We start from the raw sequence: 53,432 nt of genomic DNA on the forward strand, positions 1-53,432 counted from the left end.
CTAATTTTATATCATAGAAAAGCCCGATGCTATACATATTGATAAGCTCCTAAGTCCTAAGTCCTATAGCCATTATGGAACCCTCCCCACCACCAAATCTTTGACCCTTGTATAAATTATACATACCGAATTTGCTATATATGAAGTTGAATGGTTGGAATGTATAATTTACTTTCCATGAAAGTGAAGAACAAATCAACTTTAATTGCAAGAGAGAATTTTGGGATTAGTGAACAAATTAAGAGATTGATTGCCAGAGAAAATCATGGGATTGAGACAATTAATATTTAATATGTAATTCAAATTAAGATTATTTTTTACTTTTGTATGTAATTCTATTATAAATATGGATTCTATTGTAATTTACTATCATGAAAGGTGTATGAGAAAATATAGTCTTTTGAGCTCGTCTCATAGTTGTTGGCCATTTGGCCGAATCATGTAAACTCTAATGTTTTCTCTCTTCTTCCTTCTCTTTTCTTTATATCTCATTTACCAATTTCTACATGAACTATTCCAGGTATAAATTACCACAACATATATATAAATATATATATATATATATATATATATTCCATGTAAGAAACAAATGGAAAACTATTATTGTTTGAATTAAACATTAGTAGATGTAAGCATGCAATGTTTAGATATTTTGTCAACCCACTTACTCTTTAACAACTGAAGAAAGCAAGTTGTGATGAAGATCAGTAGCAGTGGCTTTTGACTGCGGTGCCTCTCCCATGTACATGATGTATGCCTATGTGGTAATTAAAAACAAATTTCTGATTATATGAAGGAAATTATAATATTAAATAATATACATTATTACTGTTTATACAAATTAAAAAAATATATTCACCTTTCTAACTGTGTCACTAGAACCATGAGTGAATGACCAATGAAGCTGCATAGCCAGAAGAAAGAGGGTGATCATACAAATTCGAACCATTTTTGATTCCTCCTTTGTATGTAGTACCGCTCTTCCTTTCTCTCTTGGTTTCTGTCTTGCTCCTATATTTATAGTCAGAGATTTGTCTTTTTGTTTTCCTATTCTAGTGGAGATTTTTGAGCTAAAATGGAATCGTTGACTTTTTCCAAAATTATGATTCTTGCATAGACTAATTAATTAAAGGTTAGGATGGGGAGATTTGATGCAGTTTGCTAAACAAATAATTCTCCATCTCACAAGGTTTAATTGTGCAATATTAGAAAAAGAGAAGCAATGTTTTCTTTTTTCTATCTTTTGCTTGATAGGAAAATTAGAATTGGAAGTAGAGGTGTTCAGGTGTAACTTCAATATAATTAGTTTACTACCATTTCTTTTTTAGCTTGTTGTCCTTTTTAATAGGAGACGCTAAAAAAATTTCTGCGTTGAAATTTTTTGTTTTTACAGATTTTTATTTTGAATTTTGAATTAATTAAACAATGTACAATTCCTCAAAATTAAACAATGTACAAATTAAGAGTTTGTTATTTATATAACTAAAACAAGTGTTAAAACTAACTTCTAAACTCACGTTGGAGGCTGAAATAGAATTTTAACAAATTTATTTACACCTTAACAATTTCATCATGCCACACCATTGTTGTAGCGTAAAAGAAATTTCAAAATTATTATTATTATTATTTTGTTTTTTGAAAAACAAACACATACACGTACACACAAGGGAGAGGGGAAAGAGGTTCTAACACAAAAACACACCACAACTCCATTCAAAAGTCATGGTAACTTTTAAGGGAGGGTGAGACAAGTTATACTTCACACAACACACTCTCTTAAGTAATGTGGAACAATTACCCATTCTTTTTGACGTTTCAACATTTTTTGGGAAAAATTAAACACTTTAGGCAAGATTATGTGACACTTAAGGGAAAATTTGGACGAATGTGCTGCTGATGCGAACAAAGAATAACTTTAGGGTGTAAAATTTAAATTATAAAACTTTAGGGTGAAAATTCCAAAGAACCCAAAATTTAGGTGCGTAGCTTGCACTTTTGCTTTTCTTTTTCTTTTTTTTTTTTTAATTTATGGTATCTTTGTTGGGTTATAGATTGACTCCAGTTAATTAATCTAATTTTCCAAGTTAATTAATTAGTCAAATTACATGCAAATCATATAAAGCACATCCAAAGCACCAAACTAAATTAAGTGTAGTGGAAATAAGTTTGACACAGGTGATTTGATCATGATAGGGAAATAGGCAAAACTTTATCAGGTGAATCTAGAGTCACCACTTCCAAAGAATCCACAAATAAGAAAAAAGCGGTTACAAGTACAATAAATCTTACCCTACAAGCCTATCCTAAAGTACCTACATACAGTAGAACCTATTTAGCTATACTTGTCTTAGCTTTAATCCCCAATTGGACTTGATCTTGTAGAAGATTTCTCCATTGCATGAATCTCCCTATCCATGACTAACTCCACAACAGCCTTTTTGATTGTTGTAGCATTGCAAAGTTCTTCAATCCACGCTTGGATGAACTAAAAGTAGCTTATTACACAACCATAGGCTCACAAACGTTGCAACAACTCCTGTAATGTGTGTGTCTCTTTGTTTCTTTGATGACGCCTGTAAAATATATCTTTTATATGCTCAGGAACCCTAGTGCATGAATTCCAACAAAGCCAAGACATCATGGGCTGAAAACAGAACTGAACATTCAATTTTCAACCCTTAACCCTTTCTCCAAATTACCTTTACGAAAAAGATAATGAGATCTACTTGTACTAATTTCCCCCAAATCACCACAAATATCTTGTATTTCAAATAAACTAAGTTTATCGAGGTCAACCTCCTTGATAAAAGAAATACTGCCTCCTAAATATACCAAATCTGGGTTCCACACAAACTGGTCACCGTGATGAATCTCAAAATTGAATGTCAAGTCAACCATTTGCATATATAATACAACACAACACAATAAAGTATGAGATGGGCTTGCATGCGGAAAAGTATAATCTATTATAGGTTATTGCTTTATTAGGCAGTCAAATTTGTCTTTCAATTTCCCTTACTATATACCAGCAGATGAGATGAGCTTGCATGTGGAAAAGTCCTAGAGGTGAATGTCATTAATTAATCATTTGAAGTAGAAACCAACTATTTCAAGTAACCAATTGGGTATGTATCATGTGGTCCTGTGTTCCACACAAACCACATCACGGAAACTGACAATATTATTAAAAGTTTTTGTTCTATTTTTGGGAGACAAGCTCATGGAAAGGGAGAGTAGAAAAGCAATAATCAATACTATTTTTACTCATGAAAAGCAATAATCGAAACAAAGTGACATTTGAAAGAAAAACAAGTTCCCTCACATTGATACAAGTACAAGTTTATAGACCTAGGGTCATGGAGCCTCACATGGATGAAAGAAGCCTAATCCTATGGTCCAGCAACCCCACATTGATGAATACAATATATATATATATATATATAAAAATAAATTAAAAAACAAAAACAAAAACATAGATTTACATGTAAATCGTCCTCGCAAAAACCCAATTTCGAAAAAAAAAATTTAAAACCCTAGGTTTCAAAACTTAAAGGGATTTGCCTAGAATCAGATGAACAGTGCATATGAAAGTAAAAGAAAACCAAAACTTGAAGCTCACAAAGTCAGGAACTCACCCAATCAAGAGAAAACAAACAGATCAGGTACCAAAAATCAAAAATACGATTTGTAACAGATGAACCCAGAATCTGTGTCTCGTTCTTCCTCGGTTTACTTGCACAATCAAAACCCAAATGGTTCTTGGTCCATTATCTCAAGCACATTGCATTGTAGCATCAAGAATCTTAGTTTGGTAAGCATGTTGGATGGGAGTGTGTTTTGGGAGTAAGGAGTGTTTGATGTGTTTTGGCTTTTGTTTTTGATAAATTATGTGTTAGAGTAACGTCTGAAAGAGAGGTGGGTTATGGAATAGTAATGGAGTGAAGCATAGGTGGGTAAAGTGTCAAAAATGAAATCACGGGTGGGTAAGTTAAATTTGAGGCAAACCACAAGTGGATAACCTGTAATTCCCCCACCCTTTTTTTTTTTGGTTAATTCTGAACTCTACACTATCTTCACTCTTCACTTTTAAAATCATATAAATATATAAACGTTGTAAGTCTATGTGATTTTGTTCTTCTATTCATAAAAAAAGAAAAAAAAAAAAAAGACTTAGTTCTTCTCTAACAATCTTCATCATTCAAGTCATAAAAGTCCTAACCTTATAAAAATTTCATTAATTGCGTTGAAATAGTGTTAAGAAATTGATAAATTTTACTAAAATTTGACTGACCAGCCCCCCTAATTTTTTGAGAAAAATATATATTCATTTCAAATTTCATTTTGACTCAAATAACAAAAAGATAAATACAAAGAACTCATAGAAGAGTTTGTATGTGGGATATTCCCAAATCAATGTAATTAGCAAAAAATTTAAATGCTCTTTTGGTCCTTACATTTTGTCTTTATCTATATTTTGGTCCCTACTTTTTTATTATACCGCTTTTAGTCCCTAAATGAAAAAAGCATTCCATTTTGGTTACTACTGTTATTCACTTAAAATAAATATTTTACGTGACAAACAGAATGCATTGTTGGCACATTAAATGTTGAAATGACCTATAAAATAATATTAAAAAATGCCACATCATCATTTTTTTTTTTTTAAGTATCAACTTTAACAAAATAAAAAAGAAAAAACATAATTAAAATCCAAAAACTACAAGAATTTAGAATTGGTTCATCTTCAACAAAAACACTAAAGAACACAAACACAAATTTTCTAGCCCAAATCTAACCGAACCCAAACCCAAATCTAAACACAACAACTCTACAAATGAACATGATAAACAAACCAAAAAATCAAAACCAGCAGATGAACACAATGAACAAGGCATCACTAGATTTAAAAACAAACCTAACCTACGACGCACCACTGGAACCAGCCGACCAAGTTGACCACCAAGCCACCACCTTTCTCTGTTCACAACCACCAACAACCCATAATTAAATTAATCTCCAGCTTACCCAGAAGATTCAAAATACCCATAGGAAAACAAACCAAAAACCCCTATCAATCATCAAATCTCATAGTCCAAAAATACCAAAACCAAACTAGAAATTCAACCTAGTAACAAACTAATTCTCTTACCTAGCAACAACCCAATTCTCTTACCTCCATTTACAAAAACTCATAGTTCAAAAAAATCAAAACCTGAATCGAAGATCTAGGTGACTAAGTCTCGTGGAAGCAAAAATAGCGTGGTAGATGTGGTGAGGGAATCGGCGAAGAGGAAATCGGAGAGCACGGAATTGAGATGGAGGTTGTGGAGAGTAGAGAAAACGTGGAGGGATAAGGCTAGTGAGGTGAACATGGTAGAGCCTCCTTGCTTCGCCACGAAGAAGGTTGGCCGCCACCACCACATGGGTGGTCACTCCTTTCGATGCTTCACTCTACCTGTAGAAATGATTATCTCTCTCTCTAATCTCTTAGTTGTGTGTGTGCGTGGGAACGGGTTCGTTTCAAAGGAATTTATGGGTATTTCAATGGGTTTTGAGTGCTTGATGTGGGTATGAGAATTTTCTGATACTCTTTTGGGTCTTGCTAATAAATTTTTGGGTGTTTTAGTGGGTTTTGGTAAATTTAATTTTTGTAATGTTGTGTTGGGGAATCATTTGTGATGTATTTTGTTTTCGTAAAATGGAAGTATTTGTGATTAGTCAAATCTCCCCCTGCCCCTTCCTTCGCTTCACTACCCACTACTACAAATACTATGAAAATTTATTGTCAGTTCCAGGTAACATTTTCTTCTCTCCCTTCTACTCTTTTCTTGTTACCTATTAAAACTCTTATTTTCTATGGCCTAGAGGAGAGGTTGAATATATACACGTGATTGAAGAGTATAGAAGATTACATACTAGTATGTTCCATTCTAATGTTTAGTTGAATGATTCATCTATGAAGTAGCGACGTGATGGAATACAATTCCTCAAGGCAGTATATATGAATGATGAATCTATATATAACATTTCAGCAATTCAACTTCTTCATCGCAATCACAAAATTGAAGGATTTATTGATTACTCTAGAAGCAGAAATGGTCCTCCACACTATCTAAGATTACTTATCATCACTATTTGATGCCAGAAGTATGCTTTCTTCTCTTTTGTTTTGTTTTTTTTTTTTTTCTTTTATATTTTATCTATTAGTTCTATATAATGTTGACAACTATTTGCTCTATGTACCTATGGATATGTAAGATTTTCAAATAAGATTTTTTTTTTACTTCTTTTACATCGTTGTGTTTTGGTGGTAATTTAAGTGAAGGGGATTTGACATGGGTTTTGGTTAGTTTATTGAGTTCTCAAAGTGTGTGTTGTGCTTTTTAGCCATATGGGTTTTGATTACTTTTTTGAACTATGTTGATGTAATTGTGCTCGTTGGGAAAATAAGCCAAATAATAATATACCTGCAAAATAATTTTATTTCCCATTGAATGGTGATTTATAAGTACTTGGAAATGTGCCTGTGATACCTTGTTTTATATGTTTGGTGGTAAATTGAGTGATGGGTGTTTGGCAATTTTACATGGGTTTTGGTCAATTTGAGGAATTCTCAATGTTTGTGGTGCTTTTTAGCCTTACCGGTTACTTTTTTAAAGTGTAATCATGTTGTATAAGTAGCTGCCTAGTTGGTGTTTCATATATTGGGTTTTCTTCCTCTTTACCTATTGTCCTTTACATTATTGTATTGCTCAATTAAGTTTATCCATGCAAGTATTGAGTTCCATGCCATAATTGTGATTAACTTAAAATTGATTAAGTCGTAATTAAAATTTGGATGTCTAATATATTGGCTAGTAATTTAGGTTATGCACTTTAATACATGAAATTAATGTAACAACACTTCTCAATCCTATGGCACATGACATGGAAAATTTTCTGATTTGTGGTGATTTGCGTAGATTAGATAAACATGTCTAAGTAATTTTCTTCATGATGCTTAGATGAACACCTCTAGACTAATGCTCTGCTTTCAATAATATTTAATTTTCTTAGATGATCACTTCTAGGCTAATGCTTAATTTTCCTTTAAATACTTTGATGAACATGTCTAGATTTTTTTTTTTTTTCCACATGCTTAGATGAACACTTCTAGGCTAATTTTTCATTTCCATAACAGGCTTACATTACACTTTTACACTAATTTTTTTTTTTTTTCCTTTCCATAACATACTTGGATGAACATGTCCAATTTTCTGTTTGTTTTCACATGCTTGAATGATCATATCTAGGTTAAGAATTCTTTGTCTTCTATAATATAGTCTTGGATGAACATGTCCTAAGTTTATGCTTTCTATACAACTCTTTTGATATCTAACATGTCTCAGTTTAAGATTCTCTTTACATATAATGCCCCAATATTTATTTATCCTTACTTTCAATTTATGCCTTTTAACATGTTTTTTATTAAATATTGGTTGAATTATTTAACATGACCCTTTTCTAAGAAACTGATTTTTACCGAAGGAGATAGGTGCCTAATTCCTTTCCATCTTGCAAATTAGTCTCTGAACCAAGATCAAGGGTTCTATGACTAACAATTTTTCCATATAATTTTACATCTTTTAGATTATAACTAGGACAAGAGCATTGTAATTTCTTATTACATTATTTGATGTGAATTTTCACATATATCAATACAACGAGGTACTTTTTCAATTTAAGTTTTCTTATTTTTCTCTTTATTTAAATAAGTGTCAACTCCATGTAAAATCTTCAATCTAGAGGAAAACACGAACAGTGCATTAACCATTTTGAACGACCAACACAATCCCACTCCTTTTCGCGAGTTATGCCCAATGAGAAAAATCAGGAGGCCATGGTTGCAGTCACTCACACAAAGTATTCTAAAATCTCATCCTCAATGTCTTGAACAACTATTCATGTTTGGGGTGAAGAGTTATGCATGAGAGTGTGCTAATTTGAATCGTGAAGGGTATTGCATAATACTGAGTCCCATCTGAGCATGCTCTAAGTAAATTGGGATATATATAAAAGTAGTTATGGGGGCATCAATTTTTCGTATTTCTTTTTGCCAAGAATATAGATGTGGTTAGCACTTTCCTAAAGTAATAGGTCAGGACTAACAAAATAACAGTGTGTGAATTGGAATACTACCTAAAAAAATTAGTGAAATTTTTGGGAATTTTTGATTGATTGGTATTTGACAAAGTGCCAATTTGGCATTTATTTGGTATTAATTAAACTTAAAATCTTTCAAATGAAATTTTGATTTTTTTAAAAAATTTCTTTGAATTTGATCAATCATCTGTAATTTTTACCACATTATTCAAAGGAATTTCCATCTTGATAAAGAATCATGTGATCAACTAATAATATTACCATTGCATGAATATTTGAAACTTTTTTTTGTAGATACAATAAAAATTGAACTAATGAGGGTTTGCTTTATGAGAATTGCATTGTATCATCATGCCAAGACACAAATTGGTTTTAGTGGGATTTGAACCATGTTTTATTTTTCGAAGATAAGAGATTTTACTAGTTGAGTTAACTAGAATAAAATAAAAAAAAATTTAAAATGTTTTATTTTTTTAATATTTTGATGAGCACAAATTTTAAACTTTTAAGTATAGCGAAAATGGGAGAAACTTCAATGATATTGGGTAAAAAAAAAAAACTGCAAATTTTAGACAATTTATTGGTCAAATTTACATTTACAACTGATCTAAAAATTTAGGTTAAGTAATACTTAGCCTATCCACAAACAGAAATTTTAGTTCAATGCAGAATATGAAGAAGAAGAGAGATCATTGTTTCTTGAACTAAAAATTCCAAAAAAAACTCTCTAAAGCCTTCCCAAAATCTTTCAACCGGATCTCTTAAGGAGGTGATCTCCTTCTGAAGTTGATCGATCTCCTCTTCTGATTTGAAATGGCATCAGATTCTTGAATAACACTATCTTGAAGTAGTTGGATTTCAGAACAGGCCAAAGGCATACAATTTTTACCCTTAATAAAACTTTTGAAATTATACTAATAAGACTTGGTTGGCACCTCATGGTGTTTCAACGACTGCGGTAAGTGCCAAAACCTGCCGAATCATGACATCTTCCACAATATGCCCCCTCCCATTTTATACATTGATTTAAGCAACTTTCATCTGAATAAATTCATATTCCACTCCATGTTTGACTTCTACGTATAATTGGACGATTCACACATATATCTATATCAGTAGTATATACCGTACAAGATATCATATCGATCCTACAGACTATCTGTGATGAAAAAGAACCTGTAAAATATGTGAAGCGAACAAGCTTCATTAAATTTGTATAAAAAGTATACGAGTATAATGATCATGGCAACGATGTGAAAGTACTTGGGATGTCAACAAGTACGACTATGAAGAAGAGGAAAAAACAATAATCAAATTTGGGAGACATGATAATGTTTAATCTCAAAGGTGCATGTGATAGCAAGTTTATATAGTGACTTACATCATTTTATGCTTTTAGATTCTTTATAGTGACTTACATCATGTTGATTTTTTTTGGTTACTGGACTTCGATGGAAATGGCTGGTGTGGTTATAGCCCAAATTACTAATGGTGTTCTTTAAATTACTTAAAGGGGACTTTTTGCATAATCTACATAACAAGTCTGTGGTTATGGGTTTGTTGTTTCATGCTTGTAAGAAATGAATTTCAATAGTTGTCAAAGTTTGGAATCTAATGATTTTCTTGAAGATCGTTGTGGCTAGTGAGTTTCACTGTACTAACCCAACAATACATGATTTTCTTGAAAATCTGCTATGTGGATTTTTTTTTTTTAATTAATTCCTTAGAGAAAGAAATTGGAGAATCACGACTAATTCTATTGAAAGTATTGTTGTTCAAAACTATGTCGACCATTAATGCTTCGCCAGCTTTTCTGGATTTTGATGGGTTAGCCAAAGGCTTCATGGCGTGGCAACAAACTTTTTTTTTCCCAAAAATTAATGCTATTTGTGGTGATGTGGATTAAGTGAACTTGTTTCTCAAAAAAAAAAAAAAGGATTAAGTGAACATATGGAATGGTTTAATTGGGGAAACATAAGGAATCACACTTAAGTTTTGCTCTTAATCTTTATCATCAAGTTAAGACTACAATTTTAAAAACTAGACCAAAATGGCCAGTTCAACCCGAACCAGACCCATACCAGTTTGGTAAAAACCGAAAAATTCAGCAAAACAACAAGTGAAAATTGGTCATTTTTTCGGTTCTTTAACCATTCTAGTTTTTAAAACCATGGTCAAGACATTAATTAGATTTTGATATAGGTGGGGTTCGAACCCATATTTTTTATTCAACAACAAATTTTTTTTGCCAATTGAGCTAATTAAAACTCATATATATTTTACCTTTATTGTTACTATTAGTAATGTAATAATTTAGAAATTAGAGTTAGGCATTCACATTAGTTCGTGAAAATTTTATGTTTATTTTAGTATAAAAACCTAACTTTTACATTTTATATAATTATATTTCAAAAAAATTTCAGAAATATCACATCAAATTATCTATTCTCAAATCTAAATTCATTAAGATATCAAATTTTATTAATTTTTTAAACTGTTTATATTTCTTCACACATAATACACTATCATTTACCATTTTCCTTCACACTTAGATACGTCACAAGAAAAAAAAAATGTAAAATAAATATTGTCAATGTAATATCTTTACAAATTGACATATTTTTAGCTCTCTAATAAAATAAAATACAAAGCTCTTATAAAAAGCATGCACGTGGCATTTCCTCTAATTCTATAGACCACAATTCAGAGGTGAGAGACCTGATCTTATCACGACACGACAGGACCACTCACTACTAGTTAAGACTAAACTTAGCCAATGCAAACAAACAAACAAACAAACACTCTTTTGTCTTTTTTTGGACCACTCACACTCTACTCCACAGTGGCATTCCTGCATCTGCCGGAATACCTGCTTCTGCTTAAAAATAAATTATCCACCTTGTCCTTTAAATTTACTGAACAGAATGGGATCATGAAGGTTTAAACCTACAGGTGGGCTACATTATTGTATATGCTGTTAAGGTTAGAATTATGTTTTGCCGAGATGATGCACTTGGTAAGTTCAACTCATTTTGCTAATGGCCATCAGAGACGAGGTAGCTATTCTATCACTTGTGCAGATAAATAGGTGGAATTTTTACCTCATTTTGTTTGTTTTTAAGTATTGAGTAAAACAAAAATCAAGCTAAGATCCAGTATAAACATTACAAGTATAAACGAGAAATTTGCAAGTTTCCTTAATATTAAGCCTCTAAAAAGTTAGATAGGTTACAAAAAATATCTAATACAACTGTAAAAAAAAATAATAATAAAAAATTAAAAATTAAAAAATAAAAAACACACACACACACACACAAATGCTATCTAAGATTTCATCTTTATTACAAGCTTGTCCTTAGGGTTTTTTGGTGGCTAAGTAGAGGCTGCTGTGGTAAAGGCTAGGCCCTTGCCTTTGGAGGTATTGGAAGAGTAGCCAGCACGATCTCCATGTTCTTGGAAGCCTCTTTTTCCTTTGAAGGGTCACTGGGGGCCACTGACAGCTGAGCAGCATCCTGAGTGTTTTCCTTGTTAGTCTCTGTTGCTTTTTCAGGGTCCTTGGCCTGCATCGCTTCCTGAGGAGAAGTGTGGGATGAGGAAAGGGCCTTGGAGGGGCTTGCTTGGCCTTCTTCTACCTCCGAGGTGACCAAGCTGGCCTTAGAGCTTGGAAGGACAGAGGTGCAAAGGGCTGGGGGGTAGTACACATTCACTACTCTCCTAAAGGCTGAAGAGGCCTCAACCCCAGCCTGGTCAAGAGCCTCATTCCACACTTGGAGGTAGTAATGTCTACATACCTCCACGACCTTAACCTTTAGGGCATCCTCGGTCTCAGCAACCCTTATAACGTAGCCCTCCTGTTTAGCTTATTCTTTAGCCTTCTTAGCCTCTTCCAGTTTTTTGTCCAAGGCTATTATCTACTCCTTGGCAATGGCTAGCTGGTCCTTTGTCTAGAGAAGGATCAACCTTTGACTCTCAGCCTGCCTCTCTACCATGTTTAAGGCAGACTCGACACTTTTCTTGGCATGGTTGACCTCTGCTAGCTTGGTTGTGAGGTCTTGAGACTTCTTTTCAGCTATCTCAAAGGCCTTCACAGCGGCAATGCGCCTACTCTCTTCATCCCTGGCTAGCCTGTGGGAGCTGATGACTATCTCTTCAACCCTGTGGGCAGCCTGAATAGCCTATAAAAAAGGGGAAGGCCACAACAAGAAACAATATATATATATATATATATATATAAGTATGAAGAAGTAATTGCTATGGTAATAGAAATTGAGAGATATTCATGGAACTTACTAGGGCGAGATCCCTTTTTATGCTAAGGAAAACCTCATGTTTCCTCATCTCTCGAAGGTTGGCCATATCTACAAGATGGAGTAAGGCTTGCTTAGCGGCATCAGCCGCATAGCCAATCATTCCACCTTGGAAATTTCTGATCAAGGCATTAGCTGGTAGAGGGGCCCCATCCAGTATCATGGCTGGGGTCCAAGCAGGGATTGCCTCCGAGGACTTGCCTCTCTTATCTACCTAGGTTTGAGTCACCCTGGGCTATTTGGCTCCCTTGAGGGGTAGAGACTCCTTAGTCTGTGGGCCCTTCCCCCCTTCCACTACTTCCTGCCCCCTCTGGTCCCTTTTACATTTATGATTAGCAGGCTGAATTGGGGGAAGGGGAGGAAGTTTGGCCTGGGAGGGCTTCTCTGGTGCTTTGCCCCAACTGAGGACTCCACCACCTCCAGCAGGTCGGTCCTTTGTTTTCTTTGGATTCCCATGTCTGCTGAAATGGCAGCCTCTTCTTGAGCGTGATCTGTTTGTACAAGGAAAGGATCGCCAAGGTCACCAACAGGAGCTTCAGGAGATGAAGGCTGATTGAAGACGTCAAAGTCATCCTTTGAATTGGACACTTCGACTATTCTTTCTTCTTCTTCTTCTTTTTCTTCTTTCTCTTCCTTGATGACTGGATGGGAAGATGAGGCTCCTACTTTTGGTATGCCTTCAAGTATGGGAGCTGTAACATGGACGCCCCCAGGGAGGGGACCAGTGGTGAGAAAGCCCGGAGCTGCTACATTGATCCGATGTAAATGGGGGTCCTTTGCCTTGATGACACGCTTAGGTGCCAAGAAGGCTTTGGAGATAGGATCGTAGCTAAGGATCAGATGTGCTGCACGAAGCTCGCCGTCACTATGGACGAATACTTCGGCCTTTAAAATCTGGTCTAAGCTTGATTGAATTACCATATTGAAGTTTGGTACAGCGGCATTTAGATTTGCAAACCCGTCAAAAAAGACAGAAAAACATTGTTAGCAAAAAAAAGAAGAACGAGTCAAAGGAAAATTCCTATACTGATACAAATAAAAAATATGAGAAAGAAAATGATTCCAAAATAAGAAACCTAGACCTAAAGCCCTACCTAGTTTCCCCTCTCTCGTTGGGCAGGGGAGGCCATCATGCTACTCCCCTAAGATGATCAGAAAGTCTTTTTTTAGGCCTTTATTTGAGTTGGGGAGGCATTGAATTAGTCTAACTTCAGGGTACCTAGACTTTAGGTAATACCCTTGCCCCTTTAGGTGGTGGAGATTGTAAACCCAGTTAACGTTATGGTAGGTAAGCGCCCTAGGCCCATTTTCTCGTTAAGGGCATCTATACTCTCCCAAATCCTAAACATGTTTGGGGCACATTGGATAGGAGTTAGCCTATGAACTCTAAGATAATCTCTGGTGACAATACCTATAGGGATTTCATCCCTCCCTCTATAAAGGCAATCATTGGGATCATTACTTCACCCTCTTGCTTTTTCTCAAACCATTCCCCTTCCTTGCAATACCTAATGTAAGCATTTGGTGGGATCCTATATTGGGTTCTACAATTCGCTATCCCCTCCTCAGAATCTACTAGGTAAGCAAATCTACCCATGTCTAGAGACGGGCCATTGATACTAAGGAAAAGGAGAAGAAAGCTAATAGAGCCGAGGAGAAATAGACACGGAAAAAAGAAAAAGTAGATGAAAAATAAAATGGGAGGGTTTCTGAAGACTTACTTAGAAAAGGAAAGGACTTCTCGAACAAGGCTCTTGAGATTTGTAAGGGCACGAGTAGAGTGAGTGAAATTGCAGGTTCAATGTCTAAAGCATTAAAGTGAGGAGAATGATTGATTTGAACCATATTTATATCAAAGGGAAAGGTTGCGAGCGAGAAAGATCCCGCCTGGTTTCTAGCAAGACTCTTAATCGTTGGATCCGCATCACACCGTAGAACATGGGGAACATAGAACCGTCAAAATTTAATGAAGGCGCCTCTCGAATACCGAAGCGTTAGGAGCAAACCTTGGGAAATTAAAAAGGCAACTGCCGAATCTGATACAGCACATGATGAGCACAGAGTGATTTTTGTGACATCAAAATCCTTCTTTCTTTCCGATGAGCCATAAAGAAGAATTTTGAGGGGCTATTATGGGGGAGAAAAGCCCAGGAGCACATCTCTACACATGTATTGGGCCATGGGCCCAATCCGAGGATGTAACTAATTCGAGGATGAATAATTGCTTGCATGAGGGTCAGTGGTAGTAGGTAAAGGGGTAAAATCCGATCAGGATCGCCTAGCAAAGGTTCGAGGAGGAGTGTCATCTCGGCAGAGTAAAGCCAAGGTAAGAGGAAGTGTACTGTCATCAAGAGCAACATTCTAGACCGTTCCCTGGGATAAGGATAAACATTAAGAAGGGACATGACAGTGGAAAGCTACAAATATTTTGAGAAAAGCTGCTATCACCACATTAAATATACCACAGCTAACTCTCTGACCACATTAATGATGAAGTGATCCTTGAACAGTAATTCTCATCCTTCCAGCTACTACCCAAAGACTTTAAGGAGATGCTGATGGGACAAAAACCAATCCTAGAGATCTGATTTGCACGTGGAGGGTAGGGATACTAGGGGAAGATAGTATAAAATGGAATGGAGACCTTAAAAGAAGAGGATCGGAAATTTGTAAGAGAAAGCACTGTAGCAGCTTGAACTATATCTGTAACCATTTTCAATCAATATATACTAGAATATACCTCTTCAGATTGTGCCGAGGACAAATTTACTTAGAGAAATCCAGTCCATTTCTGTTTGATTATCTTTTAAAATGCATTCTAACTGTTAAGTCATTCATTAGAGCCTAGTTTTTCAACCCATTCTCTACAAATTCATTGTATTGGGCTTATTGGGTTTGGATCCAATCATATCTTAGGCCAAGGATCCAAAACGCGTTCTTACAATAATAATTGATTTAAACTATGCCATTCTTCTTTATATGAGAAAATATTTTTATTTATAATAATTATAATTGATTTAAAATGTTTAGTCGTTTTGACAACAATTAGCACAGAAACCATAAAAAAGAAATATATTGTTAGATCCCTACAGATATTCATCCCACCACCATAATCTTCTCACACATCAATAAAATTAACTATACAACTTCAATTCATCCCACCGTGTCTTTCACTTCCTGACAATCGTTTCGGATTTCTTTCATATTTCATGAAATTTGGATATTAAACATGCTTTGAGTTGGGCCCACCTCATGTTGCTTTTGGGGAAACATTAACAATTGCTAGTTTCTTCTTTTGTAACAGGCAGCAAATTGTTACAATATTTCAATATCTTCGGTGTTCATAACCTGAAAATTTGTCACATCATCAAGCACTTCTCATTAGGTGATTTTTTTTTTTTTTTTTTTTTTTTCACGTGTTGTGAAAAATGGGGTTCATGGGTTGTTCAAGTCCTCCTTAACCTGGTGGTGGTGCCATAGCGTGACCAAGGACGGAACCAAAATTTGGATTGCAATGAGGCCAAAGTATAAAAACAAACAACAAAGGTATTTGCTTGATATCTTCTCAAAAACAAAAGTATATTTGTTTGATAGACCCAAACTTCATGCCCTAAACACTGTAATAATACTTATTGACTCACAGTCACACTTTATAAGATACTAGCTTGTAACCCCATGCATTTGCATGGATACACTTAAAGATATACAATAAAATGCATAATATAATTCCTATATATAATTTAAATACTATTGATAGTCATTTTTATATTTTATTAACTCTTTAAAAAAATTTGTAAGGATATTATTAGGTATAAAATGTAAATTGTCTTTTTTAAAAAAATTATTGTGAAGCTTTTTTTTTTTTACGATTAATTTATTCTAGACTTTTTGGTTTTTGTATTTAATAACTCACTTAGATAAATATTTATAATGTGATCCTACATTTGATTCTAAAATTAAGAAATAAAACTCTTTAAGAATAAATAATTTAGGACACATGGCACAAAATTAGAACTCTAATTTGGAATTCTAATTTAAGTTTCTCTCAGTTTCACCTATTATTATTATTATTATTATTATTATTATAGATTAGCTAAATCTCTAAGAAAAAAACTACACAACCAACTGAAGCTGGGTGAAAGTCCCGAAGCTAAGTCGAGTTCATGGAACAGTTTAATGTGTTGTGTTCTAGAATTTCACTTAGTAATCCCAATCCCATTTCCAGACTACAACAAGTGCAGTTGTAGGCCTTCAAAATACAACTTGCTATTTCTAAACACTCAATACAACTTGCTATTTTTAATCTGGGGCATTGGACGCTAGCAATCTCATAAAGAAGAAAATGAGGAAAATTTGAGTGAAGGTGAATTTGAGGGTGAAAGGAAAAATGGGAAAAAGGTTTTGATGGGTTGAAGAAATTGCATATAGGTTTTGGAGGAAATGAAAGTGACAGTTTTTAGACCCCTTAAACAATTGATTAAACCTAGATAATTAGCCAAGTTGTTACTTAGTCCAATTAAACAAGTCTAGGTTATACAATAATAAAGATCAAATCATGCAAAGCAACGGAAAATAAATAACACAAGATATGATCACCCAGGAAACCAAACCAGTAAAAACCTGGGGAAGATTTGACCTAGCTATCCTCAAGGTAAACTTGAATCCACTATCTTGAAGGAATCGAAGTTCATACAATAAGACTTACAAGCCCCTACACTCGACTACTTATTGCTACCAACCAGTAGAACTTACTGACACGACCACGTGCAAGCTCCGAATCCACGGACTCCTTCTTTCTTTGGATTCACCACCAGCTACAAGCACACCCGCTTGTGTTTTCTTTAAACTTCAATGGCAGCAACTGAATTGATCATCAAGGTGTAGATAAATCTTCTCCTTGAAAACCCTAAGTTTGTGTAAAGGAAAGCTCCTCTAGATCTCACAAGAGATTTACACAAACCGCAATTATGAGCAACCCTAAAACATGGCTAGGGTTTGCCTTTTATACTTAGGACAAATAAGAAACCCTAAAAACGTTTTAAAACAAATAGGGCTGAGTTGGACGAATCTGTAGAAAAGTATTCTGCCCGAGCTTCGATTGGTTGAGCCTGTCGTTCGATCGATCGAGCCAGGCCGAAAGGCACAATGCTTCCTGCTATAAACTTGATTCCAACTTTACATTGACACACAACTTTGAGCTAGCTTTAAAAACTTCTAAACACATTGTTTTGATCATGGTTTGCCAACAATACACATTAGAGTTCTAAATACATAAAATCCTAAACTTTAGAACCTAACAAAAAGATTGAGACTAATTGTGCTAAAGTTTTGTATCTTATCGATCTTCTCATATTATGTTCCCACTCCAATCCACAAATGGAACCTTCCTAATTTCCCAAACATCATCGAGGTCTGGTTTAAGGTATATATTTATTCACCCATTCCATTTCTTTCTTTCTATATAATAAAACAAATTGCTAAGATGAATGTTTCTTTACTAACGGATACAATTGCAAATATATATATATATATATATATATATGTTTGTGTGTGTATAGCACGATGACCTTTCTGGAAAGCAATTGAGTGGGAACAAAGTGAGAAAATTAGAGTTCTTGATGGCACTAAAGTTTTTATCATTATCAAAAAAAAAAAAATTTTGAATTTTTTTTCCCATTGAAAGGGGAGGAGAGAGACATAAAACAAAAGAAAAAGACATATTTTCTCCTGTTTTTAATAGAAGTGATAATGTGCACAGCACAATTAAAATAGGTCTAACTACATATGAATTTACTGTAATTTTTTCTATTTAAAATCTTTTAGATAAAATTTTAATTTTTTTAAAGATTTTCTTGAATTTGATCAATTATCTCTAATTTTTTACCACTTTATTAAGGGAACTTCCATCTTGATGGATAATCCTTTATATTTTTAATCCATCATATCAATTTAAATGTATGTGTATATATACACACACGCATAATGGCATTACCGTTTATATTTACAATCCATCATATTTATAGTTACAACTAATCTAAAATTATAGGTTAGAGAATACAATTTACCCTTAATGAAATTTGTGAAATTATACTCATAGGCAGAGCCGGCTGAATGCTAAAGCAAGAAATGTGATCACCTAAGTCCCCAAGTATAAAAAAAAAAAAAAAAAAAAAAAAAAAAAAAAAAAAAAAAAAAAAAAAAAGGCCTCCAATTTTTAATCAATAGGGTTATTTATAATCAATAAATAAAATAATATTTTTTTACAAAATGAAAAACAAATAATAAAGAGAGAAAAATGCAACGTCTGCAATATTTTTCATAACATTTTTACAACTAATGTTAAGTAGTAGGTTGTTATTGATGACAAAAAATAATAATTACAGTGATATTTTCAAATAGAAAACAAAAGGCAACTTAAAACGTAGGATTTGTTGTAAAAAATATAGTGAATATTGCACTGCTAAAAAAAAATAATAAGAGTTGAGTTAGCAAACTTTTACTAGTTTTCATCTAAATCTAGGGACGGAGGGAGACTTGGACTTGGAGGGGCAATGGCCCCCCTATTTTTTTTTTTTTTTTAATTAATATATACATAGTCACCAATTTTAGCAATTTTGTTATATAAAATCACACTTTTCCTCCCATAATATTATCATTGATTCTTTTAGGAGTACTACTCTAGCCACAAAATTTTCTATAACATTTTTACAAATTGTTGTGGGAGTAAACTTTTATTGGTTTGCATCTGAACTCATCACTTACATCACATTTTTACTTACTAATAACCATTCACCACATTAATAATTTGTAAAAAAAGTTTGTAATTCTAGCATTTTCCTCTTTTTAAAGACCAGATCTAAAATCTAAAACAAAATAAACAAGTCAAAAAAATTATTCAACAACAAAAATTACCAATAGTAAAGCTAAAAATAATTAAACTCAATCAACCAATTTTACCTAAAACAAACAACCTAACCCTTAAAAAAAATTTAAACAAAATAATTTTGTCCATATCTGGATGCACACACACACACACACACACACACACACACACACACACACAAAACCTCATTAGCTATTAAGTAACTAAGCCAGAAGCTAGAGCCACCGCACGCAACTAACAGCAAAACTGCCCCCCCTAAGATCAAGTTTTGGCTCCGTCCCTGTCTAAGTCTACCACTAATACCGCTTTTTTACTTACCGCTACCAATCAGACACATCAACAAGTACGAAAAATTTTGTCAAACTTTTTCTGTCTATAAAATTTCTAACAAAAAGAAAAAAAATTTACGTAATTCATATTAATTAGTAGTAATTTTGCATCTAATACAAGATAATCAATTTTCGTCTTAGGCCCCCAAATGCATCAAGCTGCTCCTGCTCATAGGTCCTAGTTGGCACTTTCTGGTGTCTTCATGATATCCAAGGTTCAAATCTTCATTTTCCCGTCATTATTATTGAATTTTCGAAAAAAAAAAAGGAAAAAAAAAAGTAATTTTTTTCGATTTTCTAAAATTATAGTTGATAGCCTAGCAAAATTAAGAAGCTTCCTAATTTTTTTTTTTAAAAAAATAGAAATTATTTGTTACAACAAGTAGGGGATTAGAACCTTAATTCTCCATGTAAAGGAGGCCAAACATTATCACTGAATTGCAACAAGAAGGTCCATAAAAAGGTTAACGCTAAATAATTACATCTTCCACAATATGCCGTCTCCCTGGTTATACATAGATCGCAGCAATTATTTTGTGAAAATGAACGAATGCATAATTCAGTCCATAATTGACTTTTGCGTTCAATGAAACGATTCACACGTATATCTATTTTAGGAAATATCTTACAAGTTTGAATTTGTATCTTGCACTCTACCTGAGAGGAAAAAAACACCTGTAAAATGGGTGAGTGAACAAACTTCATCAAATTTGTATACAAAAGTATAGGAGTGAAAAAATGGTCAAAAAAATCAAATGCACAAACATTAATACAATTTACTCAAATTTTTATAATAAATGAACAAATACATATAATGTTCGTGGCGAGGGGTGTGGCTTACCTCCATTACTTTTTTAATTGGAATCTTCTTTTGTTTTAATGAAAGATTGCCACGTCACCTACAACTAAATAAAAGGTGAAAATTAAAACCTACCCCTACTTATCATGGTATATTTAAAACAAAAAGACATATCCAATTTAAAAAGTACTAGAGGTGTGATCTTTCCCCACCTTGATGGAAGTAATTATATATAGTGAGGATGAAAGCCTTCTTGAAATCTCTGGATGAGAGAGTACAATTGTCTGTTGAAACTGGTTGGGAAAAATCTTATACTTCTTTGGACTGATGCTCAAAAGGAAGCTACTAGTTATAACAGCAAGGCTATGAATGCTATATTTAATGTTGTTTCACTAGAAGAAATTAAAAAGATATCTAATGTAGAAGTAGCACACACTACATGGAATATCTTGCAAACTATACTTGAAGGAACTAAAGCTGTCAAAATCAATAAATTGCAACAGTTGACTTCTAAATTTGAGAGTATCAAAATGTCTGAGGATGAATCATTTGATGAATTTTATGCTAAACTCAATGACATTGTTAACTTAGCATTTAATCTGCGTGAAGATTATGAGAAACCTAAGATAGAAAAATCTTAAGATCCTTAACAAAAGACTTTAGACCCAAAGTGACAACCATCACTGAGAGTAAGGATGTGGATACCATTCCTATTGATAAACTTGTAGGATCCCTTCAAATTTATGAGTCTAACCTTCCTAAGACCAAAAGTCAAAATCTTTGGCCTTGAAATCAGTAGATGATGTTGATGATAGTGTGTTTCACAATGAAATCTCTTCTATTGAAATTGCTTACCTTACTAAACAATTCAAAATTTTTTTGAAAATAACAATAAAAATGCAAGAAACAAAAACTTTGCTAACTATAAGAATGTGAAGAAGAATGAGCAACCTAAGAATGATTCATTCGTTCTATCTTGGATCTCAAAAAAAGAATGATTCATTCGAAAAATCTAATTTTGGAAAAGAAAAGGTTGGTCAAACTTCTAGCAGTTCTTTTGGTCAACAATGTTTTGATTGTCAAGGTTATGGACATATAAAATCTAAATGTCCTACATACTTGAGGTCTAAAGGAAAGGCCATGGCTGTCACTTTAAGTGACGGTGAAAGATCTGATCATGATTCTAATAGTGATCAGGAAGGTAAGTTCATGGCCTTCACTGATGCTGTTGGACACTTAGAATGAGTAACCTTATTACCCAGAAAAATATTGTGTAGAAAGCGTGGTTGCAATATATAAAAGTTTAGATCATTACATATATATATATATATATATATGTATGTATATATGTGTGTGTAAATATATATATTGGCAAGCTCTCAAATAAAGTTGGCCGATAAAAAAATGAAATAGCTAAACCGGAAATAACCAAGGGAATATATATCTGTCTAAGGTGAAACCTTGTCATTTAATCCCATGTTTAAATACAATTAATCTTCCTGACGTTTTTTGTGTTCAAAACGTTTGACAAATACTAAAGGTTTGGATAGCCATAAAGTTAAAAACCGTTTGAGCACTAATGACAATAACTTCAGCCAATTAAGGTCAGAATTAAAAACAATGTATTAAGATTGAGGGTCTGTTTGGAATTTGCTTATTTTGTTGATACTGAAAACTTTTTGCTAAAAATACTATAGATAAAGGTAAAAATTAGCTGAAATAATATAGTGGGGCCCATGAATAGTACTAAAAAATGCAATGAGACCCATGAATAGTAACAAAAATAAGTTGGCAAAAAATAAGCTATCCAAACGCAACCTGATAAAGGGAAAAACATTAGCCACTAACGTTTACTAGGTTGGCAACTCATAACAGATAGTTGAATGAAAGGTAATAAATATAAAATATTACTATTTTTATAAAAATATTTTAACAAGAACAAACTGCCACATGGCTGTAACTTATTCTTAATTCTTGCACAAACTGATATTAATTTAATTACATCATTTAAGCCTATTTGATTACGCATTGGAGATTTACATTGATGCAGCTGGACACTTAGCTGCTACTGATGCATTCGTTACTGCATCACTATGTGTGTAAGGTGAAGATGTGGGGGTGGGGTCATGCCTGTTTTGGGTGGCGACAAAGAATTCTCATCCTCAAGCCTCTTTGCCAAGGATTTATTGGTCAGTTCACAGAAGGCAATTCTTTGGAGAATTTGGAGTATGGCAATCTGAATTGCTCTAGCGGGATGATTAGCCGTGGAGTTGTTTGTAAGAGATCATTTTTAATTAAATCTCTTGTTCTTTAGTACTCAATCCAGCTATCTAATGAGCTATATATCACTGGAGCACTCTTTCTTCACAAAATTTCAAATAAGGTTAGAGTTATCATAAATGACATATGTCAGACCATTTTATTAATGTGTTTTTTCAACTAGTTTTTATAGAGTCCAAATCTCCTATCCCATTTTTGCGGAATTATATTACAACAAAATGGTAAATTATAAATACTTTGTTCTCCAAAGCCTTTGGGAGGAATGGGGTTTCGGGATCTCAGACAGTTTAATGATGCACTCCTTGGTAAACAAGTGTGGAGACTCTTTCATGAGAAAGGTACGCTGCTGTACAAGGTGTTTAAACCAAAATACTTCCCATCAAGTAGCATTCTGGAAGCAGACTTCAATCAACGAAGTTCTTTTGCATGGAAAAGTATTTTACATGCAAGAGAGGTTATTTGCAAGGGTGCATGGTGGAGAGTCGGAGACGGGTCATCCATAAACATTTGGAATCATAGGTGGCTGAATTGTCAAGGGAGTGGGAAGATTGTATCTCCCAATATTAATCCATCTCTGACCTAAGTGAAGAATCTATTCATCCCTGGCACTAAAGTTTGGAACAAGGAGCTTATTGAGTAGACTTTCTTACCATGGGAAGCTAAGAGTATTCAAAGCATTCCGGTTACTCATTTTCCAATGGAGGATTTGCTTATTTGGCCACTCACCAATGATGGGAACTACTCGGTTAAGAGCGCTTACCAACTGTTATCCTCAAAATTCAGATCTACTCTGCCTAGCTCATCCGAAACAGAGCATTGTAAGCATTTTTGGAATGGTATATGGAAGTTACAGTTACCTAACAAAGTGAAGCATTTCGTGTGGAGAGCTTCAAGGGAGTCTTTGCCTACCAACCTGAATTTGTTCTCACGGCATGTCTTACCTGATCAGTTCTGCAACCTCTGTAAAGATCATCCTGAAGATTCCATTCACTGCTTATGGCTGTGTGATGGAGCCAAAAGTATTTGGCTATCGGACCCAACATTTAGCTCCCTACGCTCAAAAATTTTCAGAAGTTTTGGTGATCTTGTCGCTGCTGTGTTGGAAGATACAAGCCCAAATTTTGCTGCTCTGTTTTCAATGGTTGCATGGTGCATTTGGGTTAGACGATATAAATTGAGAGAGAAGCAGCCGGTGTGGGCTGTAGGAGAAACGGCGCGATGAGCTCAGGAGTTGTTGCAAGAGTTTTGGGACGTTTAGGACAGGCCATCTCGGACCTCCGTTCAACACCCAAGGCAGAACTGGTCGCCGCCAGAATTAGGAGTTTATAAGCTTAATTTCGACGGCGCCATCTTTGAAGGTTCAGCGAGAGCAGGGTTGGGGGTGGTAGTGAGGGATGCTGAAGGTATGATCATAGCTGCGATGTGCCAGAACATCCAACTTCCTAGCTCAGTAGACTTGGTCAAAGCCTTAGCCACCCGGAGAGCTATCCTATTTGCCCAGGAGCTTTATCTTGCTCACGTGATGGTGGAGGGTGATTCACTGAGGGTTATTACAGCTATTAATAACCCACAAAAGAATAGGACACAGTAGGGTCATGTTGTTGAAGATATTAAAAAAGCCAGCTTTTGGTTCCAAACTTGTAGCTTCAGTCATGTCTACAGGGGAGGGGAATAGTTTAGCCCATTCTCTAGCCAAAAGAGCAGTTTTATCTGCTGATTTAGATGTGTGGTTAGAAGAACTACCACAGGATTTAATTGATGTATTTCAGTCTGATTTACCTTAATAAAATTGACTTACCTATTCCTCAAAAAAAAAAAAAAAAAAAACATTAAATAGTGGCAAAATATGCATTTAGATTTTAGAGTATCAATAACTCTAAATTGTGGTGTGCAAATTTGAAATCAGCTAAACTTCACATAAAAAACTGAGTTAAATAACAAGCATTCCCCACTTGTTCCAAGCTTGCACCCATATACGATTTACACAAAAAGCTTGCCAAGCTCTACACTATTAGACATTATATAGGCCTAACAACAATTTGACCTATATGTCCAAAAAAATGTGGATAGGGCTCTTAACTCTGTGTTTACCGTCATTCCATTCCAGTGATGCTGATAAACTGGAAATATTGTTCAATGGTGGCCCCTTTATCACAACCATGAAAGATTTTTTCTCGTACAAGTGACTAAAAGCTAGTTCTTTCGGAACAACAGTGACCTTGAGAGTTGCTGGTGCCTTGACAATTGCCTTGTATATACCTTTTTCCAAGCCAACATTTGTAACTGTCCTATGAAAGATGGCTAATATACTAGAGTTAGCGCTATTAAGTTGCAAATACATGGATGGGTAATTTAGGGCATCATGTCCTCCAATGTCAGGGATACTTGAGCAATTTGTTTTCTCTTCAGTGAACACTTTTAGTGCTGTCCCGGAGTAACCCTCATTACATAGGAAGCGGATGTAGTCGGACTTTGACATGTCATAGATCAAACCGGGATGCAGTGCTCTAACCGGGTCAATTTGGCCGGCCCCGTAGGCTAACTCAGCTTGGACATCTTTGATTTTCAATTCAGACGCTGATCATCAATTAAGAAGCAAAATTATAAAACACTCAGAAAGCCTAGCTAATTTTCATATAAAACTTATTTTTGGGAAGTATGGGATGATATCTTGATCTATGTGTTTACACAGAGGGAATACATATGTTAAGATTATTACAAATTTTACTACTTGAGCTTAACACACTAAGGTGACTATAAATTTGATTGGTGCAACTTCAATATCTAATAAATAAATATTTAAATTATTTTTTGTGTGAATAGTGTCACACTAGTTTGTAAGGGTAGTGCAATAAAATTTGTAGCATCTCTAAAATCACTCGTAAAATAAATATCATTAATTTCTTATTAGAAAATAATCATCTCCATTAATCACGGAGAAAATCCATATCACAATTAAGATTTGAATTAAGCTATCACAATAGATTTATATTAACCTGTGTAATATTTACTCTAAACCAATTGGCATGTTAAGTATTAACAACATTGCTGGTAAACAATTAGCAATGTGATTGCATTAGAGAATTTCAATTAAACAATAATAACCTCTAATTGACACCATTCAAGTGGTGGTTCTTGTAAAGTGGCACTAATCTTTAACACATCATGAGTTTAAATGGGAGAATTTAAGGGGACTAACCAGTTGTCATTAAGGCCGATTTGATTGCAGCGGGAGACCAATTAGGGTGGAATGATTTGACATAGACAGCGGCAGCTGCCACATGAGGGCAAGCCATTGATGTTCCAGAAATTATATTATACACATCAAATCGGTTGTCTTCAAGATCCCCAGTCACTGATGAAAGTTTAGAGTAAGCAGCTAGAATATCTATTCCAGGTGCCACAATATCCGGCTGCAAATCATATATAATTTAAAACCCTCATTCTAGTATATATGCTAAAAAAAAAATACACAAATTTATGCCTATAATGGTAATCATTGCAAGGGTTACCTTAATTATGGTGGAAGAGATTGTGTTCGGACCTCGAGATGAAAAGGAAGCCACAAAGGGTGTAGCGGCATTGTGGACTGCTATAGACTTGTATATGACAGCCTGAGGGGCTCTGAAAGTTTTACCAATGAAAAAAAAAAAATCCGTAAAGAAAGTTAAAATATCAATTAGAAAATAAATATAGGTATAATGAAAAAAAAAAAAAAAAATGGTTCCCTATACTTACCTGGTTGAGTTAACATATATTTCAATTTTGTCACCAACATTACTATCAATGAAGGTAGCAGGGATGGTAAATGTAAAGCCTGTATTTGATTGCTGTTGGAAAGATACAATAGCCCCCAACCCACCTATTTGCTTAATGTAATCTTGAATTAGTCCTTCTTTACATAGCACAATCTTTCCCTTAACCTTATTTGCATCCAGACTCCCATCATCACACAACCTGCCCAATTCTTTAATTGGTTAGTGCTACTAATATTAGCAGACAAGGGTGATCTTCAATTAAATTTGAAATAATAATCATACTCTAACATAATCTAAGTGTATATGTGTGAAACTCATTCCTAGAGATTTGAACTCTAGTCCTTGCCCTTCTTCCCTTTATCCCACAAGAACTTATATTTGTAAAGGGACTATCGCGTCAAGGGTAAGCATTAGTTAAAAATTCCTTATAATTACCAGGGAGAGTGATCTTGTTCTAAACTTCTATTGGCTGCTTTTACTGCGGTGGTTAGAGGGTACATCTGTTTATTTGGTGAAAACGTGTTGATGGAAAATCCCTGTTATACAATGCACCAGTAAATGTATATGTTAAAATCATATAAATATTTAGAAAAACACACAAATCAATGAAGAAATATTAGACTCATTATTAAATATTATAGAACTCAAAGACTCATCAAATATTAGAAAGAAGTAAATTAGAGCAATCTTATCAACCAAAAAAAAAAAGGAGCTTACAGCAGTTTTTATGCCATTTCCAACTTTAACTAGAGTCCTAAACTGCCTATCCATGCCAGAAGCACCAACAGTCAATATCCAAGGAGCTGTGTTTTGCACAGAATACAAATATGGGCCGTTATTCCCCGCTGAACATGTTGTCAAAATCCCCTTCTTCATTGCATGAAAGGCACCGATTGCAATGGGACTATTAAAATAGCTAGTCGAATCCCCTCCGATGGATATTGATATCAAGTCAACTCCATCATTAATGGCATCATCCAGTCCAGCCAGAAGGTCTATATCACTGCAACCATCGGCCCAACACACCTTGTACATTGCAATGCGTGCTGATGGAACCCCACCTCGAGCTGTGCCTTTGGCTAAACCGTATAAGCTTGCCCCTGCTATCGAGGCACCTGCTATGGTGGAGGAAGTGTGACTGCCGTGGCCTTCCTCATCTATTGGGGATGGATTTGGGTGGGGAGTGGTGGAACCGTGGTTGTAGAACCTTGCACCTATTACCTTGCTGCATAAAATGGTAAATGGCTTGGAAATTAAATGAGACATCCATGCATGTACAAAAGTAATATCTAAAAAGACAACATTTTTTTCAGAATGGTTGATATGATATTTTGTGATAGGAATAAAATTACTTTAATTTAGATTCATTCAACATTGTTTTTATTGTGCATCGCCATATTAACTATTGTAAAAAAAAAATAATAATAATAATAATTAATCAAATATTGTGTTATTAGACACATTGTTTTGTGGTAGGTCACAATCTAGGAGAGAGATTGAGATTGTTTACTTGTTGCAGCCAGTGAAGTTGCCTCTGACTTGGCATGCACCCTTCCATTTCGATGGAGGAGGTCCAAATCCTTTGTCGTCAAAACTTGGAGCATCGATATAAATTCCTAAAAAATAAGGGGAGGAGAATGGAAAGATTAGAAAAGTGATTAAAATTCCTCCACGATGACAAGTTACATGGAAAAGTCAAAACTCTATAAGAAGTAATCTTAACTTAGTACCTGTATCTAATACACCAACAATAATATTACTTTCAATTTGATGATTTCTCTTCACTGATTGAGGCATTCCTAAGAAATCCCATGATCTTGTGGTATGAAGTTTTTGCATTTTGCTAGGAAACACCGACACCACATTTTCGTTCTCTGTAATGGATGCATATATGTATATAAATTACATAAGACAATCAACCCAAGAAAAAGAAAAAGAAAAAGAAATGATGTGTTACATGAAGTTTTTAATGTGCACCTTGTAGTCTTTGAACTTCTTGTGGCAATAGGTTTGCTGCAAATGCATTAAAACTCTTTGTGTAGCTATATATTCTGGACTGTTGGGCAATATGATCACTGAAAAACGGCAATACTCAATCGTTTAATTGTCCACCCAAATGTTACAACTTAAATTTTTTTTTTTTTTTAATGAGAAACAAAGTACAAAAACACACACAAGGGAGAGGGAAAGATGTTCTAACACAAAGGCACACCACAACTCTATTCAAAAGCCATGGTAACTTTTAAGAGAGGATGGGGCAAGTTATACAACATACAACACTCTCTCTTAAGTAATGTGGGACAATTATTTATTTATTTTTTTGAGAAACAAATACACACATAAGAGAGGGAAAAAGTGTTACAATTTGTTGCATGCTAGATGTGATGTCATATCATATATGGATTACACCCTAAAAACTAATTTTATATCATAGAAAAGTCCAATGCTATACATATTGATAAGCTCCTAAGTCCTAAGTCCTATAGCCATTATGGAACCCTCCCCACCACCAAATCTTTGACCCTTGTATAAATTATACCTACCGAATTTGTTATATATGAAGTTGAACGGTTGGAATGTATAATTTACTTTCCATGAAAGCGAAGAACAAATCAACTTTAATTGCTAGAGAAAATTTTGGGACTAGTGAACAAATTAAGAGATTGATTGCTAGAGAAAATCATGGGATTGAGACAATTAATATTTAATGTTTAATTCAAATTAAGATTATTTATTACTTTTGTATGTAATTCTATTATAAATATGGATTCTATTGTAATTTACTATCATGAAAGGTGTATGAGAAAATATAGTCTTTTGAGCTCGTCTCGTAGTTGTTGGCCATTTGGCCAAATCATGTAAACTCCAATGTTTTCTCTCTTCTTCCTTCTCTTTTCTTTATATCTCATTTACTAATTTCTACATGAACTATTCCAGGTATAAATTACCACAAAAAAAAAAAACTATTCCATGTAAGAAACAAATGGAAAACTATTGTTTGAACTAAACATGAGTAGATGTAAGTAGGACTGAGCATTGACCCGGCCAACCCGACCCACACGACCCGACCCGACCCAAAGGGTCTTGGGCGAGTTGAATGGATACTTGGGTCGGGTTCGGGTCCAATATTCAGGTCTGCCTTGGGTTCGGGTCGGTTTCGAGTCCAACCCGACCCGACCGATCTTTAAAAAAAAAAAAAAAAAAAAAACACACACACACACACACAACTAATGTATCAGACAAGCACGAAGCTAAGGTTCAGAATCTTGTACTATTTTTAGTAAAAATATGATATAGACCCAAGAGAGAGAGATTCCCCTCAAAAGAGAGAGAGAGAGAGAGAGATATGTAGTGTTTTTTTTTTTTTTTTTTGGTTATGTTAGAGAAAATAGGACTGTATTTATGATGATAGAAACAAATACGAAAATGATACTATTCCATACTCGTTAGTTAGACTTAGCACCTAATTGGATAATGGAATTTAATATTCTTAATTTATTGTTTAAAGGGCATTTTCAATAGTCTTTCATGAGCTTCCATAGATTAACTCTACTATTTAATATTTTTAATAGATATTTTCCGTAATTTTCAAAGTCAAGTGTTGATTTTATATATTGTTTTTATTTAAATAGTAATGCTCTTTTCTTGCAATATTTCCAAATATAACTTTTAACATAATTACAAAGCTCTTAACAACTTTCAATATATATTAGTATATGCGTGAGATAAAAATAAATTGAATTTGACTAAGCTTATGTTTTAGATTAACTAAATTTGTAAAGCTAGAGAAAATAAGACATTAATTTGTAAAGCAAGTCGTTACAACTTATTAATATTTCGTGTTTGCCACACGATGACCACATTTTAATTAACTGCAGAGGGAATGTACTAATGTTGCATCAAACTAACCTATTTGCTTCTATTCTTAGATAAGACTAGAATACATACAAAGTTAGTCAGTTCCCTTCATTTCACCAAATGACATTTTTTTGCCTAATCAAGAAATTGTAAAAGTTATATTTAAATACAAACTAACCTATTTGACATTTTCTCGAAACTTTCAAATGTTGTTTTTATATATTGATTTTATTTAAATAGTAATGGTCTTTTCTTGCAATATTTCCAAATATAATTTTTAGCATAATTTAGTTTACTGTAGCATAATTTTCTAATGACAATACTTTCCATCCAAATGAAGGTTAAAATGATAATAAAATAATTGGAATTTGCAAAAAAGGAATAACTCTAACAATAATATTTTCCATAGTGAAAGTCAAATTGTTGTTCAAAAAATATTTTATTTCAGTCCTAATTATATCAAGGATCTTGTTTCTTATTGGAAAGTATATTTCCAAACTAAGCCTAGTGCTGATGTAAACAAAAATGGTAAATTTAATTTTCTCATTCAATGAGGAGCGTGTCAAGATATACACAAGGAAAAAAATTGTAAAAGTTTGTTGTCTAATCAAGAAATCACGACCATTAAGCCTATACGACAATAAATAAATTATTGAATTTAATTTTTCACATTAATGTAAATCACTAAATTAGTAAAATAATTTCAATAAAAATATTGCCTAAACAACTACTAAATTTGCATGTTGAATTTCTCTCTGTTAAAAAGGTATGTGTTTCGAATCAAAAAAAAAGAAAAAAAAAAGTATGTGTTTTGAATTGATTTTGACTTTTGAGAGTCCTATCAATGTAACGAAAGAAAAATAAGAGTCAGAAACACATGACAAATTTGGGATTTTGATTTCCATGGCATTGTTGATATTTGCATGTTGAAAATGCTTCTTGATAACTAAATAAGTAAAATAATTTCAATAAAATATTTCCTAAACAGACATGCATTAACCTGATAAAAAAATTTAAAAAAAAAAAAAAGCAATTAACATTTATTATCATAAAAAGTGGAGATCCTTCAAACATGGAAGTTTAAAAATAAAAATAAAACTATAACAACTTTTAAATGGCAAGTTTGAGTAATAGGGTAAGTAATTTTTTCCCCATTAATAACTCATTAAAGTGGTGGCTATTTCAATGTTTATGTAGGCCTTTCACAGTTTCACCTTCACACAATTTGAAAAAAAAAAAAAAGATAGACCCAACCCAATGCCCGACCCGACCCGACCCGAGACCCATAATTTTCAGGTTGGGTCGAGTTTATCCTTGATAAACTCGATTGTTATCAGGTCGGGTTGCGGGTGGCAGTAAAACCAACCTGACCCAACCCGATATCAGTCCTAGATATAAGCATGTAATGTTTAGATATTTTGTCATCCCACTTACTCTTTAACAACTGAAGAAAGCAAGTTGTGATGAAGATCAATAGCAGAGGCTTTTGACTGCGGTGCCTCTCCCATGTACACGATGTATGCCTATGTGGTAATGAAAAAAAAAAAATTCTGATTATATGAAGGAAATTATAATTTTAAATAATATACATTATTACTATTCATACAAATTAAAAAAATATATTCACCTTTCTAACTGTATCACTAGAACCATGAATGAATGACCAATGAAGCTGCGTAGCCAGAAGGAAGAGGGTGATCATACAAATTCGAACCATTTTTAATTTCTCCTTTGTATGTAGTACCGCTCTTCCTTTCTCTCTTGCTTTCTGTCTTGCTCTTATATTTATAGTCACAGATTTTTTCTTTTGTGTTTTCCTATTCTGGTGGAGATTTTTGAGCTAAAATGGAATATTTGACTTTTTCCAAAATTACGATTCTTGCATACACTAATTAATTAAAGGCAAGGAGGTATTGCACGGTGTGCAATATAGCACAAATCTCAGCCGCATCTCATTATTTCAAAAAAAAAAAAAAAAACCTCTCACTTCTTCAGTCCTCTTCCCTCTGCTGCCACCGCCACCCTCAGTTTCTGCATCTTACCCAAACCACATCCGCATGCCCACCTTCATCTCTGCTCTGTCTCTCTTCTTTTTCTAGTTGACGAAGCGAACCTTCAACCGTTTCGTGGGTTTTGTGAATCTTTGTTTTCTTCCTTCTCTAAACTTGTAAGTAATTTTTTTTCCAAGATATTTCAGATTTTACTTTTTGTTACCCAAATACAAGTTTTTTTATTATCTCTATTTCTCTTCTCTATTCTCAGTTTTTTTTTTTTTTTTTTTTTTTTTGTAATTATGTAATTTCATGAATTTGATGGTAATACTCTCATTGAATCTGTGTAAAATTACAAATGGGAGATCAAATTGATAGACCTAGTCATTGAATCAGATTGATTTCTTGAAATTTCCAGATTTTTTTTGGCCCCTGAAATTTTCTGCCATACGTGTTCTTGATGATTTTTTTTTTCTTTTGATTCCTTTGATATCCATGTTGATCTCTTTGATGATTATGGTTAGTCTTTGATGGAATGATGTATTTTGAACGATTTTTGTATGGGGTATTTAGGAATTTATGTCCTATTGATTTTCAACTTGTGTTCATTTCTTATATACTCCCATCTGTTTGATAAAATGCAGCAATAATTACCAGCTTTGCACATTTGTTTTATTTGAATTTGGATTGTTGAGTTTTCAAACATTATTTTGTGAAAATACTTATTTGCTTGGCAATTTTCATGGATGGGTGTTGTGATGTCATTTGTGGTGGTATTGTTTAGCTGTGTGGAGATTCTAGGCAAGGGGGCTTAGAAGGAGAAAAAGGAAATATACTGTATCAAGCTTTGGCTGTTTGGCATGAATGATGTTTATGTGAGAGCGCATAACTTTTATTATAAAAATATTATTATTTACATGTGTTTGATAATTTTGCATAAATGGTGTTTGAAAAATGCAACTTGAAACGGTTTTAGGATGTTTGCATAGTATAAATTAAAATGTTAAACCTTGAGTTTCAGCCATTAATTATTTTTCATGGAAGAATTGCTCGTTTTCATCTCTGCAATTTAAAGATTTTTTTCTTTTAGATGCAACTAAAGTTTGAAAGCTTACTTGGAATTTTCAGATTTTGGTTCATTCTTTGTAATAATAAATTTTGGTTTTTGGTAGTGCAGGCATGTGATACATCTATTCTGTTGGGTTTGCTGAAGAAGAAAGAAACAATGATGCTCTTGTATATGCTACCTATCAGATTTGTTACATGTTTATCACGGCAAGCATGCAAGACCAAATTATGCAACATTTTTGGAGAGACATGTTGATAGGGATCAAGCTAAACATATCCACTTTGATAAGGAGATGAAGATGAAGTTTAAGTCCCATGTATTTCAATATTAGTTTAGATCGGGTTTAATAAGCTTTATCTAGCTTATAATGTTGGGTAGATTCTCATAGAATGCTTATCAATTGCTTGTAATGTTGATTTATATTCAGCCACGTGGAATAAATAATGTTTGATTAGTTCATTAACTTTTGTGAACCATTTAAAACACAAGATTTGAGCTCCTATTGTATAGACCCCTGTTATCATTTTGGTGTTACATAGTTGTTCTATTGTTGCGTGTTAATGAACCCTTTCTGAGAGTCATGGAAGTCAGTTTAGTGTAATGTATATCATGTAGGTGGAGTCGTTTTCTAATTCAGTTAGGTCAATTTAACCAGTTGTGTTTATTGAGTCTCTTGTTTCAAGTACTAGCGTGTCAGTTATTAGCTATTTTCTTTCCTTCATTTTAGTGGTTGTGATTCCTTGTTTTTCAAATTTAAATGTTGTAATTGCTGGTATAAAACCTTTTGTGTTGCAATCCTAATTTCTTTTGTGTTAAAACCAGCTCCTTTTAGTGTTAAAACTAGCTAGTAATTCAAGTAAGTTGCATGATTGCTTGTTAATTTTACAATTGTTGCAAACTTTCATATCATATTTCTCATAAACCATGTACAAAGAAATCTGTCAACTTTTATTACTTCTTCAAAAAATATAAAGAAAACCAAGATCCCTTAACAAAACAGTGACTACGGGGTCACTTGGCCAAGACCAAATATTTATTGAGGCAAATAGTTAATAGAGACAAAGGTAGCAACAATTGAGAGAAAAAACACATCATTCTTATAGAAAACGATTACTTACTATAATTCAATTAGATTTCTCTAGAATAATATTACAATCAAAGATTTACAGGTATAATCATTTACCTCTCAAGGTCACAAATGATCTTAGACAAGTGAACAAATCAGCCATTGGAAACCAACAACCTTGGACAACTATGCAGCACAAAAAGTAACTCTCATCATTTGGCATTCAACAACCTCCATTCCCTTCTACCAATGTTATAAGGTTGCACATCAACAAATTGCAAAAGTAGCTTAAACTTGGCCACTTCGTCCCTGTACACCAGAATAAGAAACCATATCAAGCTTTCTTTTTGTTAACAATTGAAAAGCACATTTTTGCTTTTTTTTGCAACTTGAAGCACATTACTACAACTTGGACCCAAAGATTTACAATCACATATTTTGGTGCATTTCTCAATATGACGAATCTCCCTCAAGACTGCACAACATACAAATAAAATATCTTAACATCACTTCAATGTTTCTAACAAATAGTTTCACAAACATCTTCAGTGCATTTCACAATTCAAACCTCAATAGAAACATAGGGAATGAGAAAAAACAGATCATTGTGACAAATTTCAAATTGAGAAATTAGTATCAAGCTAAGAATCGTAGCTCTATTTCGGTAAAAGAAGGTAAAAGGAGTAAGAAATGTATGATCTTAGGCAAATAAATCAAGAAAAGAGAGAAAAAAAAGGGGGGAAATCATAGATTTGGTATCAACATTTCCTAAATGTCAAATCCAATAGATCCAAATCCAATGCTAAAACAACTTAGGGCAGCCAGCGGACCACTTAATGCAGTTAACAAATAAATAGTTTTTTTTTTTTTTGGTGATATTTTGAATACAAAATCATAGCTTTTATGAGAATAATTTGTCTACTGTCTGCCTGAGATAAGTTCTCAATGATAACACACTAACTCGAAAATCCAATTTCCATACACATATCATCCCAGTTTTAGCATCACATTAACATAAAAATCCAAAAAGAAAAGAAAAGAGAAGGCAGAATACAAAGAGATAAACTAAAACTCTATGAAGCATTTCAACAAACACCTTCAGCAACAATAATAGAGGACTCGAAGGCCACAACAACAGCAACAATAAAGAAGCAAGGCAATAACAAAGATCAAAGCAAAGGAAGAAGAAAAAAAAAAAAAAAAACAAGAAGGTAGAACTTACCCTTTACATACCCAGATTTTAAGATCTGCACTCAACTACTCCGTGTGTTTACACTAATTTAAGCACACTCAAGAACACAGATTTCACTCACTCAATAACTCACGCACTAATTGACATGTATTTACACAATAAAACAGACTCATATCAAAACCCATTTTGACATCAACCCAAGTCTGTAAAGTGTAAACCCCCATCCAACCACCGTTCATTTGAAACCCAAAAATCACCATTCATTTGAAACCCAAAAATCCAAACCAAAGCTATAACCACAACACATATCTGACACACACAAGCTCACCATCAAACAGATTTTGAATCACAGCACATTCAGCCATACCCAAAACCCCCCATTTTTCAAACCCAAACAAAATCATACAACTCTAGTCATCAAAATAATTAAAACTGAAACAAAAAGAAAAAATAAAAGAGAAAATAAATTTGAGAAGGAGAGAGGGAAACCTGGTAGCCACCAGTGGTGGCGACACCGTAATAAGCACCGCCAACGGCAGTGGTGTGGGTACAATGAGAAGAGAGAGTGCTATGAGAAAACCTTGAAAGAGGAGAAGACTAGACCGGGAAGCATCACCGGTGGTGGTGGTGGTGGTGGTGGTGGTGTGGGACGAGCTGAAGCCCAAAGAGAGTTTTTTTCCTGAAATTCAAATTTGGGAAAGCTGAACTGCTAAGGCTGTGTTTGGTTGCCGTAAAACGTTTTCCGGAAAATACATATTTTCCGGAAATGCTAATTTCCAGAAAAGGAAAATATTTTTGTGTGTTTGGTTGTATTTCAAAAAATTTTCCGGAAAATATTTTCTAGTGTTTGGAAAAGAAGGAGGAAAACACAAACCAGAAAACACACAAGCCACAACCCAGAAAAATCGCGGTCTCGCCGTCGCGAGATCGCGATCAACGTCGCGGTCGACGCTTCGCGAGATCGCGCCGTCGATCACAATCTCGATCCGGCGCGATCTCGCGAAGGCGAGATCGCGATTGACGGCGCGATCTCGCGAACAACGCTTCGCGAGATCGCGCTGTCGATCGCGATCTCGATCCAATGCGATCTCGCGAAGGCGAGATCGCGATCGACGCTTCGCGAGATCGCGATCGATGGCGCGATCTCGCGAAGCGTCGATCGCCGTCGTCGGACTGGTCCGCGCGCGTGGACTGGAGCTCGGACTGGAGATCGGCGCGGACTGGAGCTTGGACTGGTTTTCTCCTCTCGCGCGCGCGCTCTCTCTCTTTTTCCGAAAATCCATTGAAGTGAAAATGAAGGCAGAAATTCATTTCCGTGGTCAAACTGAAAATTTCGGTCAACAGGAAATCATTTTCCGGAAAATAATGTTTTTCGTGACAGCCAAACGCACGCATTTTCCGGAAATTGATTTCTGGAATTGGTTTGAAGCCGATTCAAACGCAGCCTAAAGTGAAAAGAGAAGAGATAGGGGAGAAATTGAAGCACGCGGATTGCCAGCGTGGGATATGACGTGTCAATTTTCTGAGCATTAGATTTAATCCATGGCTAGTATTAAAGCTATTGTACCCCGTGCATTACCGCTCTTCCTTTCTGTCTTGCTCTTCTATTTATAGTTAGACATTTTGTCTTTTGTGTTTCCCTATTCTAATGGAGATTTTTGTGCTAAAATGGAATCTTTGATTTTTTCCAAAATTATGATTCTTGCATAGACTAATTAATTAAAGGTAAGGATGGGGAGATTTGATGCAGTATGGTAAACAAATGATTCTCCATCTGGCAAGATTTAATTGTGCAATATTAGAAAAAGAGAAGCAATGTTTTCTTTTTTCTATCTTTTACTTAAAAGGAAAATTAGAATTGGAAGCAGAGGTGTTCAAGTGTAACTCCAATATAATTAATTTCCCATCATTTCTTTTTTTAGCTTGTCGTCCTTCTTAAGAAGAAACGCTGAAAAAATTTTTGCGTTGAAATGTTTTTGTTTATAGAGATTTTTTATTTTAAATTTTGAATTAATTAAACAATGTACAATTCCTCAAAATTAAACAAATTAAGAGTTTGTTATTTATATAACTAAAACAAGTGTTAAAACTAACTTCTAAACTCACGTTGGAGGCTGAAATAGAATTTTAACAACTTTATTTACACCTTAACAATTTCATCATGCCACACCATTGTTGTAGCGTAAAAAAAAATTCATAATTTTTTTTTTTTTTTTTTTTTGAGAAACAAACACATACACATACACACAAGGGAGAGGGAGAGAGGTTCTAACACAAAAACACACCACAACTCCATTCAAAAGTCATGGTAACTTTTAAGGGAGAGTGAAACAAATTATACTGCACACTGAAAGCTTTTGCGGAAACAATATAAAACAAAATCATATTTTCATTTAAAGATCGTTGTACCACACAACCATGGATTCTAAATAGAATAAAATTGCGTACCTCTCTTAGCAACCCAAGCGTGTTGCCTCCCAAGGTATTCACGTCTCTCTCTCTATTTCTTTTGAGTTTTCAGAAGACTGCAGTATCACACAGTAGTTCTGATGGCCAACCACTAAATATGATATTATAAAATCTTATTTTATAGTAGACTTTTAAAAACCCTAGAGAGAGATTGGACGTGGGATCCTTAGGGATCCTAATCTTCAGCCGTAGGATTTTATCAATAACTTTTTGAACGTTATTGACTTATCTTGAAACTCTTTCCAAAATTATTTCTTAATTTTCTCAATCATATCAAGAAAATATCTGAACTTCTACATATTGCAATAATGTCCATCAACACATTGCAATTGACCCCTGAAGATTAGAGATTTACAAATGAGGTCCCATTTCATACAATTTTATATCTATGTCCTTCCACCATACTATATTCCCACAAGCCACTAGGACTGGATAAATATCATTGTTATGTCCCTAGCTTATGTGACCCTTAATTTCTTGATTTCATAATTTCTATTGGACTCCAAAATATTTATAAAAACTCTTTAAATATATATATATATATATATATATATACAATATTATATATATATGAAAAAACATTTTTGAAAAATGTCACCGGCCGGTTTTGTTTTGAGTCCAACTTCAATATGAAAATCAACTGAATATACTATCTTCTTTAGAGACTGGTGGATTCATTGTTGAGCATTTATATATTTTACTCATTACATACATAACCCAACGTGTCTGTATATAGCCTTTAAAATTGGCATCACCAGTTGACATTGTCAAAGTTATGTGCATAATAAATAAATATACACAAACCCCTCATGTTTGAGGACAATAGAAAAATTGTGATAGAACAACCTTTTAAATAACAATGATCACTCCATAAGGTGTTCTTGATCAGATCCAATTCAGTGTATGTACTTGTTACATTACACCCACTTGTTTGCTTAAAGTCACTACTTCAATGATGAAGTAAATCATCCTATCATATAGCAGCACAACAAGTGTAGGCTTCAATGGTAATATTCAATTAATATCCACAGCCTAGAACAATTTAATAATATATGAAAAATCATTACTCCCTGTCTTTGGTTCCTTAACCATTAACATGATTTTTCCTACAGATGTGACATCACATGCCACATTTAAACAATGAAATATACCTATAAAAATTATGAATGTGAAAATAGAATTTTATCATCAAATAAAAATGCACAGTATTGTTTTTGAGGGCACATAATTCTAACACACACAACACACTCTCTTTAGTAATATGGGACAATTACCCATTCTTTTTTACGTTTCATAATTTTTTTGGACAAATTAAACGCTTCAGGCAAGATTATGTGACACTTAAGGGAAAAATTGGACGAATGTGCTGCTAATGTGAACAAAGAATAACTTTAGGGGATAAAATTTAAATTATAAAACTTTAGGGTGAAAATTCCAAAGAACCCAAAATTTAGGGGTGTAGCTTGCACTTTTGCTTCTTTTTTTTTTTTTTTTTTTTTTTTTTTTTTTTTTAAGTTATGGAATCTTTGTTGGGTTATAAATTGACTCCAGTTAATTAATCTAATTTTCCAAGTTAATTAATTAGAGAAATTACATGCAAATCATATTAAAGCACAACCAAATCATCAAACTAAATTAAGTGTAGTGGAAATAAGTTTGACACAGGTGATTTGATCATGATGGGGAAATAGGCAAAACTTTATCGGGTGAATTTCAAGTCACCACTTCCAAAGAATCCACAAAGAAGAAAAAAGCGGTTACAAGTACAATAAATCTTACCCTACAAGCCTATCATAAAGTACCTACATACAGTAGAACCTACTTAGCTATACTTGTCTTAGCTTTAATCTCCAATTGGACTTGAACTTGTAGAAGATTTCTCCATTGCATGAATCTCCCTATCCATGACTAACTCCACAGTAGCCTTTTTGATTGTTGTAGCTTTGCAAAGTTCTTTAATCCACGCTTAGATGAACTAAAAGTAGCTTGTTACACAACCTTAGGCTCACAAATGTCGCAGCAACTCCTGTTATGCGTGTGTCTCTCTGTCGCTTTGATAACGCCTGTAAAATATATCTTTTATATGCTCAGGAACCCTGGTGCATTAATTCCTAAAAAGCCAAGTCATCATGGGCTGAAAACAGAATTGAACAACCCTTAACCCTTTCTCCAAATTACCCTTAGGAATAAGATAATGAAATCTACTTGTACTAATTGCCCCAAATCACCACAAATATCTTGTATTTCAAATAAACTAAGTTTATTGGAGTCAACCTCCTTGATAAAAGAAATACTGCCTCCTAAATATACCAAATCTAGGTTCCACACAAATTGGCCACCATGATAAATCTCAAAACTAAATGTCAAGTCAACCATCTGCATATAAAATACAACACAACACAATAAAGTATGAGATGGGCTTGCATGCGGAAAAGTATAAACTATTATAGGTTATTGCTTTATTAGGCAGTCAAATTTGTCTTTCAATTTCCCTTACAATATACCAGCAGATGAGATGGGCTTGCATGTGGAAAAGTCCTAGAGATGAATGTCATTAATTAATCAGTTGAAGTAGAAACCAACTATTTCAAGTAACCAATTGGGTATGTATCATGTGGTCCTGTGGTCTACACAAACCACATCACAGAAACAGACAATATTATTAAAAGTTTTTGTTCTATTTTTGGGAGACAAACCCATGGAAAGGGAGAGTAGAAAAGTAATAATCAATACTATTTTTACTCATGAAAAGCAATAATCGAAACAAAGTGACATGTGAAAGAAAAACAAGTTCCTTCACAGTGATACAAGTACAAGTTTATAGACCTAGGGTCATGGAGCCCCACATTGAAGAAAAAAGCCTAATCCTATGGTCCAACAGCCCCAAATTGATGAATACACACAAAAAAAAAAAAAAAAAAAAAAAAAAAAAAAAAAAAAAAACAAAAACATAGATTTGCATGTAAATCGTCCTTGCAAAAACCCAATTTCGAAAAAAAAAAATTTAAAACCCTAGGTTTCAAAAATTAAAGTGTTCTACCTAGAATCAGATGAACAGTGTATATGAAAGTAAAAGAAAACCAAAACTTGAAGCTCACAAAGCCAGGAACTCACCCAATCAAGAGAAAACAAACGGATCAAGTACCAAAAATCAAAAATACGATTTGTAACAGATAAACCCAAAATCTATGTCTTGTTCTTCCTTGGTTTACTTGCACGATCAAAACCCAGACGGTTCTTGGTCCATTATCTCAAGCACATTGCATTGTAGCATCAAGGATCTTAGTTTGGTGAGCATGTTGGATGGGAGTGTGTTTTGGCTTTTGTTTTTGATAAATTATGTGTTAGAGTAACGTCTGAAAGAAAGGTGGGTAATGAAATAGTAACAAAGTGAAGCATAGGTGGGTAAAGTGTCAAAAATAAAATCACGGGTGGGTAAGTTAAATTTGAGGCAAACCACAAGTGGATAACCTGTAATTCTCCCCCCCCCCCTTTTTTTAATTCTGAACTCTACACTATCTTCACTCTTCACTTTTAAAATCATATAAATATAGAAACATTGTAAGTCTAACTGATTTTGCTCTTCTATTCATAAAAAAAAAAAAAAATTAAAAAAAAAAATCTAGTTCTTCTCTAACAATCTCCATCATTCAAGTCATAAAAGTCCTAACCTTATAAAAATTTCATTAATTGCGTTGAAATAGTGTTAAGAAATTGATAAATTTTACTAAAATTTGACTAACCGGCCCCCCTAATTTTTTGAGAAAAATATATATTCATTTCAAATTTCATTTTGACTCAAATAACAAAAAGATAAATACAAAGAACTCATAGAAGAATTTGTATGTGGGATATTCCCAAATCAACGTAATTAGCAAAAAATTTTGGGGGTAAATGCTCTTTTGATCCTTACATTTTGTCTTTATTTATAGTTTGGTCCCTACTTTTTTATTTTACCATTTTTAATCCCTAAATGAAAAAAGCGTTCAATTTTGGTTCCTACTGTTATTCACTTAACATAAATATTCTACGTGGCAAACGGAATGCATTATTGGAACATTAAATGTTGACATGGCCATTAAAATAATATTTAAAAATGCCACATCATCATCTTTTTTTTTTTTTTTAAGTATCAACTTTAACAAAATAAAAAAGTAAAAACGTAATTAAAATCCAAAAACTACAAGAATTTAGAACTGGTTCATCTTCAACAAAAACACTAAAGAACACAAACCCAGATTTCCTAGCATTTTCTTGCCCAAATCTAACCAAACCCAAACACAAACACAACAACTCTACAAATGAACATGATAAACAAACCAAAAATTCAAAACCAGCAGATGAACACAATGAATAAGGCATCACTAGATTTAACAAAAAACCCAACCTACGACCCACCATTGGAACTAGCCGACCAAGTTGACCACCAAGCCACCACCTTTCTCTATTCACAACCACCAACAACCCATAATTAAACTGATCTCCAGCATACCCAGAAGATTCAAAATACCCGTGGGAAAACAAACCAAAAACCCCTATCAATCATCAAATCTCATAGTCCAAAAATACCAAAACCAAACCAGAAAATTCAACCTAGCAACAAACTAATTCTCTTACCTAGCAACAACCCAATTCTCTTACCTCCATTTACAAAAACTCGTAGTACAAAAAAATCAAAACTTGAATCGAAGATCTAGGTGACTAAGTCTCGTGGAAGCAAAAATAGCGTGGTCGATGTGGTGAGGGAATCGGCGAAGAGGAAATCGGAGAGCACGAAATTGAGATGGAGGTTGTGGAGAGTAGAGAAAACGTGGAGGGATAAGGCTAGTGAGGTGAACATGGTGGAGCCTCCTTGCTTCGCCATGAAAAAAGTTGGCCACCACCACATAGGTGGTCTTTCCTTTCGATGTTTCGCTCTACCTATAGAAATGATTATCTCTCTCTCTAATCTCTCAGTTGTGTGTCTGCATGGGAATGGGTTCGTTTTAGAGGAATTTATGGGTGTTTCAATGGGTTTTGAGTGCTTGATGTGGGTATGAGAATTTTCTGATACTCTTTTGGGTCTTACTAAGAAATTTTTGGGTGTTTTAGTGGGTTTTGGTACATTTAATTTTTGTAATGTTGTGTTGGGGAATCATTTGTGATGTTTTTTGTTTTTGTAAAATGGTAGTGTTATGAGTAATAGCGGCAAAATAGTAATATCATGTACTTTATATATAAATAATATTTTATGTGTTAGGGTTGACTTATCAAACTCTAAAACACTTTCACAGTAAACAACATGGTATCAGAGCCACCAAGCCGCCGCTGCCGTTAACCCTCCAACCACCACCCACCAATATTGTTGTCGCCGGCAACCAAAGCCCTACTTGCTAGCTCCGACAACCCTAATAGAGACTCCGACGATCTCGATTTAGTGGCTGAAGGAGTTGTCCAGCGTCGATGACCCTCTCTCCGGTCTCGTAACACCAAATCGACGTCAATTGATTGCGAGAGAGGCAGGGTTTTACTCGCCTTCCTTCGGTGACCATCCTAGCTTACTCGCCAGTCCTCGCGTCGTTGCTCCTACACCCTAGCGCCGTCGCCAGAGCTTTTTCAGTTGAGGGTTTCAACCATGGTCTGATTTTCTTCTCTTCTTCAATACATTCTCTGCATATCTGTTCAGACAGTCTTAGGTTGATGTTTAATGGTGGATTGGACAATTTTTTTTTTTTTTTTGGTGTTGGTATGGATTTGTTGTTGCCTTGTTTTTTGGAATAGTTTGGTGTTGATTCGTTGATAGATGAGTTACTGTTGATGTGGCTGATTGGTTGAAGTACATTGGTTGCTGGTTGGAGTTTGTTTTAATTCAGTCCAACTTATTTCTTTAGTGTTAGTTTGTTCTTCAGATTGCTATTATGGAGTCCAAAGACAGTGCTCAGCCCCCTAATTATTTCTTATCTCCTGATATGTTATCAATTACCTCCATTCGTCTAAATGGTAGTAATTATGCTCAGTGGCAGTTGAAGTCTTTCTTCTTGGCAGAAAGAAGTTTGATTACATGATTGAGGAACCTCTTGTACCTACAGACCCTAAATTTGCTGATTGGAGAGGCGAAGATGCACAAATTAGGAGTTGTTTGTGGACTAGCATGGAGTCTAAGGTCAGTTGTAGTTTGGTTTTCTTACCAACTGCTAAAGTTGTTTGGGAACAAGCCAAGGAACTTTACTCTGGTGTTAACAATTTGAAGCGGATTTATGATCTTCATCAAAATTATTTCTCCTTGAGTTTGGGTGATATGTCTTTAGAAGACTATTATAACAAGTTTAAGGGTGTATGTGAAGAACTCAATATTTATCAGCCTATCTCCTCTGATGTTAAAATTATGAAGAAACAACGAGATTCTATGCATGTTGCTCGCTTCCTCTCTGGATTGCCTAAAAGTTTGAATCCAGTAAAATCATAAATCTTAGCTAGTCCAGACCCCCCTTCATTGAGTGAAGTTTTTGGTAGACTTCGATAGGCCACATTATTTGATTCGAGTATTGACCCTTTCTCTTCCTCCCACACTGATGCATTACCTTCTAGTGATAAATCTGCCTTTACCACTTATATAGGGAGTAATAGAGGTGGTCGTGGAGGTCGAGGTCGTGGGGGTCGAGGCCGTGGAGGTCGTGACCAAGGGGGTCGTGGGAGTGAACAAGGGGGTCGTGGTAAAGGATGTGATCTTCGTAAGTGCACTTATTGTCATGGTGAGAATCATACAGTAGACTTTTGTTGGGAGTTGTATGGTAAACCCTTAGCTAACCAAGCTAGTTTTCAAGTTCAAGAACCACCTTCACAGTCACTTCCACTCACATCTAGAGTAGTCTCTATTCCTGAGGAAGAGTACAATCGCCTCTTATCTCTGCATTCTAACTTTGTTGGGTCTGATTCTACTGCTACTTTGGCTCAACAAGGTACTTCTGTTGCTTGTCTTGCCATTCAGGACCTTTGGGTCATTGACTCAGGTGCTACTGATCATATGACAGGTACCTGAAGTTTACTCTCTGACCTTGAGCAATCTAGTAGTCTTCCCAATGTTACATTGGCAAATGGCTCAGCCACTACAGTTTTTGGTTTGGGCACTGCCAATCTTAGTCCTAATCTTTCTCTCTCTTCTGTCTTATATATTCCTGATTTTCCTTTTAACCTTTTGTCAATTAGTAAGCTTACTAAAATTTTGAATTGTGCTGCCATTTTTTTATCCACTCATTGTATCTTTCGGGATCTCAAGACGGGGAAGATTATTGGTGGAGGGCATGAAGCCGGTGGACTTAATTACTTGGATCGATGTGGTTCTTCCTGTTTAGTGGCTTCTCATTTGTCTATCTCACCTCTTCATTATCATTGTCGCCTTGGTCATCCATCTCTTAAGAATTTGAAGTAATTAGTTCCGTCGTGTTGTCAAATTGAGTCTTTACAATGTGAAGCATGTCAGTTGGGTAAACACCATAGGGTGCCTTTTGCCCCTAGGCGTGAGAGTCATGTTAGTAGTCCTTTTCATTTAGTTCATTATGATATTTGGGGTCCAATAAACACTCCCTCATTGTTGGGATTTAGATATTTTGTCATTTTTGTTGATGATTATTCTAGAGTCGCCTATCTTTATCTTATGAAAGAATGGTCTGAATTGTACTCAACTTTCAAATCATTTTATATGGAAATAAAGACTCAGTTTACTGCTTCGCTTTGTATTTTTCGGTCTGATAATGCTCGTGAATATTTTCATACATCGTTGTCTCAATTTTTTGATGATCATTGTATAATTCACCAATCTTCATGCCCCCATACTCCACAACAAAATGGTGTTGCTAAACGCAAAATGCGTCATTTGTTAGAGGTCACTCGTGCCTTAAAGTTTCATATGCATGTTCCCAAATCATATTGGAGTGATGATGTTCTCATTGCCTGTCACCTAATTAATCGTATGCCTTCCACTGTTCTAGGTGGTCAGATCCCTTATACTGTGCTCTCTCTTGATGCACCTTTGTTTCATCTGCCTCCTAAGATCTTTGGTTGTGTGTGCTATGTTCATATCTTAGGTCCAAGGAGAAACAAACTTGATCCTAGATCCATTAAATGTGTTTTTCTTGGGTATTCTCATACTTAGAAAGGATACCGATGTTACTTTCCTACTTTTTGACGTCGTTTCATTAGTGCTGATGTCAGATTTGATGAATCTTAGTCCTATTTCTCTCCTTCGGTTCCTAGTGACAGTTCTCCTCCTTGTCTTCCTCTCCTACCACCTGTGTCTCCTATTGAATCTCCTCAAAAACCACTCCAGGTATATTGTCACCGGCAGAAACCTCCAACAGAGACCTCTATCCCCCCTAGTGATCCAACTCCTGCCTCTCTTCCAATTGCTTTACGCAAAGGTAAGCGTTCTTGTACCTCTCACCCGATCTCTTAGTTTGTCTCTTATGGTCACTTGTCTCCATCTCTTTATGCCTTTACCACATCCTTGAATTCTACTATTGTCCCTAAGTTTGTCCAGGAGGCTATGTCCATCTCAGGTTGGAAATCTGCTATGGAGGCAGAAATGTCTGCCCTGTCTGAAAATGCTACTTGGTCTTTAGTTACTTGTCCTCCAGGGAAAACTATTGTTGGTTATCGTTGGGTGTATACTGTGAAGTATTTGCCTGATGGTTCTATTGAGCGTTTGAAGGCTCGCTTGGTTGCCAAAGGTTATACCCAGACATACGGTGCTGACCATGTCGAGACATTCTCACCTGTTGCTAAAATTTCTTTTGTTCGGATTTTGATCTCCTTGGCTGCTAATTTGGGTTGGCCATTATTTCAGTTAGATGTTAAAAATGCATTCTTGAATGGTGATTTGAAGGAAGAGGTGTATATGGAGCAACCACCTGGGTTTGTTGCTCAGGGGGAGTCTGGAAAAGTGTGTAGGTTGCATTAGGCCATCTATGGTCTTAAACAATCTCCTAGAGCTTGGTTTGGTAAATTCAGTGAAGTAGTGTTAAGGTTTGGATTGCGACGTTGCCATTTTGATCACTCTGTGTTTTCTCATACCTCTGATAGAGGAAAGATTTTGTTGATAGTATATGTTGATGATATTATAATAACTGGAGATGACAAGCAGGGTATTAATGATTTGAAAAGATACCTTCAAAACTCCTTTTGAACTAAGGATCTGGGTAAACTTCGTTATTTCTTGGGTATTGAGGTAGCACGATCTAAAGAAGGCATCAGTTTATCACAGAGGAAGTATGTGTTGGATATTTTGGAAGAAACTGGCTTGTTAGGGTCTAAACCAGTGGAGACTCCTATGGATCCTAATGTCAAATTGTATGAAGATTAGGGGGAGCTATTATCTAATCCTGAGAGATATCGTCGTTTGGTTGGTAAACTAAATTATCTCACAATTAATCGCCCAGATATATCATTTGCAGTTAGTGTTTTGAGCCAGTTTACGAAAGATCCTTGCCTTCCACATTGGGAGACAATTATTCGAATTGTGAGGTATCTTAAAGCACATCCAAGCCATGGTCTTTTGTATAAAGCTAATGGTCACCTACGGGTAGAAGCCTACACTGATGCTGATTGGGCTGGATCACCATCAGATAGAAAATCCACTATTGGGTATTGCACTTTTCTGGGAGGAAATCTGATTACTTGGAGAAGTAAGAAACAAACTGTTGTTGCCAGGTCTAGTGCAGAGGCTGAGTATAGAGCCATAGCACACACATCATGTGAGCTTATGTGGATTAAGCATTTACTTGAGGAATTAACATTTGTTGTAAAGCTGCCTTTGACTATGCATTGTGATAATCAAGTAGCAATTTACATTGCCTCCAATCCTGTGTTCCATGAGCGAACCAAGCATATTGAAGTAGATTGTCATATTACTCGGGAGAAAGTAGAAGATGGTGTAATTGCTACTCCATATGTTTCTACAAGAGTCCAGATTGCTGATATGTTTACTAAAGCTTTATGTAAGACTCGTTTAGGTTTATTATGTAACAAGCTAGGATTGTATGATATATACTCTCTAGCTTGAGGGGGAGTGTTATGAGTAATAGGGGCAAAACAGTAATATCATGTACTTTATATATAAATAATATTTTATGTATTAGGGTTGATTTATCAAACCCTAAAACACTTTCATAGTAAACAACAGGTAGTATTTGTGATTAGTCAAATCTCCCCCTGCCGCTTCCCTCGCTTCACTACCCACTACTACAAATACTATGAAAATTTACTGTCAGTTCCATGTAACATTTTCTTCTCTCCCTTCTACTCTTTTCTTGTTACTTATTAAAACTCTCTCATTTTCTATGGCCTAGAGGAGAGGTTTAATTTATACATGTGATTGAAGAGCATAGAAGATTGAAGAGCATAAAAGGTTATAGCCTAGTATGTTCCATTCTGATGTTTAGCTGAATGATTTGTCTATGAAGTAGCAACGTGATGGAATACTATTCCTCAAGGCGGTGTATATGAATGATGAATCTATATATAACATTTCAGCAATTCAACGTCTTCATCGCAATCACAAAATTGAAGGATTTATTGATTACTATAGAAGCAGAAATGGTCTTCAACCCTTCAACACTATCTAAGATTACTTATCATCACTATTTGATGCCAGAAGTATGCTTTCTTCTCTTTTGTTTTTTTCTTTTTTTTTCTTTTATATTTTATCTATTAGTTCTATATAATGTTGACAACTATTTGCTCTATGTACCTATGGCTATGTAAGATTTTCAAATAAGATTTTTTTTTACTTCTTTTACATAGTTGTGTTTTGGTGGTAATTTAAGTGAAGGGGATTTGACATGGGTTTTGGTTAGTTTAATGAGTTCTCAAAGTGTGTGTTGTGCTTTTTAGCCATATGGGTTTTGATTATTTGTTGAACTTTGTTGATGAAATTGTGCTCGTTGGGAAAATAAGCCAAATAATAATATACCTGCAAAATAATTTTATTTCCCATTGAATGGTGATTTATAAGTACTTGGAAATGTGCCTGTGATACCTTGTTTTATATGTTTGGTGTTAAATTGCGTGATGGGTGTTTGGCAATTTTACATGGGCTTTGGTCAGTTTGAGGAATTCTCAATGTTTGTGGTGCTTTTTAGCCTTACCGATTACTTTTTTAAAGTGTAATCGTGTTGTATAAGTAGTTGCCTAGTTGGTGTTTCATATATTAGGTTTTCTTCCTCTTTACCTATTGTCCTTTACATTATTGTATTGCTCAATTTATCCATGCAAGTATTGAGTTCCATGCCATAATTGTGATTAACTTAAAATTGATTAAGTCGTAATTAAAATTTGGATGTCTAATATATTGGCTAGTAATTTAGGTTATGCACTTTAATACATGAAATTAATGCAACAACACTTCTCAATCCTATGGCACATGACATGGTAAATTTTCTGATTTTTGGTGATTTGCTTAGATTAGATAAACATGTCTAAGTAATTTTCTTCATGATGCTTAGATGAACACTTCTTGACTAATGCTCTATTTTCTATAATATTTAATATGCTTAGATGATCACTTCTAGGCTAATGCTTGATTTTCCTATAAATACTTTGATGAACATGTCTAGATTTTTTTAATTTCTAGATTTTTTTTTTCACATGCTTTGATGAACACTTCTAGGCTAATTTTTCATTTCCATAACAGGCTTACATTACACTTTTACGCTAATTTTTTTTCCTTTCCATAACATACTTGGATGAACATGTCCAATTTTCTATTTGTTTTCACATGCTTGAATGATCATATCTAGGTTAAGAATTCTTTGTCTTCTATAATATAGTCTTGGATGAACATGTCCTAAGTTTATGCTTTCTATACAACTCTTTTGATATCTAACATGTCTTAGTTTATGATTCTCTTTATATATAATGCCCCAATATTTATTTATCCTTACTTTCAATTTATGCCTTTTAACATGTTTTGTATTACATATTGGTTGAATTATTTAACATAACCCTTTCCTAAGAAACTGATTTTTAACGAACGAGATAGGGGCCTAATTTATTTCCTTCTTGTAAATTAGTCTCTGAACCAAGATCAAGGGTTCTATGACTAACAATTTTTCCATATAATTTTACATCTTTTAGATTATAACTAGGACAAGAGCATTGTAATTTCTTATTACATTATTTGATGTAAATTTTCACATATATCAATACAACGAGGAACTTTTTCAATTTAAGTTTTCTTATTTTTCTCTTTATTTAAATAAGTATCGACTCCATGTAAAACCTTCAATCTAGAGGAAACACTAACAGTACATTAACCATTTTGAACGACCAATACAATCCCACTCGTTTTCGCGGGTTATGCCCAGTGAGAAAAATCAGGAGGCCATGGTTGCGGTCACTCACACAAAGTATTCTAAATCTCATCCTCAATGTCTTGAACAACTATTCATGTTTGGGGTGAAGAGTTATGCATGAAAGTGTGCTAATTTGAATTGTGAAGGGTATTGCATAATGCTATGTCTAGAGTCCCATATGAGCATGCTCTAAGTAAATTGGGATATATATAAAAGTAATTATGGGGGCATCAATTTTTTGTATTTCTTTTTGCCAAGAATATAGATGTGGTTAGCACTTTCCTAAAGTAATAGGTCAGGACTAACAAAATAACATCGTGTGAATTGGAATACTACTTGAAAAAATTAGTGAATTTTTTGGGAATTTTTGATTGATTGGTATTTGACAAAGTGCTAGTTTGGCACTTATTTGGTATTAATTAAACTTAAAATCTTTCAAATGAAATTTTGATTTTAAAAAAAAATTTCTTTGAATTTGATCAATCATCTGTAATTTTTACCACATTATTCAAAGGAATTTCCATCTTGATAAAGAATCATGTGATCAACTAATAATATGACAATTGCATGAATATTTGAAACTTTTTTTTTTTGTAGATACAATAAAAATTGAACTAATGAGTGTTTGCTTTATGAGAATTGCATTGTATCATCATGCCAAGACACAAATTGGTTTTAGTGGGATTTGAACCATGTTTTATTTTTTGAAAATAAGAGACTTTACTAGTTGAGTTAACTAGAATCCAATTTTTTTTTTTTAAATTGTTTTATTTTTTTAATATTTTGATGAGCACAAATTTTAAACTTTAAGTGTAGAGAAAATGGGAGAAACTTCAATGATATTGGGTAAAAAACAACTGATCTAAAAATTTAGGTTAAGTAATACTTGGCCTGTCCACAAACAGAAATTTTAGTTCAATGCAGAATATGAAGAATAAGAGAGATCATTGTTTCTTGAACTAAAAATTCCCAAAATCTTTCAACCGGATCTCTTAAGGAGGTGATCTCCATCTGAAGTTGATCGATCTCCTCTTCTAATTTGAAATGGCATCAGATTCTTGAATAACACTATCTTGAGGTAGTTGGATTTCAGAACAAGCCAAAGGAATACAATTTTTACCCTTAATAAAACTTTTGAAATTATACTAATGAGACTTGGTTGGCACCTCATGGTGTTTCAATGACTGCGGTAAGTGCAAAAACATGCCAAATCATGACATCTTCCACAACATGTCCCCTCCCATTTTATACATTGATTTAAGCAACTTTCATCTGAATAAATTCATATTCCACTCCATGTTTGACTTCTACGTATAACTGGACGATTCACACATATATCTATATCAGTAGTATATACTGTACAAGATATCATATCGATCCTGCACACTGTCTGTGATGAAAAAGAACCTGTAAAATAGGTGAAGTGAACAAGCTTCATTAAATTTGTATAAAAAGTATACGAGTATAATGATCATGGCAACAATGTGAAAGTACTTGGGATGTCAACAAGTACGACTATGAAGAAGAAGAAAAAACAATAATCAAATTTGGGAGACATGATAATGTTTAATCTCAAGGGTGCATGTGATAGAAAGTTTATATAGTGACTTACATCATTTTATGCTTTTAGATTCTTTATAGTGACTTACATCATGTTGATTTTTTTTTGGTTACTGGACTTCGATTGAAATAGCTGGTGTGGTTATAGTCCAAATTACTAATGGTGTTCTTTAAATTACTTAAAGGGGACTTTTTGCATAATCTACATAACAAGTCTGTGCTTATGGGTTTGTTGTTTCATGCTTGTAAGAAATGAATTTCAATAGATGTCAAAGTTTGGAATCTCATGATTTTCTTTAAGATCGTCGTGGCTAGTGAGTTTTACTGTACTAACCCAACAATACATGATTTTCTTCAAAATTTGCTTTGTGGATTTTTTTTTTTTTAATTAATTCCTTAGAGAAAGAAATTGGAGAATCACGACTAATTCTATTGAAATTATTGTTGTTCAAAACTATGTCGACCATTAATGCTTCGCCAACTTTTCTGGATTCCGATGGGTTAGCCAAAGGCTTCCTGGCGTGGCAACACACTTTTTTTTTTTTTTTTTTTTTTTTTTATTTTTTTTTTAATTCAAAAATTAAAGCTGTTTGTGGTGATGTGGATTAAGTGAACATGTTTCTCCAAAAAAAAAAAAGAGATTAAGTGAACATATGGAATGGTTTAATTGGGGAAACTTAAAGAATCACACTTAAGTTTTGCTCTTAATCTTTATCATCAAATTAAGATTACAATTTTTAAAACTAGACCAGAATGGCCGATTCAACTTGAACCAGACCCATACTAGTTTGGTAAAAACTGAAAAAATCAACAAAAAAAAAGTGAAAATTGGTCATTTTTTCAATTCTTTAACCATTTTGGTTTTTAAAATCATGGTCAAGACATTAATCAGATTTTAATATAAATGGGATTCGAACCCATATTTTTTATTCAACAACAATTTTTTTTTTTTATCAATTGAGCTAATTAAAACTCACATATATTTTACCCTTACTGTTACTATTAATAATGTAATAATTTAGAAATTAGAGTTAGACATTCACATTAGTTCGTGAAAATTTTATATTTATTTTAGTATAAAAACTTAACTTTTACATTTTATATAATTATATTTCAAAAAAAATTCAAAAGTATCACGTCAAATTATCTATTCTCAAATCTAAATTCATTAAGATATCAAATTTTATTAATTTTTTAAATTATTTTTATTCCTTCACACATGACACACTATCATTTACTATTTTCCTTCGGACTTAGATACGTCACAAGAAAAAATATATATAAAATAAATATTGTCAACGTAATCTCTTTACAAATTTACATATTTTTTTAGTTCTCTAATAAAATAAAATAAAAAACTCTAATAAAAATCATGCACGTGGCATTTCCTCTATTTCTATAGA

The 53,432-nt window shown here is 34.1% G+C and overlaps 2 protein-coding genes and 1 long non-coding RNA gene across 3 annotated transcripts in view; 1 reads left to right on the forward strand and 2 right to left on the reverse strand.

The window, feature by feature from the left end:
* LOC115969070 (subtilisin-like protease SBT4.15) overlaps positions 1 to 976 on the reverse strand; it is a 5,295-nt gene extending 4,319 nt beyond the window's left edge. Inside the window, exons 1-2 of the mRNA XM_031088635.1 lie at positions 860 to 976; positions 669 to 757 (exon numbers count right to left, since the gene is read on the reverse strand). Of these exons, the coding sequence (XP_030944495.1) occupies positions 669 to 757; positions 860 to 949 (179 nt within the window). The 5' untranslated portion in view covers positions 950 to 976. The remainder of the gene's footprint in view (positions 1 to 668; positions 758 to 859) is intronic.
* Positions 977 to 24,606: 23,630 nt separating this feature from the next.
* On the reverse strand, positions 24,607 to 32,089 carry LOC115967294 (subtilisin-like protease SBT4.15). Its single transcript, XM_031086371.1, has 11 exons — positions 31,984 to 32,089; positions 31,791 to 31,879; positions 28,476 to 28,573; positions 28,229 to 28,372; positions 28,009 to 28,114; positions 27,216 to 27,723; positions 26,934 to 27,034; positions 26,479 to 26,697; positions 26,253 to 26,364; positions 25,940 to 26,153; positions 24,607 to 25,317 (listed from the first exon to the last, which is right to left on the reverse strand). The coding sequence occupies exons 1-11, from the start codon at positions 32,071 to 32,073 to the stop codon at positions 24,785 to 24,787; spliced, it is 2,214 nt and encodes a 737-aa protein (XP_030942231.1). The 5' UTR covers positions 32,074 to 32,089; the 3' UTR covers positions 24,607 to 24,784.
* Positions 32,090 to 32,095: 6 nt separating this feature from the next.
* On the forward strand, positions 32,096 to 34,006 carry LOC115967295. The gene is made up of 2 exons (XR_004086425.1): positions 32,096 to 32,523; positions 33,525 to 34,006. It is a non-coding gene; the product is annotated as an uncharacterized LOC115967295 (long non-coding RNA).
* The last annotated feature ends 19,426 nt before the right edge of the window (positions 34,007 to 53,432 follow it).

Source organism: Quercus lobata, chromosome 11 (genome assembly GCF_001633185.2).
Source record: "Quercus lobata isolate SW786 chromosome 11, ValleyOak3.0 Primary Assembly, whole genome shotgun sequence".
Classification (NCBI taxonomy): Eukaryota; Viridiplantae; Streptophyta; class Magnoliopsida; order Fagales; family Fagaceae; genus Quercus; species Quercus lobata.

What these genes read in the sequence shown, in the direction of transcription:
- LOC115967294 (XM_031086371.1), bottom strand. Translation starts at nt 32,073, where the DNA reads ATGGTTCGAATTTGTATGATCACCCTCTTCCTTCTGGCTACGCAGCTT. An exon ending in AACTTCACTGGCTGCAACAA is followed by an intron (nt 27,724 to 28,008) that starts GTAAACAATCTC and finishes CATTTTATGCAG; the next exon opens with CAAGGTAATAGGTGCAAGGT. An exon ending in GAACAAGATCACTCTCCCTG is followed by an intron (nt 26,698 to 26,933) that starts GTAATTATAAGG and finishes AGAATTGGGCAG; the next exon opens with GTTGTGTGATGATGGGAGTC.